Source organism: Tachyglossus aculeatus, chromosome 15 (genome assembly GCF_015852505.1).
Source record: "Tachyglossus aculeatus isolate mTacAcu1 chromosome 15, mTacAcu1.pri, whole genome shotgun sequence".
Lineage (NCBI taxonomy): Eukaryota > Metazoa > Chordata > Mammalia > Monotremata > Tachyglossidae > Tachyglossus > Tachyglossus aculeatus.
This window is the reverse complement of record NC_052080.1, coordinates 6,545,844-6,617,105: the sequence shown is the minus strand read 5'-3', so window position 1 is coordinate 6,617,105 and position 71,262 is coordinate 6,545,844. Positions and strand designations below refer to the sequence as shown.

The window sequence follows — 71,262 nt, the reverse complement described above, 5'->3', positions numbered from 1 at the left end:
GTTTTTTCAAGAATGTGATTAGGATGAGCCCTTCACTTGATTATGTAGCAATCAGAGCAGAGGTTTCAGGGGCCATAATGGTTATTTCCTTTCTTTCACACAAGTCCTGCTCTTTGGTACAGACCTGCAAGCCTCCGTCCAGTGCTCTAGGCACGTGAAGCATGCACAATCTTACAGGAGCTGTTTAGCATTTGTCTCAGCCTGTCCTGGAGAGAAATATTTTTAGCTTTTGTCTGTACAATGCAAGTTACTACCATTTATCCTTAATCTTCAAAGTGTCCCTTGGGAGGAAGAGAGGGAGGGAGGGAGGTAGCACAAGTCCATAACCCTGGCATTATCCTTGACTCCGCTCTCTCATTCAAACCACTTATTCAATCTGTCACTAAATCCTTTCAGGTCAGCCTAAACAACACTGCTAAAATCTGCCTTTTCCTCGCCATCCAGACTGCTACCACATTAATCCGAGTACATAGCTACCCCACCTTGATTACTGTATCAGTCTCCTGGCTGTCCTCCCTGCCTCCCATCTCCTACTTCACTCTGCTGCTCAGACCAATTTTCTACAAAAATGTTCAGGCCACGTTCCTCCACTCCCCAAGACCCTCTAGAGGTTACCCAGCCACCTCTGCATCAAATAGAGACTCTTTACCATCAGCTTTAAAGTACTCTCCTTAGAACAGTGCTTTGCACATAGTAAGTGCTTAATAAATGCCATCATTATTATTATTATTATAACACTTCCCGCACACTTCGCTCCTCTCATGCCCACCTTCTCACTGTACCTCCATCTCACCTATCTCACGGCTGACCTTTTACCCACGTCCTGCTTCTGGCATGGAATGACTTCCCTCGTCATATCCGACAGACGATTACTCTCCCCTGCTTCAAAACCTTATTGAAGGCCCATCTCCTCCAAGAGGCCTTCCCTGACTAAGCCCTCCTTTCCTCTTCTCCCAGTTGCGTCTGCATTGCCTTGACTTGTTCCCTTTATTCATCCCCCGTCCCAGCCCCACACACTTCTGTCCATACCCTTAATTAATTAATTTATTTATATCAATGTCTGTCTCTCCCCTCTTGACTGTAAGCTCGTTGTGGACAGGGAATGCACCTGTTATATTGTTGAGTTGTAGTCTCCCAAGCACTTGGTACAGTCTCCTGCACACAATAAATGCTCAGTAAATATGATAGATTGATAGCAAGCAAGGGGCGAGCGGTAATCTCCTTTTCCAGAAGGGAATTTGGAAGCAATCTGAGGCAGACCAGTTTGTCAATATGTTCCCCAACCGGGCCATCTAAATTTAGCCCAGTGCAAGCGAATCCCCGGAAGAACCTAAAATAGAGCCTGAGGGCCGTCGGAGTGCTGACTGCCACTTCCTGCCCCAGCCAGGGCGGAAGGGAGCAGAGAGGAGGCCCAATGTGCCGGAATGGACAACACTGTAAGGGAAGGGACATTCCGAGCACTCTGTAAGGGCTAGGGGATGTTAAAGCAGCCCATTTCTCCATCCGTAAATCGATGAGGTGATCTTACTGGGGATTTGATTGCCGGCTAATCTATTCTCAATTAAATGTTCCGAACTAAGATCGATTTCCTTGGGTTGTTTGGTTGTTGGCACTTAACGGCATTTTGGATAAGGCTGTGTAATTAAGCAATTTACTGCATTGTTTTTCAGTTGTTTAGTGTCCTTGAATGATGCATCTATAAGAGTTTGCAAACCTCAGCTCGGTTTGGTTTCTCTCTGAAATGAGTCCTCGCCCATTTGAGGTGAGGGTCGGACGGTTTGTGTCGGACACAAGTACCTGCCTAAGGTTGGGCTGGGTTACAATCCAAGTTAAATGCCAACCGGTGCTGTGCATGCGGTGGGAGTTTTTGGCAGGGGCGGCTACAGACGCGCGGCTGCCGCGAGGAGGGAAGGTCTTTGCCTTCCCCCGTCCTTAGTGAGACATGCAGAAGACTGATCCACTCCAAACTTGGAGTGTTTCTGCAGGAGGGAACCCTTGACTCACCCCCTTTTGCTCCAGAAATTGAAGAACTAGAGCTCAGAGATTTACGCATAATAATATAGGCATTTGTTAAGCACTTACTACGTGCCGAGCAGTGTTCTAACCACTGGGGTAGATACAAGGTAATCAGATTTGTCCCACATGGGGTCACAGTCTTAATCCCCATTTTGCAGATGAGGGAACTGAGGCACAGACGAGTCACGTGACTGGCCCAAAGTCACACAGCTGATCAGTGCAGAGCCAGGGTTAAACCCCACAACCTCTGATTCCCAAGCCCGTGCTCTTTCCACTATGCCGTGCTGCTTCTCAATGCCACTTAATGCCACTAATAACTTCCAAAAGCAAACTGCCTTTTTTACTGTCTTAGCTGAGATCTGTAGATTATAAATTTCCTGAGGGGCAGGGATTATATCTTTTGTTATAACTGACTAAGCATTTAGTACTGCTTTAGTACAGAGAAGCGGCGTGGCTCAGTGGAAAGAGCCCGGGCTTGGGAGTCAGAGGTCCTGGGTTCTAATCCCAGCTCTGTCACTTTTCTGCTGTGTGACTTTGGACAGGTCATTTAACTCCTTTGTGCCTCAATTACCTCATCTGTAAAATGGGGATTAAGACTGTGAGCCCCACCCGTGGGACAAACCTGATTACCTTGTATCCCCCCTAGCACTTAGTACAGTGTTTGGCACATAGTAAGCGCTTAACAAATGCCATCATTATTATTACTGTGCTTCGCACACACCAAGTGCTCAAGAAGTACTATCGATTGACTGATTAGAGAGACTCACAAATGGTAAGAACTGTGATCTGCCAAAAAAGCCTGATAGAAAAAGGTAGAAACTTTTGTAGTTTGCGGAAGTCGTGTATAGATTTGATGGGTATTTGCAGAGCGTTTATGAGAGACGGGTCTGTGAAGCGAATTTAAGTGACTTCTCTCAGGTTTTCTTGGCGGTAGAGCAAGCTGTTTTCAGAGCTACTTAGGCGAGCATGTTGAGAAGGTGCCCCTCAGGCATTCTGGGGGACCCCAAGGGCTTAGAGAAAGTCTGATCAGGGCTAGCCATTCCATCTCCTAGTTGATTTTTGACATTTGTTCCTCACTTTCCACTCACCTCTGCAGGACTCAGTCCCCTCTGGGCCTGTCCAGGTTTCCCCCACTAATGATAATAATTGTGATATTTGTTAAGTGTGTACCATGTGCCTTGGTAAGACAGGTCTTAAGAGATGCGGCGGATAGCAGATAATCAGAACAGACATGATCCCCGTCCCACAAGGGGCTCGGACTAAGGAGGAAGGAGAACAGGCACTGAATCCTCATTTTGCAGGTGAGGAGATTGAGGTTCTCCGTGCAACTTGCCTTGGGTCACAGAGCAGGCGAGAGACGGATATGGACATAGAGCCCAGGTCCCCTGCCTGAACCCCGGTCTTGTAATCCTTCCACTAGGCTCTGCTGCTTCTCAAAATAATCAACCCGCAGTCCTGGGCCAGGGGCTCTTTTGAGAAGTCACCAGCGAATGAGCCGAAAAGGCAGAAATCTCCCTGAGTAATGACTTGGCAGAAACCTATAGACAAGCTACTTGAATAGCTGCAGGGTAAACCGTGTGAGGGCCAAACTCATAAGTGGCTGACAGCATGAGCGATGGCACGCTCCGTGGATATACACCAACGATCAATTCTGCCCAAAGGCCCTCTCTCCATCACCAACTGGGCCGCTTGAAACCTTTTTCTCAGGGCTGTAGTCTCCAAGGGACGAGGTCGTTTCAAGTTCATCCACCCTTTCCAACCTCTCAGAAAATGCGTGTAACTGGTGTAACTGGAATTCCTCATGATCCTGAAACAGGGCGCCAGTCCTTCTTTTAGCCCAAGCATTCCAGACTGCTTAAGGCCCTTGGGAATAATCACAATAGTGGTATTGGTGAAGCGCCAACTATGTGTCAAGTACCTTTCTAAGTCCTTGGACAGATACAGGATAATCAGGTGGACACAGGACCTGTCCCTCATCAGGCTCACAATCTAGTTTCTTAAAATGGTATTTGTTAAGCACTTGCTACAATAATAATTATTATTAATAATAATAACAGTAATTTTGGTACTTGCTAAGCAGTGACTCCTTTCCAAGCGCTGGGGAAGATACAAATTAAATGGGTTGGACCCAATCCCTTTCGCACATGGGGCTCACACTCTTAATCCTCATTTCACAGATGAGGTAACTGAGGTCCAAGGTCACCCAGCAGGCGAGTGGTTGAGCTGGAATTAGAACCCAGGTCCTTTGACTCCAAAGCCCATGCTCTTTCTTCTAGGCAGCAGAACACTAGTTTTCATGTGATTCTGCAAAGTGCCTGGGTGATTTTCTCACCTTCTTCATATCATTATTTTGCAAACACTTTAAACCAGACTAGTCAAAAAGATCTGAAACCCCCATCCAAGGGTTTTGGAAAGTTGTTAGTTTTGGAAAATTCAATTATTTTAAGCATGGCACATGGCTCATTGGAGCGCTCATTCCCCAGTAAATATTTCTTTTGAAAATTGTACAGTGGTACACGTAATAAAGTACATTTTGGTTTAAATGGTGGTCAGTGGCCCACTCTACGATACAATAATAGTTGTATTCCCATTTGCCATTCTTATAAAGATAATGAGATTGGGAGGTTCTGCAGATATTTCAAGTGGTGGTGTTGGAACTCTTAAAGTGACACCTGTGGCAAAATTATTTTGATCACTTTGCACACCAGAATTCTAGAACTACTGTTTCTTACTCCCAGAAGAACTATTTTGATTTAAAAAATAAACTTATTTTTCTAAAATCAGGGTAAAAGCACCATACATTAATGACCCGAAAAATAGCTCATTTGACTATCTATCCCCTTGTTATTTTGAGAAGCAGGGTGGCTTAGTGGAAAGAGCCTGGGCTTGGGAGTCAGAGGACGTGGGTTCTAATCCTGGATCTGCCACTTGTCTGCTGTTGACCTTAGGCAAGGCACTTAACTTCTCTGTGCCTCAGTTCCCTCATCTGTAAAATGGGGATTAAAAGTGTGAGCCCCACATGGGATAACCTGATTACCCTGTATCCACCCCAGTGCTTAGAACAGTGCTTGGCACATAGTAAGCGCTTAACAAATACCATGATTATTGTTATTATTATTGGAAAGAGCACAGGCTTGGGAGTCAGAGGTCATGGGTTCTAATCCCAGCTCCTCCGCTTGTCAGATGTGTGACTTTGGGCAAGTCACTTCTCTGTGCCTCAGTTACCTCATCTGTAAAATGGAGATGAAGACTGTGAGCCCCACGTGGGACAACCTGATTACCTTGTATTCATACATTCAATCGTATTTATTGAGTGCTTACTATGTGCAGAGCACTGTACTAGCACTTAGAACAGTGCTTGGCACATAGTAAGCACTTAACAAATACCATTATTATTATTATTATATTTTGTTTGGTCTGCTATGGCTCAAAATCAAAATGACTGGAAATAACTGGGTTCTCCATTGTAAGGACTAGCGTTTGACAATATTGCTTGTGGTCTGAAAAGGAAGCTTGTTTTGACTGGGCTGTGGAATAGTGACAGAAAGGGAGAGGAGAGGGGTTGGTCGGGGGGTGGGGGGAGAGAAAGCGAGAAAGAAAGAAAGAGAATATGAGAATGAGAATGTGATAGTGAAGAGGAGAGAAGACCAGGCGATATAACTCTATCAAAGGCTGGGTGTATAAACTCTCAGACTTGTATTTTTGTACATGTCCTTGCCCCTTATAGGTCCTGGCTCTTTTTTCTGATCTTAGCCAGGCATCTGCTGGGTGGGAGATTCCCCCTCTCTAGATGGCTGCCAGCCAGCCTGGTCCTCCAGTGGCCTGGCTCTACCAGCCCTCCACTGCTTTGTTGCACTGTTGGAGACGACGCTTAAATCTCTCAAAATCATTGCTTCTGCCCTCCTGGCTCGCTGGTAGCCAACTTAGAGTTCATTTTTCAGCAGTCACCTCAAAGGAGCAGCTGGGTGTCCCCATGGGCATTTTGTTACGCTCGTGAGCTCTCTGGATTCCCGGGACCGCATTGTCGTTAACCCAGCACTATCCTCTGATGTTCATCTGGTTCATGAGGGATGCATTTTCTGTAGCTGGGTCTCTCAGCCAAATGGAAAGTCAGATGGACACCACGCAGCTTTTTCTCGACCTCCAGCATGAATCGATCTTGGGGCCTCTTTGTGTCTATTACCGGGACCTAATTAACATTGGGGATTTGGAGGATGGAGCCTCAGGATCCTGGCTAAGGGGGCCTTCCCCTGCAGTCCCACCCTCAGAGATGCACTTAGGTTCTCCTCCCGGACCTCTAGAGTTGGTGTGTGTGTTTTGGGGGAGTGTGTGTGCGCCTATGTGTTTGAGGGGGCTTGGGGGGTGCAGTTTCAGGGGCGTTCTGTGCTGTAAGCAGGCAGGAAGGGGAGCCTCGCAAGACAGTCCAGATCTGGAACCCAGCTAGGGTTTTTTATCCTGAACTGGGCTGAGACAGACTCCAAATATCCCGGGACTCAGTACATTCAGTAATAATAATTAGGGTACTTGTTAAGTGCTTATTATGTGCCACGCAATGTTCTAAGCACTGGGGTAAATACAAGTTAATCAGGTTAGATACAGTCCCTGTTCCCTTGTGAGGCTCACGGTCTTAATCTCCATCCCCATTTATACTAGTTCTTCTTCTTCTTATTATTATTATTATTATCACTAGTATCATCGTCATCATTATAATTTTATATAGTAATTACTATGTGTCAAAGCACTATTTGAACTGCTGGGATAAGTACAAGTTAAGAGAAGCAATATGGGTAGTGGATAGAGCATTGACCTGGGATTCAGAAGGTCGTGGGTTCTAATCCCGCCTCTGCCACTTTGCTGTGTGACCTTGGGCAAGTCACTTCACTTTTCTGGGCCTCAGTTACCTCATCTGTAAAATGGGGATCGACATTGTGAGCCCCACAAGGGACAGACTCTGTCCACCGCAATTTACTTGTATCCACCCCAGCGCTTAGTACGGTGCCCGGCACATAGTTATGCTCTTAACAAATATCATAATTAATTATTATTAAGTTAATCAGGTTGGACACAGTCTCACATTGGATTCACAGTCTACTGAGGAGGGAGGACAGGTGTTTGCTACTTTCTCATAACTTAAAAGGGCCATCATAAAAGGATTGGGCAGCATGGCCTAGTAGATAGAGATCGGGCCTGAGGGTCAGAAAGACCTGGTTTCTAAACCTAGCTCCACCGCCTGTCTGGTGTATGACCTTGGGCAAGTCACTTATCTGGGCTTTAGTTACCTCATCTGTAAAATGACGATGAAGACTGTGAGGCCCATGTGGAATGAATGAATGAATATAGATTAGTCCCCACCTGATTAGCTCATATCTGCCCCAGCGCATAGTATAGTGCCTGGCACATAGCAAGCACTTGACAAATGCCATAAAAAGGAAGAAAAAAAAATGAAGTCAGGCATGTTGGATTGCCCCGCAGGAATGAGTAAGGTATATTCTCAAATTTCAGCATCAATAACATCTAGGCGTCTACTGGCACACTCATGGCCACTTGGAATATTCAGAAGATATGTAAGATCTCATCTCTGCCCTCGGCAACCAGACAATGTAATGGGGAAAGAAAGGAGTCCAAAACTGAGGAAAATTACAGTTGATAAAAGAGCACGAGACTCTAGATGAACTACAAACTCAGGTTGATCAGTAACAAATAAGCAAGCAGTTGCTCAGTTGGCCCCAAGGAAGTAATCGTGGCACTGCTTTTTTCATTTCCATTTGCCCAAGCATTGGGAAACCCACACATTCCCTCTCCATCCCCACTTGAAACAGAAGTGCACTCGCCACTCTTCTGAGCCATGTTCATAGCCAAACTGGAGTCGAGCAAGAGAAGGATCTTTACTTGTCAGCCACGATGATTTCTCAATTGCCAATGTTTGTCTTTTGAGTGGGAGAGAATAAAATGAAGAGGATATATGCCAGGCCAGATGAATAGGGAAATGTCTGTAGTGGTGCCTCACCTGAGCTTCTCGCATGATTTTTCCCATGTCCCTAAGGACCGTAATGTGTTACATCTGGATGACACATTGCTTTGGGCCTGGTGGCAGTTTCTTTAACAACCATTCCTTATTCAGTCCACGGTAAACAGCTTTATATCAGCCATCCACAAATCACGGGAATGGTTTTTCTATCTCGCTATAAGAAATCAATTTGTCCCCACCTTGCTTATTCCTTCCCGAGAGTGTTTTTCTCTGTGGTTTCCTATTCCCAGACCCAGGCATTTGTAATTGGAGCCCATCACCAAAAATTTTTCAAACTTAAGGATTTATCAGAGAAGCAATTCAGGGTCTTCAGTAGAGAAAGGAAGATTAATGGTGAGGCTCTGACTTCCAGAGATTTGTTTTCTAATCGTATTTTCCTTTCTAAAATTGCTCCTTTTTGGGCAAGTTTCAAGATATTTAAAAATATAATTTATGGAAAATTGTTTAGTGTCACAGAATAACCGTGAGGCGAATTGGAAAAATTGCCAACGAGCTCCATTCTACTGAACTTGGGTTTAGAATCTTCACGTACCTGATGTTTTCCTGCCAACAAGTGGATCCAAAACAGTTATTTTTTTCTTGTTTTTAATCCCGACTAGGCCAAATAAAGAATATTCTAGGAATCCGGGGTTGCCTTTTAGTCACATTTTTGTCCCGCACCTTTATAGTTCTTTCAAGATTTTGTCTGTCTTGTCAACTTTCAGAACAAAGAAAGGTTAAGTCTAAATTAGGAACTTAAATTCCATCTTCATTGATTTCTGCCCACCTCAGGCCCCGAGCACCTCTTTCGAGTAGAGGTCGTGGCCTAGATTGCCCTGGCTTTGGCAGTACCAGTACGAGAAGCAGTGTGGCGTAGTGGCTAGAGCCCGGGCCTGGGATTCAGAAGGTCATGGGTTCTAATCCCGGCTCGGCCACTTGTCTGCTGTGTGGCCTTGGGCAAGTCACTTCACTTCTCTGGGCCTCAGTGACCTCATCTGTAAAATGAGGATTGAGACTGTGAGCCCCACATGGGACAGGGACTGTGTCCAACGCGATTTGCTTGGATCCACCCCAGCGCTTAGTACAGTGCCTAGCACATAGTTAAGCACTTAACAAATACTATTATTATCATTATTATTATTACCTCCTGGCAGGTCAGGGTAGATGGGGTTGGCAGGAGGTTTGGAATATGGCTGGTGGAGGGCAGGGAGGCAGGAAGATAGAGAGGCACAGGAAAAGGATGTAAGTCCTCTTTTAACCCTCTCGCTCTACTTATCCATCATCTTTCTTTTGGAGAAAACTTGACCAGGATTTGAGAGGTCACTGGCCACCATCATGAAGGCCAGATATCATGTCTGGAGACAATCTGAGCACAAGCTTTACAGTCTGGGGTTTTGGGCTTTTTATTTTTTCCCTCTGGCTTCAAGTGAACAGCATTTCTTTTCCAGCCCTCAGTTTCCTGTGATTTGTTCCAGATAGCTTTTTTTCCCCAGAAACACAGATGTTATCAGTTAAATTCTCCAAAGAGGCATCTCTGAGAAATGTTCTGTAAAAGGAAAAAAAATGGGTGACTCAGGGCAACTCACACTGGAGGTCTTGGGATGACCCAGTGCTCTGTGGTGGAGCAGCTTGAGACCCCAGCTCACAAGAGCAGTGCGATTTGAAAGGAACGAGGATGATTCCCATCCTTCAAGAAAGACTCCAAGTTAGCCAGATTTCTGCTGGTTAGATTGCTTTCACCCCCAGGCCTACCCACAGAGTGAGTGGGTGCCACTGTCTTATTCTCCAAGCCCCAGGTAGCTTAAGCAAAGGGAACAGGAATAATAGTAATAATAATGATGGTATTTGTTAAACGCTTACTAGGTGCCAAATGCTGTTCTAAGCACTGGGGTAGATACAAGGTAATCCGGTTGTCCCAAGTGGGGCTCACAGACTTAGTCCCCATTTTACAGATGAGGTAACTGAGGCACAGAGAAGCTAAGTGACTTGCCCAAAGTCACACAGCTAACAAGTGGCAGAGCTGGGATTAGAACCCACGACCTCTGACTCTCAAACCCGTGCTCTTTCCACTAAGCCACGCTGCTTGAATCCATTTCTTGTGACTAGGTTAACAAACACTTAAGGAGCTGCATGATCTACTGGATAGAGCACAGGCCTGGGAGTAAGAAAGAACTGGGTTCTAATTCCGGCTCTGCCACTTGTCTGCTGGGTCGTCTTGAGCAAGTCACTTCACTTCTCTGTGCCTCAGTTACCTCATCTGTAAAATGGGGATTAAGATTGTGAGTCCCATGTGGGACATGGACTGTATCCAACCTGATGAGCTTGTATATACCCTAGTGTGAAGTACAGTGCCTGGCACATAATAAGTGCTTAACAAATACTATTTAAAAAAACCCCCAAAACCTTAAACGGCAGCCAAGTGTTTCGCCTTTGCTTCATTCATTTTGAGGAGGGATTGTTAGCGTTTCACTAATATGTGCCCTGATGACTGAGTCGCATCTGACCATTCATGCGATGTGCTTCCTGCTCCCGACTTGTGTGCTTTTTTTACTCAGCATTTCTTCAGTTTAGCCTTTCGTTCTGCATATGTCAGCCTCTCCCGCGCCCGACCTGGGGAGGGTGGCCACTACTGGCCCTCACGGATACCAGCCATGGACATAAACGAGGCCTTGCAGGCTTTGTGCGTGACACCATATGCAGTATTTTGCACAATTTTGCCTAGATCCAAATGAATTTAAAATAATTTCCTGGGTGGGCGGCTGACAGCCCCCCCCCCCCCGCCCCCAGCCCCACCCCCCCATTCGCTGCAGAGCTATTGCATTCCCCTCCACGGTGCCTCTCCGAGCCACAGGGCTCGGTGGGAGGAAGTGAGGCAAAGAAGGAGACTGGGCTCTTCTGGAAGGAGCATGGGCCCAGAAGTCAAGAGATATGTCCTGTAATCTCTTGACTCTTGACTGCCACTTGACTGCCGTGACCTAGGGCGAGTCACTTAACTTCTCCGTTTCTCAGTTTCTTCATTCGGAAAATGGGGATACAGTACCTATTCTCCCTCCTACTTAGACTGTGAGTCCCATGTGGGACAGAGACTGTGTCTAAATGGTTGTATCTGCCCCATACTTTACATAGTACATGGCAATTAGTAGGTGATAATAATAATAACTGTTGGACATAAAGGAATTTGGTTCCATATCTGTCCCAGTCCAGGTTCAGGACCCTGAAAGCGGGACAAAAATTGGTGAACATCCCCTTTCACAGACTGGGTCCTTGATGGCCCTTCCTTCTCTGCCCTGACAATCAATCAATCAATCAATCGTATTTATTGAGTGCTTACTATGTGCAGAGCACTGTACTAAGCGCTTGGGAAGTACAAATTGGCATCACATAGAGACAGTCCCTACCCAACAGTGGGCTCACAGTCTAAAAGGGGGAGACAGAGAACAGAACCAACATACCAACAAAATAAAATAAGTAGGATAGAAATGTACAAGCAAAATAAATAAATAAATAAATAGAGTAATAAATATGTACAACCATATATACATATATACAGGTGCTGTGGGGAAGGGAAGGAGGTAAGACGGGGGGATGGAGAGGGGGACGAGGGGGAGAGGAAAGAAGGGGCTCAGTCTGGGAAGGCCTCCAGGCAACTTTCCCACTCACCCAGCTCACTGGAGGAATGGAAAATGCTGGAAGTAGCTGTTTGTAAAGCCACCCCGCTGTGATGAAACTTCAAGGGCAAAGATCTTGTAGGAACAGCTCTTAATTAATAGCAGAAGAGTTTAGAAGGTAAGAAGGGGGGTCTAGATATCTGGAGGAAAAGGAAGAAATATTCCTGAGCAGGAAAGAATAACTTAGCAGACTCATTATTGAAGGGAAGCGGTGAAGTGGAGGATGTAATGGGGGGTTGAAGGGAGCGAAGGGGAAAAATAAGACAAGCTCCATTTTATCATTATACATTGCTCTACCAGCTTCCCCCGCACAAGATCAGCAGGAGAGTGTGAAGAAGAACATGTTCACTGTTGCCAAGAAGGAGGCATCCTGAAACCCATCAATATTTCCAGCAACAAAGGGCAAGCTGCATCATTTGCTCCAAGTTCTTTGAAATCTCTGTGAGGCTTTTTGAGGTTTATCTTTCCCAGTTAATGAGGAAAGGGAAACCAGGTCCGTGCCCTGTTGCCGTTGGGAACCGATGGCGTTCTGCTCCCATTCTTCCAATTTTAATTAACTTTGTATTAAAGACACGTTCGTGGTGGAAACACGAGAGGGGAACGGAGCGTCTCGCGGGTCTCCCCGGGGGAAGAGTCGGAAGGCGCAGCAGAGTGACACCCCCTCCGTGGTCACCTCCCTTGGCCACCCTGATCTCTTGGCCTTTTTCCCCTGCATTAATTACTTCTCAGCTCGTGCTGAGCGCCCCCCGCCCCCAACTTCTTCCTCTATCTTGAGCGAAAGAAGCTTTCCCACTCAAGACCTCAGAGTCAGTCAATCAATGGTATTTATTAAGTGCCTGTTGCTTGCAGAACACTGTACCAAGTGCTTGGGAGAGCAATAAGTTGGTAGACACATTCCCTCCCCACAACGAGCTGACAGTCTAGATGGGGAGACAGACACTAATAGAAAGAAAGAAATGATCCCACCCACTGCCTTCCCTCCCCTTCCACTCTTCAGTCAGTTGTATTTATTGAGCGTTTACTGTGTGCAGAACACCAGAGAGTCCTTTGGGACCTATAAATACGTTCATCTTCCTTTCCCTCTGCACCCCCCTGCCCCACACACCCACACACCCCAACCAGGTTCTCCACAAGCGTATCAAATCCCCCTCCTCCATCCAGCCAAAGATAACTAGGAAGGACTTTCAGTTGACCTCATTTAGTGATATTGTGGTTGAGCCCTTGACACCCTTTTGGCCAGGGGAGCATGGCTCCTTCTATGTACTAGCCTTGGGCCTAAGGTCATTTCCTATCCATCAGTCAGGCAGTTGGATTTGTGGAGCACCTACTTTGGGCAAAGCACTATGCTAAGCACTTGGGAGTGTACAGGAGAGTTAGTGGACACTATCTCTGTCGACGGGAGAGGCAGACCCGAAAATAATTTGCAGAGATGTGGAGGAAAGTAAGGGAATGTGTAGTTGGGTGCGTAAGTGTGCTGAAGTAGCGGAGTATGGACATAAGTGCTCTAGATGGTTGTGAGGAGAAAAGTGTGAGGGTGGCAGCTGAGGGGAGAAAACTAGGGGTTAGGAGAAATTAGTCAGGGTAGACCTCCTGGAGGAGAGGACATCTCAGGTGTTTTTCATTATCTCCACGGCCTTCTGAGTCTCTGTGAGCCCCGATCCCACCCCATTGCTCACCTAACCAGCCTGAATGAAAGCGAGAGTTAAAGTAGGAAACGATTCTGGCAAATTTATACCATTCCACTTCCTGTGGATCTGGACTCCAAACCGAAAAGTTCACAAGTAGATTGCACAGTCACCCCCACTGAAAATCAAACATTTTTCACCTGTTCAGGTTGGAGTGGCCAACAAATGATATATATTGGTCACGGAATGTGTTGGTTTATTGTTATAGTATACTCTGCCCAGCGCTTAGTGCAATGCTCTGCATGAAGTAAGCGCTCAATACCACTGATTGATTGATTGATTTCCAATTTACAGGGCTCCAACTGGGCCTGGAGCTCCACGTCACGTACTACCCAGGCAGGTATCCAGCCTGTTCTTTGATGGGGAGTGACCCTTGAACTCTAGTCCCCCCACCCTCAGAACACATAAAGTAAAACAAACGAGTAATCTAGCCCTCTGTACCGAAAATCTCCGATGAACAGGCTTTCTCATGGGAATCATAAAGGGCTTTTAAATTGGTCTTGTCATGAGAAAATGCTCGCACTGTAAAAAGGGAGATGAAAGGGGGAAAAAACCGGGAAGATATCCTGGTTCAACTTGAGGTGGGGTTGGGTGAATTCGTGGAGGAGTGGCACCATGATAAGATATTAGAGGGAAGATTAGGGTTGGCCTCATTCCTCTCTAAATTCTCTTGAGTTGTGTCCAAAGTTGGGTCTGAGTAGGTGATAGATCGTGATGCTTTTGTACTTGAAGGCAACTCTGATGGTGGAATTCACCCATGGCTGCCTAGGGTGGACTGAAAAGACCAACGCGGGACCCAGAGTCTCCGCTGCATGAGGCCCACAAGAAGACTACTTCTTGTTGTGCTGTGATTAAGGTTGTTTGCAGTGCCTGGCGCTGCTTTGGCCGTGGCCTCCTTGCCTCATGATCCTTACGCAGCTTCTGCTCAAAAAGAGCTGTCCCTCCCTGGGTTGCGGGGTGCCATGCTGGGCTAGCTGCCTCCACGGACTCCCAGTTTTCAGCTGGGACACAGCATTAACTGAGGCTTATGTATTGTATCCCTAAAACATCTCCTCTGTCCTCGCCAGAATAACTGTGAAATCAGAGTGGATGTGTGTAGTGTATTTTAGCAGGGACGAGTAAAAGAATATAGAATCGAAAGTACTTTATGAACTCCTCTGGAAGGTGAGGAGCGAGACGCCCCAGTGAGGTAAAGGAGGAAATGGAGGGCAGAAAGGCCAAGTGTCTTTCCCAAGGTCAAGGATCCAGTTGGTGGCCAAAAGGGCAGTGAAACCCTCCATCGTGGAGCTTGGCCTGCTCCAGGGCTTCTGTTAGCCCTGCACTTCACTGCCCAGTTAGCGTTCCAGCAAATCAGGATTCATGGTAAGGCTTCGGGTTTATCCTCTGCATCTAAAATTATTCATCGGACCAATCACGTTATTTTAGCTGGGGCCAGTTGGCCTTGTGTTTCTTCCATGAAGTTCGACACATGTACCGTCCAAGGAAGCGATGTCCCTTCCGGTCAATCCGAATCATACAAACCCACCGTCACGGCCGGCGGTACCCTCGGGTGGATTTTTCTATTTTGGAACCAATCCACGTTTAGTCATCCGCTTGGCCGTCTGCAAACTTTCTGCCACTTCAGTCAGTCAGGCAGTCAGTCGTATTTATTGAGCGCTTAATTGTGTGCGGAGCACTGTACTGAGCACTTGGGAGAGTACAAAAGAACAATATAACAGACACATTCTCTGCCCACAACGAGCTTACAGTCTAGAGGGGGAGACAGACATTAATAGAAATAAATTAATTATAGATCTGTACGTAAGTGCTGCAGGGTTCATCTCAGATGAGAATTCCTACTTTCCTCCAGGCGGCCCCCTTGACTCGAGAACTCCTTGATGTTCCCTTTAGCCTGGACTTCCGGAGCATCTCTCTTCAACTAGGTCACGAGCTCTGTCTAGGGCAGAAATTGGGTGTATTCTTGTCAGAGAGCCACTTTGGCTCTTTGGGGCCTAGAATTGATGAGGAACTGCTCCATGTCTTGGTGGGGTGCAGTACGGGGATGAGGGAAGCAGGAAAGCTTCGGGGTGGTGATGGAAGAAGAATTCCTGGTGGGCCGGGGGGGGGGGGGGGGGTGGATACAGAGAGGTCATTACCAAGGAAATACTTTTCCAATTGACAGATGAAAAAAGACAGCTGTCTTTCTGTGTGCAGAATCTTACTTTTCCTCCACTTATTTGGTGTCTTTTAATTATCGGTGGAATTTATATCTAATGGGAATCCAATGGGATGGGCGGACAAAAAATATTTGCATACAGCAGAAGCAGGAGGAAGAACAAGAATATACAAGTGAGTAGTCCAAATGTCAGATGAATCAATAGCGCAGTCTGCAAGTGTTTGTGTTCACGTACCGATATGCTGAAGATGGGAGTAAACTCTGTCAGTGCTAAGCGGGGCTGTCGACACTATTTGGCATGCTGATTTGGGCAAAGTGTACCCCACCCATGAATTTCTGGCATGTCGAACAATTGACAACGTCGCTTGGTGTTTCTGATGTCAGGTCAGACTAGATTGGGTACATTTTTCCTCAGAAAATACAAAATTCCAGGCAGTTAAGAGGGCACCTTGTCCCTAATTCAGTTTTAAAGGACCAGATGTGATTACATGGTGACTCTCCGGAAGAGACCTCCTGGGGCACTTGATATGACCTGGATCATTCCCCACTTTTTGTGAATGAAAGTGGTTGTGCTGTTAGACATTGATATCACTCTACATTGACTCGCCTTCAAGGGCTAGACTGGAAAGACAAAATGCAGCTACAGAAAAGCCGTAGTTGGCGACAAAAGCGATAAGCCCCAAACAGATGCGACTTTCCCGCTGACTGAGACCCAGACTGCGGCTCCATAGTTGTCTTGACGTTTCAAGAACAGTGCTTGGCACATAGTAAGCGCTTAACAAATACCATTATTATTAGTATTATTAGTATTCATTGTGCCGAGGTAGATTTGAGTGCCCTCTGAGAGCGCACCACCTCTAGCTTTCCTTCAAAGTAATAATGATAATAATAATGGTATTTGTTAAGCGTTTACTATGTACAAAGCACTGTTCTAAGCGCTTGGGAGGTTGCAAGGTGATCAGGTTGTCCCACGGGGGGCTCACAGTTTTAATCCCCATTTTACAGTTGAGGTAACTGAAGCCCAGAGAAGTTATGTGACTTGACCAAAGTCACAGAGCTGACAGTTGGCAGAGTCGGGATTTGGACCCATGACCTCTGACTCCAAAGCCCGTGCTCTTTCCATTCATTCATTCATTCAATCGTATTTATTGAGCGCTGACTGTGTGCAGAGCACTGAACTAGGCGCTTGGGAAGTACAAGTTGGCAACATATAGAGACGGTCCCTACCTAACAACGGGCTCAAAGTCTAGAAGGGGGAGACAGACAACAAAACAAAGCATGTGGACAGGTGTCAAGCCGTCAGAACAAATATTTCCACTGAGCGACGCTGCTTCCCTTGTGGCATCTTTGCCCCTGCAGAGTGGTTTGTGACGCGGAGGTTGGAAGGAAGTGCATTTACCCTGTTGTGGCATTTGGCTTTACATTCTTACCCCCGGAGCCCATAGGAAGAGAACAGATGGGTTGTGTCCTCTCCCAGGCTGGGGTGGGGAGGTGAGGGGAGAGTGAGGGCTTAGGCAGTGATGAAACCTTCCAGTTGGGGGCTGGCAATCCCCATCAGCAGGCAGACAGGCTCTCTCCCTCACAGGGGCGCTCAGCTGAGCAGACAGCAGACCGGCTAGCAGCTTGAGAGGCAGGAAAGGATGACGCGCAGAGGAGCCTGCCTATAGGATCAAAGTCTTCGAGGGAGCAGTTTCTTTCTCACTTTCAACCTGCGCTTCCTGAATGCAGGAAGAGACCGGTGACTGCAGCATGACAAGAGCGGCCCAAAGTTCTGACAGACTGCAAGCCAGCAGAGCCGGGCTAAGGCTCCGAGCCGGGGCAGCTGACGGAGGTGGGAGAAAAACTCACCTGCCCCGGGAAAGATGTTTCTGGTGAGTGGGGGCGCGTCCCTCTTCGCCGCGGGTGATTAGCCTGCCCAGTCGGGAGGTGGGTTGCCCGGGCAATGTATCACAAAGATAGAGCAGCTTCGGGCTTAAAACCGTAGAGACACGCACCGCTCGGTGTTCACCTTTACGGAACCGTGCCAGACCAGTGACCGCCTTGCCAAAGAAGACAGGTGCCCGGCCCCAAAACTTGGCCCTCCCAGCCAGCTGTAGCAAGTCACCTGGCGATAAACTGCAACTACTTTCTGAGCTCTAGGGATTTTGTTTTTTTTTAAGGACTCTAATGAGCTCATCAGGAGGCGAGAGCCGAACAATGGCTCCAGAAGAGTGCTTTTTTTTGGACTCGGAGGTGGACAGCTTTATTCTTTGCAACATATCTATCAATCAAAGCACAAACCTCCCCCTCCCAGGATTTCTGTACGCCATCCCAACCATTTACGGACTCATCATTTTGGTGGGACTCATTGGCAACATCACCCTGATCAAGATCTTCTGTACTGTGAAATCTATGAGAAACGTGCCCAACCTGTTCATCTCCAGCTTGGCCCTGGGAGACTTGCTTCTCCTCGTGACCTGCGCCCCTGTGGATGCTAGCAGGTATCTGGCCGACGAGTGGCTGTTCGGCAGGATCGGGTGTAAACTTATTCCCTTTATACAACTCACTTCGGTCGGCGTGTCAGTCTTCACGCTCACGGCTCTCTCCGCAGATAGGTGAGTATCCTGCCGGAAATCAAATATCTTGTCAGAGGACCTGTGCGCCTCAAAACCCTCATCGTCTTGGCAGGAGAGCTCAGCTGAGTGTCAGTCAGACAGATATCTTGAATGGAGAATGAGTCCGTGAGAGGCCGGGGGCGTTTCCAGATTTTTCTGGACCTTAACACTAGGAAAGTCGCTAACCTTTCTGGAGCTTATTGAAAAAGAGAAGGGGATTCTTTCGGGTCCAAACTCTGACTTCCCGGGTGACACGCCGGAGAATCAGGGATGAGCCCAGGGAGTAGAATGTCTTTCCTGCCCCGTCTCCCCTGTGAACTTCATTTACTGTCACGGGAAGGAGAACCCCAAACGATAACATTTTAGCAAAATCCCTCTTTGAAGAGCAGGTTGCAGTCGGAACGTAGGCTTCCAGAGGAGAGTCAGGCTTGTCCCGGATTCTTACCGGTGCTCTCGGCTTTGTATAGCAGACAGCACGCAAACGGCTCGACTTGGAGTTGATGTAGGAACCTCAGTGTACAGAATTGCTCCTGTCTCAGTATTTGTTTGGTGAAATCCAGCTTAAGTTAAGCTTCATGGTAAAGCTGTATTCCTGCTTTATCCCAATAACAGTAATCCATTTTCTTCTTCTTCTCCTCGTCCTCCTCCTCCTCCTCCTCCTTCTCCTTTATTAGGGAATTGGGTGTCCCACCACTTTTGATTTCTGGAGGGGTGTGTATTTCCAGCTTGTTTATAAGGAATGTATGTAACCGGGGAAATACATATTGCTTGGTCAGGGCAAACAGCCTCATGGCTGAGAGCCCGTGTTTGTAATCATCAGAGTCATCGGGGAGACTGATTAGTGGTCCCTTGGAAGTGGGAAGTCTCTGAAATTGAAGGACAAGAATTGAGCCATATTTCCAGATGAAGAATAACATGAATGGAGATCTTTTGAGGAAAACTTTCTATTTTATCTTCAGTGAGCCAAATATTGACACTTTCATAGTTGTGTAAGCTCTGATCTATACATCAGGATAAAATGATTACTTCCTTTCTTTTCCATATTCTGTTTTTACTGGGGCTTTCTCTCTCTTGTGGTATTGGATTTGTAGGTTATAAAAGAAGGAACAGTCCGCAGATGATCCGGCTGTGTTGAATAATGTACAAATAAAGATAGCATTATCAGTGTTTGTATATGCGGGCCTATGGTACTGTCTGAATTAGCCTTTTTGGAAAAGTGACAGGGGAAAGAGAGAGGTGGAAGAAAGAATTAGATTTTTCCAAATCACGTTTCCCCGAACAGAGACAATTTTCAAAGTTGAGCGAGAAAGAGCCGTCTCGGCTCAAGCTGCAGAATCAGCGGACGGTGGGTTTGTTTCCGCCCGTGAGGACGCTGCAGGGAAGGGATTGTCAGAGTGCGCAAATAATTTTTGACCTTTGGATGGGGTCTGTAGTCCATTGAGAGGAAGCGGTGCAGGTACCTCTCATAAGAGCCAGCGACCAAATGCCCCGGCGGGGCTAGGGAGTTCTGTTTGAGAGATGTGGCCTGCGGAGAGCTGGTCCTCCAGACTTTCTTTCAGATTGTTGCCAACCTGACCGTCGGCCCAAACTTAAGGGTGTGAATTGCAATGCCCCGGAAAGGTGTGTGTGGCCAAGGAGCCTCCGAGGGGAAAGCATCTCCTCCCGACTGTAAACTGAGCAACCCTAAAAGTTGTGATAACACCTCCCAAAACACTGAACAATTCCAGACTGCTTCGGGTTTATGTCCTCCATTAATTCTTCCTATCCTTACCCTGCTAATCGCTACCCTGCTAATTCAAGCTCTCATCCTATCCCGTCTGGACTACTGCACTAGCCTTCTCTCTGATCTCCCATCCTCGTGTCTCTCTCCACTTCAATCCATACTTCATGCTGCTGCCCGGATTATCTTTGTCCAGAAACGCTCTGGACATATCACTCCCCTCCTCAAAAACCTCCAATGGCTACCGATCAATCTGCGCATCAGGCAGAAACTCCTCACCCTGGGCTTCAAGGCTCTCCATCACCTCGCCCCCTCCTACCTCACCTCCCTTCTCTCCTTCTACTGCCCAGCCCGCACCCTCCGCTCCTCCACCACTAATCTCCTCACTGTACCTCGCTCTCGCCTGTCCCGCCATCGACCCCCGGCCCACGTCATCCCCCGGGCCTGGAATGCCCTCCCTCTGCCCATCCGCCAAGCTAGCTCTCTTCCTCCCTTCAAGGCCCTCCTGAGAGCTCACCTCCTCCAGGAGGCCTTCCCAGATTGAGCCCCTTCTTTCCTCTCCCCCTCGTCCCCCTCTCCATCCCCCCGCCTTACCGCCTTCCCCTCCCCACAGCACCTGTATATATGTATATATGGTTGTACATATTTATTACTCTGTTTATTTATTTATTTATTTATTTTACTTGTACATTTCTATCCTACTTATTTTATTTTGTTGGTATGTTTGGTTCTGTTCTCTGTCTCCCCCTTTTAGACTGTGAGCCCACTATCGGGTAGGGACTGTCTCTATGTGATGCCAATTTGTACTTCCCAAGCGCTTAGTACAGTGCTCTGCACATAGTAAGCGCTCAATAAATACGATTGATTGATTGATTGATTGATCCTTAGCTGATCGAAGGGGCTGTCTTCCCCGCTAGATTGTAAACTCCTCGAGGGCAGAGGTCATTGGGTTAATTTCTGTTGTACCATCCCAACCGTTTAGCCCTGGGCTGTGCAAACAGTAGGTGCTCAATGACTATCAACCCATAGTATTTATTGAGCACTTTCCCTGGCCAGAGCACTCCGCTAAACTCTTGGGAAAGTACAGTAGAGTTCGTAGACTTGACCCCTGCCCTGGTGGAGTTTAATTGATCCATCGAGTCTGTGTGCAAGCTGCTTTAAGAGGTGGGAGGTGAGCATTCCATGGACATTTTTTTCGTTGCTAATGAATTCTAGTATCATAAACTGAAAATTCTTGTTTTCAGTGTCCAGAAAATAAATCATGCCCTCGGCACAAATCGAGAGCTATGCGCATATGAGGACTTACAACAAAAACATGGTAAAGTGAACCTCTCCTACCAGGGGAACAGCATGGTCTAGTGGAAAGAACACAGAACCGGGAGTCAGGAAACCAGGGTTCTAACCCCGGCTCCACCGACTTGCCTACTTTGGGTCTTTGGACAAGTCAGTTAACTTCACTGAGTCTCAGTTTCCTTGCTGTAAACTGGGGGTAAGATACCTGTTGCCCTCCCCCTTTAAGGCTGTGAATGACATATTGGGCAGGGACTGAGTCCAATTTGACTGTAATGTATCTAGCCCAATACTTAGCTGTGTGGCTGGTGCATACTAAGTGTTTAACAAATAGCCCAATTTTTTAAAATGATGATGATCAATAGGAAAAGGGAGTCTAATCTGACTGGGACTTGAATGTGACTGCATTAAAATGGCCAACTGTTACAACAGCGTCTTCAAGGACCTAAGTTAGAGTCATTTGTGTGCTTATCAAATACCATTATTATTATTATTATCATTACTATTATTAGTAATTATTAGTAATGGTACCTCCTTCCCTTCCCCACAGCACCTGTATATATGTATATATGTTTGTACATATTTATTACTCTATTTATTTATTTCACTTGTACCTATCTATTCTATTTATTTTATTTTGTTAGTATGTTTGCTTTTGTTCTGTGTCTCCCCCTTCTAGACTATGAGCCCACTGTTGGGTAGGGACTGTCTCTACATCTTGCCAGCTTGTACTTCCCAAGCAGTTAGTACAGTGCTCTGCACACAGTAAGCGCTCAATAAATACGATTGATTGATTGATTGATTGATTAGTGAGAAGTAGCATGGCCTCGTGGAAACAGCACGAGTCTGGGAGTAAGAGGACCTGGTTTCTAATCCCAACTCCTGCGCTTACCTGCTGTGTGACCTTGGGCAAGTCACTTAACTTCTCTCTGCCTCTGTTTCCTCATCTGTAAAAATGGGAGATTTAATTGTACTCCCTTCTGACTAGACTGGGAGTCTCATGTGGGAGAGGGACTGTGTCCAAACTGATAACCTTGTATCTATCTACTCGAGTGCTTAGAACAGTGCTTGGCACATAGTAAGCGCTTAAGAAATACTGTTATTATTATAATGCTATTGCAATAATAATAATAATGATAGGAGAATGCACAGATGAGACCCCATCCAAGGAGGCTGGTTCAATCCCTTTACATGGATGTGAGTCTGATGGTGAGAGCCTGGCTGAAGGCAATAGAGTGGGACCGACAACTCCTATGCATACGTCTGCGTGTGTGCACTTGTGTGCATGTGTGTGTGTGTAGAGACAGCCTGTTGTGGCCCTGCTGGGTCAGACCCCACCTCTGGCCTTTGAGACTGCTACCCAGCAAGCCATCCAGCACCAGACCACTGTGCCTGGGAGGGGGGTGGGGGGAGAGGTCATCTTCACTGTATCTTCAGAGCAGTTCTTCAGCCCAGCCTTTCTGTGATCTCCATTTCAGTGTTCTCCTCGCGTGTCCCATTGCCCAGGTTGTCTGAAGTAGGGGAGCATGCAGAATCATTGCAGATCTCAGACGCATCTAACTTCCAATCCAGAAGAAGTTGAGATGTTGTTCTTAAAATATAAGTAAGCAAAAAGCCCCTAAGCGGCCTTTCGAGTCAGAGTGCCCAGAGTTTACCCCAAACATCTCCTCTGAACTGCTGCAACAAGGCACGGGGAGTCTAAACGACTCTCCAGCCTCTTAGCATTGTGAGGAAGCATCAGTCGAATGCTGGTGGATGGGATTGGACATCTTTGTGTACACATAACTCCCGAGAGCCCGCGTTGGAGCAGTGGTTCCCAGGAGAGGGCCGCAGCACGTGGCCGTGACGCCGAGGGCATCCCGTGCTGTTACTGAGGCCACCACGATGGATTCCGTGGGGCCTTAGATGCCACGGGGGCTCAACGGGGCAGGGCAAGCCGAGAACCCTCGTCGTTCAGAGGCAGGAGGGAGTCACAAGAGAGTGGTGGTCCATGAGGATGCCACGCCGCCTCCACGGGTTTACAGGAGCGCCTGCCCCCAGAATACCGTGCAGGCTCTGGTGAGCCTCACAATGGAATTGGGTAATAATATAATAATAATGATGGCATTTCTTAAGCGCTTACTATGTGCAAAGCACTGTTCTAAGTGCTGGGGAGGTTACAAGTGATCAGGTTGTCCCACGGGGGGCTCACAGTCTTCATCCCCATTTTACAGATGAGGTAACTGAGGCAGAGAGAAGTTAAGTGACTTGCCCAAAGTCACACAGCTGACAGTTGGCAGAGCTGGGATTTGAATCCATAACCTCTGACTCCAAAGCCTGTGCTCTTTTCCACTGAGCCACACTGTCTGGATTGGGGGACCACCAGGGGAGAGGAAGCTGGCTTTTCCCTCGGTGTGCGCCCCTCGATCCGTTGGCACGACGCTTGCAGAGGTGGAACGAGGGTGCTTGGGAGAGAAGGAGAGGTCATTTTTGGAGACAGTTCAAGCAAGCGGGGATGGCATTTCTCTGTTGGACTTCGATCCAAGTTATGAGCCGCCTTGGCCAAACATCCCTAGGGGGGATGCTGTGTCTCAAGATAAAAGACCTAATAAAAAATTCCTATTTAGGGAATGTGAAAATAACAGTCAAACCCCTTAACCGAGTCCCTGTAGGGTAGTAGCTAGAGAAGGCAACAAAGTAAACTGGCATGGGCGGTTGGCCTCCCAGCTAGAGAACTGGGGCCTCTGGGCCATACGAGTAATTAAAATACTAATTATAATAATAACAATAGTGGCATTTATTAAGCCCCTACTATGTGCAAAAGACAGTATAATCAAATGGAATACAGTCCCACGAGGGGCTCACAGTCTACAGGAGACAGAGAACAGAAATTGAACCCCTATTTTACAGATGAGAAAAGTGAGGCCGAGAGAAGTCAGTTGACTTGCCCAGGGTCACATGGCTGGCAAATGACAGAGCTGGGCTTAGAACCCAGGTCCTATAATTCAATCCAACAAGGGCATCTATTGAGCGCTTACTGCATGCAGGGCCTGCCCTAAGGTCTTGGGAAAGCACAATAATAATAATAATAATGGCATTTAGTAAGCGCTTACTTTGTGCAAAGCACTGTTCTAAGCGCTGGGGAGGTTACAAGGTGATCAGGTTGTCCCAAGGGGAGCCCACAGTCTTCATCCCCATTTTACAGATGAGGGAACTGAGGCCCAGAGAAGTGAAGTGACTTGCCCAAAGTCACCCAGCTGACAATTGGCAGAGCCGGGATTTGAACCCATGACCTCTGACTCCAAAGCCCGGGCTCTTTCCGCTGAGCCACGCTGCTTCGGTAGCTCTGTGCAAGATTTATAAGTAGCCTGTCGGGTACGGACCGTAGAAAATTTGTCAAAGCTTTCAAAGTCGATTTCAGAATGTGTCCGTTTTCTTTGTAAAGAGAGATCCTCTCCCTCACCGATGGACTCTCCCTGGAGACCGGGCCGGCCCTTGAACTGGGAGGTCAGCCTGGGTCCTAGGTCCCACCCTGGGAGAGGGGGCAGATCCTGGGGGAATCCCACCCCTCTGGTTGCTTTTAACCTCCGCTCCTCTGCCGCTCACCTCCTCACTGTGCCTCATTCTCGCCTGTCCCACCGTCGACCCCCAGCCCACATCCTTCCTCTGGCCTGGAATGCTCTCCCTCCACACAGCCGCCAAACTAGCTCTCTTCCTCCCTTCAAAGCCCTATTGAGACCTCACCTCCTCCAAGAGGCCTTCCCAGACTGAGTCCCCCCTTTTCTTAATGGCATTTATTAAACGCTTACTATATGCAAAGCACCGTTCTAAGCGTTTTTCTCTCCTCCTCACCATCGCCCCCCTGCCCTACGTCCTCCCCCCCGACAGCACATGTATATATTTGTACATATTTATTACTCTATTTATTTTACTTGTACATATTTACTACTCTATTTTATTAATGATGTGAATATAGCTATAATTCTATTTGTTTGGACGGTTTTGACACCCGTCTACACGTTTTGTTTTGTTGACTGTCTCCCCATTCTAGACGGTGAGCCCATTGTTGGGTAGGGACCGTCTCTGTATGTTGCTTACTTGTACTTCCCAAGCGCTTAGTACAGTGCTCTGCACACAGGAAGTGCTCAATAAATATGGTTGAATGAATGAACCCCCAGGTGGAGCCTGCAACCCAGACGTAACACCTCGGGACCATGAGTCCTCTAAAAAAAAATCCCGGGGATGCTGCCATTTTCCTGCTGTGCGATCTTGGGCAAGCTGCCTAAGAGAAGCAGCTTGGCTTAGTGGATAGAGCATGGGCCTGGGAGCCAGAGGTTCTGGGTTCTAATCCCACCACTTCTTTGTCGTGTGACCTTGGGCCAGTCACTTCACTTCTCTGGGCCTCAGTTCCCCAATTGGTAAAATGGGATTTAAGACTGTGTCTAACCTGATTAGCACATATCTGTGGCACAGCGAGACCGGCTGTGTTGTCCCAGGCCCAGGGTCGGGCGGCCGGGAAGAGCGGGAAAGTGGTAGGGGACCCACAGCGGGGGACGGCAAAATGACCCCGAGGCTTCTTCATGCAAGGGGCATCTCAGCCATTCCCCAGAGAGGGGACAGGGTGGCAGAGCCCAAGCGGTATGCCCGCTGCATGCCCTGCCGGGACTAGGCCGTGGGCTGTCGCGCAGTTGGGACGGAGACCATGGAACGGTCACTGCGCAAGCCCATTCTACAGCTTTAGTTCTCGCTATCAGCTTTAGTGTTTTTGCTCCGTTGATCCGGTATTCTTTCCCCTGGGTGTAGGGTATCTTTCTAGGTCCGTCCTCTCTTTCAGTTGCAAGCCCCTCAGGATCGTGTCGGTTATAAAATCTGTGTATCTTTTCCCCCTGCTTAGTAGAGTGCTTTGCATAATGTAAACAGTTATCGATCCATCAGTCCTGTCTTTGGAGGGCGTACTGTGCATAGAGCACCGTACTGAGTGCTTGGGAGAGTAAACTATCACAGAGTACCTGTATATGTGTTTGTACAGATTTATTACTCTATTTTACTTGTGCATATTTTCTATTCTATTTATTTTGCTAATGATGTGCATCTAGCTTTATTTCTATTTATTCTGATGACTTGACACCTGTCCACATGTTTTGTTTTGTTGCCTGTCTCCCCCTTCTAGACTGTGAGCCCGTTGCTGGGTAGGGACCTTCTCTATAAGCTGCCAACTTGTACTTCCCAAGCGCTTAGTACAGTGCTCTGCACACAGTAAGCGCTCAATAAATACGATTGAATGAATGCACGAATGAATTAGTAAACATATCTCCTGTCAACAAGGAACCTACAGTTTAGAAAGGGAGACAGACATTAATATAAATAGATTATGGCTATGTACACGTAAGTGCTGTCGGGCCGAGGGTGGGGTGAAGAAAGGGTGGAAATCCAAGGGTGATGCGGAAGGGAGTTGGGGAAGAAATGAGGTTTTAGTCGGAGAGGGCCACTGGGAGGAGATGTGAATTTAATACGGTTTTGAAGATGGGGAGAGTGATGGTCTGTCGGATATGAGGGACAGGGAGTTCACAAATGTCATAAATAATCCCCCAAACAGGTTAGTTTGGGGCGCTGGATAGTGATTCCATATCTTTCTCCCTTCTCCCCCTCTCAACACCCACACAAACACTCTCTCTCTCTCTCTCTCTCTCTCTCTCTCTCTCTCCTTCTCCCCCCACCCCCCCCCATTTCTCTCTTTCTCTCTGGAGCAGGCCACTGCCCCATTGGGTTCCTTTGCCCTGTTTATTTTCCGGTTTGACTAAACAAATGTAACGGTGATGGCTGTGATTTCCACACCATTGGCACCGATTTGAGCACTGTGTGTGGGAATTAATAAAAGAAGTCCCCCATCCAATTTGCAAACCAAGAGGTTTATTCCAAATAAGCACCTCATTTTAAGGACTTCAATTTATACTTGCTCTCATCATTTTGCCTAAAATCTTTTCACTCGCTAAGTTCAGAAATAAATCAAATTTAGGCTAGTCAAGCCAGGGTGAAGACTGCTAATAACGTGTATTTCAATGAAATACAGTTCTAGCTCGAAGTGGAGGGGTTTTTTTTTTCAATATTTTTACAAGGAGACTGGTTTAATGAGGGTCCAAAGCTGGAAACACGGGCATTAAACACAGGCGTTTGTCTGGAGGTTAGCCGCACCTTCCCCAATGCCACGAATGTCCGTGTGCTGGATGAATCCTGGCCGACGATGCCGAAAGCTGGCCCCTCTGACAGACTGTGTGGTGGGTCAATTTTTTATCCAAAGCCACAGTCCCAGAGGATCAGTCGCAGGGATCTGATGATACAAGACACTTCTCCCTGTTCTCTAAGACTGGCATGAAGAAACTAAAAATCAATTGGGTAAATAAATTCAACTGGTCACTTCCTAGGCTTTCTTCTGACCATTCTGTGATTATCAAATGTCCTTGACCTTAAAAACAAACGTGATCTTTCTACTTAAGAAAGCTGGAAAAAGAATGATCTGGGCTGGGCATTTTGGAGAAATCATTTCCAGGTGTAAGAATGTAGAGGAGTCGGACTCTATGCTGGTTTGGTCGGCCTTCGCCGGCCCTGTTTCCGAATTTCTCCAGAAAAACATAAGTAAGTCAAATGTGACTCATCCAGAAGCTGGCCCACTTGAACTTGAGGTTCGTAGCGATCTGACTAATGTTTGGAACATTTCCTTAAAGTCCAATCATTGTCTTCTGTCCTGATTGTGGGCAGGGAATGTTTCTGTTTATTGTTGTATTGTTTTCTCCCAAACGGTCAGCACAGTGCTCTGCACACCATAAGTGCTCAATAAGTACAACTGAATGAATGATTGCTCCAAAAAAGCCCAGTTCACCAAGTCCTGTGATAACACTGACAACATTTCTTGAGCTCCTAATGTGTGTTCAGTCCTTGGGAGAATACAGTGGAAACAAGAAACGTGAACTCGACCCTCGAGGCCTTTCCAATCTAACGGATGAATTAATTGAACACAAATTGCTGAAGAGAAAATAGGGGAAAGAGTAAGAACGTAGATGCAAATGGTAAAGAAGAGTAAACAATGACACGAAGAGAAGCTGATCCACTGAAGCGGTGCTAGAGCCGCTGATTTGGTGGCCTGGCCAGGAGTCGGGGGGTGTTTAAGCAAGGGAGGCCTCTTGGAGGAGGTGGCTGTTTCGAAGGCCTTCCAAGATGCAGGGAGCTTTCAAGTCCTCAATCACTTTGCCCCCTCCTCTCTTATCTTGCTTCTTTCCTGCCACAACCCAGCCCACTCCCTTCACTCCTTCAATGCCGATCTACTCATCGTACCTCAATCTCATCTAGCTCGTCGCTGACCTCTCGCCCATGTCCTGCCTCTGGCCTGGAATACTTTCCCTCTTCATTTCTGACATTTTCTCTCCCTCCCTTCAAAGCCTAATGAAGGCACATCTCCTCCAAGAAGCCTTCCCTGAGTAGACCCGCATTTCCTCTTCTCCCACTCCCTTCTGCATTGCTCTTGTGCTTGGATTTGCACCTTTCTCACCCCTCCCTCAGCACCATAGCACTTATGCACGTATCTGTAATTTCTGTGTCTCTCCCTCTAGACTGTCAGCTCGTTGTGGACAGGGAACGTATCTTCCAACTCTGTTATATCGTACTCTCCCACGGGCTAAGTACAGTGCTCTGCACACAGTAAGCGCTCAACAAATACCGTCGATTGATCACAACTCGAGGTGGGAGGGATGTTTCAGTCAGACGGGAAAAGCACGAATGGTGAGTCAGAGAGAAGTTAGGAGGAGAAATTTAGGAGGGTTGATGAGGGGTTGTTTTTTTGACATTTTGAGTCAGAGGTGTCAGCAGGTCACCCAGGTGGTGATGTCTCGAGACAGGATGGGGAGATAAGATATTACAAATCATAAATACGCGTACAATTCACATTCAAATTATTAGGGCTGGAGCTACAACTTTGGGATTCAGGAGCAACGATGCCGTGGGTGAAACCATGTGAGCAAACGCGCTCCTGGAGATAAATCAGTAGAGTGCATGGATCGGCAAACTTTCCGTCCACAAAACGAAGCCGTGGACGTGCGACGTAAACAGACGATGAGGCAGGGAAGGGGAGGAGAAGGAGAAGGAATGAACTCGTGCGTGTTTCTGTTTACATCTGGGGAGTGGGCGATGGGTGCCAGAGTTGTCTACCCTGCCATCTCCGACCCGCCTTCGCTACTGTGGCCCCGGCTCAATAAATACGATTGAATGAATGAATGTGGGGGCGATGAGCTCGAGCCACGAGGGCTGTTCCCACCCCCTACCCTGGCCTGAGGAAAGGGGAAAACCCCCAACCTCGGCCCAGGCCCAGCCATTCCCCTCCCTCCCCCTCAGTTCCTTTCCCACTCAAAGGGTCAAGAGGATTAGGGCAGAGTCAAGTCCATTAGCTTCTACCAGGAGGAGATTATTGGAGACTTGAGGGAATTTGGGGTTAGTATGGGGAAGAGAAGCTGCATAGCTTAGTGGAAGGAGCACGGGCATGGGAGTCAGAGGACATGGGTTCTAATCCCGGCTCTGCTGCTTGTCTGCTGTGTGACCTTGGGCAAATCACTTCACTTCTCTGGGCCTCAGTCACCTCATCTGGAAAATGGGGATCAAGACTGTGAGCCCCACGTGGGACATCCTGGTTACTTTGTATCTATCCCAGGGCTTAGAACAGTGCTTGGCACATAGTGAGCGCTTAACAAATACCATAATAATAATAATGATAATCCAGATTTCGGAGTGTTAAGCAGAGATGGGTTCAGAGAGGAGCTGGAATCGGTGACATCAGGCGAGGTGTACCGTCTGGTAATTATGAAATCTAGCGTTGGCCTTCATCCCAGGGAGGCTCATGAGGTGTTGAGTTGAAGATCAAAACTGTCAGCTGGCATGCAGAAGCTAGAGGCAAATGATCCAACAACAGTCTCGACGTTTGGGGCTTGAGAACCGCGAACGATTTTATGCAGGGTATCGCAGTGCTGTCCCATCACGGGCAGCGGGCTCCGGGCTCCATGGTGAAGCCGGGCCCGGACCTCGCCCCCATCGCCCCAACTCTGCGCTTTCAACAGGTGGAAAGGAAAAGCCATAGGTTAGGTCTTAGGTGTGGTCCGGGCAAATACGAACGTGGATTAAATGCACCATCTGTATGGGGTGACCTGCAAGGCTTTGTACCAAGAGAGGTGAATGAACACAGTCCCTGCCCGTAGAAGCCCTGCCCAAAGGAAGTGCCCAATAAATACCAGTAGTGATGATGATGATGATAGAAGCTCACAGTTTAGAGGGAGGGTGGGAATGTAGGCCGAGAACCAGATTTTTCCAGATACTGTGATATGGGCTGGATGTATTTGAGGTTTGTCTTCTCTGCAGGAACCTGAAGGGGGGAAAAGACTTGTCCTCCCTTATTTAGAGTTTGATGCGAAAATATAAGCGATTCAGTTCTGTGGTCTTTTCTGAGACAAGATGGCTATCAAATTGTTTCCAAGGGGAAACAATTCCTCCTCCTTCCCTCACCCCCAACGATCTGGCCTCCTACTTCATTAGTAAAATTAACTCCATCAGGTCTGAGCTCCCCAAAGTCACTCCTCCCCCTTCTCCAACCCCCCCGGCTCTCAACACTCTCTGCTACTCTCTCATCCTTCCCAACAGTATCCTCAGAGGAGATCTCCTCCCTCCTCTCAAGTGCTACTCCGGCCACCTGTGCTTCTGACCCCATTCTCTCTCATCTTAAGAAATCTCTCGCCCCGTGCCCCCTCCCCTCCTTCACTTCCATAGTCAACCGCTCACTCTCCACTGGTTCCTTCCCCTACTGAGAGCTCACCTCCTCCAGGAGGCCTTCCCAGACTGAGCCCCCTCCTTCCTCTCCACGCCCCCCGGCCCTACCTCCTTCCCCTCCCCACAGCACCTGTACATATGTTTGTACAGATTTATTACTCTATTTATTTGACTTGTACATACTTACTATTCTATTTATTTTGTTTTGTTAATATGTTTTGTTTTGTTGTCTGTCTCCCCCATCTAGACTGTGAGCCTGCTGTTGGATAGGGACCGTCTCTATATGTTGCCAACTTGTACTTCCCAAGTGCTTAGTACAGTGCTCTGCACACAGTAAGCGCTCAATAAATACGATTGAATGAATGAATGAATGAATGAGAAAAGTAGCGGGGGAGACCCTACAAGGGGCAAAAGCGGGGAATAGACTACTTCTCTCCCTCTCTAATGTGGGGTCCGGAGGGCAGGGTCCTCCAGCTGCCCCAACCCTCGTTGTAGCTCACCTACGGACCAAAGGGAAAAGATCATTGGAGCATTCCCCTCCCTCCCCCTCCCCCCCCAACCCCCTCCCACGCCCCAAACTGACCCGGTGACCCTCCGGGCATCCTCCTTTTCCCAGACCCAAGTCCTGGTCAGCGGCCAAAGCTCCGGAAGAAGCCCCCAAGGCCGGAGAGGAACCCACTGCTCTCCTGATGTCCCTGCCAGGCACATGGAGAGTGGGGAGCCCATGCTCCCCAGGGATCTTGCTCGATTCTTTTCCACTTCACTTTGGGGAACCTCTTGAGGGATAGAGTGGTCCACTAGATCGTCAATGCCCATGGTATGGTGGCAAGGGACCAACAGTGTATGGTAATTCAGAGGTAATGTACGCTTTTAAGGTGGACACATTTATTAAGACTGCTCTTTGGACTAACTGTCCCTACTACCCTATGTCAGTGCCTTTGATGCATGTCTGTTCAGTGCTGGTGAGCTGCCTGCATTTCAGCGTGCACTGTGGTTGGTGATCTTGTCTGGCTCCTTGATAATAATAATAATAATTGGGGTATTTGTTAAGTGCTTACTATCTGCCAAGAACTAGACTGTGAGCCCACTGTTGGGCAGGGTCCATCTCTATATGTTGCCAACTGGTACTTCCCAAGCGCTTAGTACAGTGCTCTGCACACAGTAAGCACTCAATAAATCAAGCTCAATCATATTTATTGAGCGCTTACTGTTTGCAGAGCACTGTACTAAGCACTTAATAAATAAATAAATACGATTGAATGAATGAAGAAACTGTACTAAGCACTGGGGTGGATACAAGCAAATTGGGCTGGACACAGTCCCTGTCCCAAGTGGGGCTCACCGTCTTAATTCCCACTTTACAGGTGAGGGAACTGAGGCACAGAGAAGTGAGGCGACTTGCCCAGGGCCACACAGCGGACTAGCGGCAGAGCAGGGATTAGAACCCGGATCCTTCTGGATCCTGCTTCTCTCGGGAATGGGGTTTGTAGCCGGCTCTGAGGCTGGCTGGGCGTGGGGCTGGAGTGCCGGCTGTCACAGCCAGATGGAAAATTTGTGTGTTTGTGTGTGCACAGCATGTTTGGGTCTGGGGATTTTCCCCAGCCGCCCCCACAGCAACACACCCTCATAGGTGAACTTCCCCATCGGGGGCATCTTCTTTGAACACCAAGTGCAACTTCATGCTAGAGAAGCAGCGTGGCTCAGTGGAAAGGGCATGGGCTTTGGAGTCAGAGGTCATGGGTTCAAATCCCGGCTCCACCAACTGTCCGCTGTGTGACTGTGGGCAAGTCACTTCACTTCTTTGGGCTTCAGTTACCTCATCTGTAAAATGGGGATTAAGGCTGTGAGCCCCCCTGTGGGACAACCTGATCACCTTGTAGCCTCCCCAGCGCTTAGAACAGTGCTTTGCATATAGTAAGTGCTTAATAAATGCCATCATTATTATTATTATTATGTAGGCCAGTTACCTATCTACCTAGCTGCCCTTCATTTTCAAAGATGACACTTCTAAGGATGAGACCCTCTCCTTAAATGTATGTGAGGGTGGCCAGAACCCAGAGCCACTTTCTTTCATCCTTTCGTATGTAGAGTAATAATAATAATAGTAATTATAATAATAATGATGGCATTTGTTAAGCACTTACTATGTGCAAAGCACTGCGTTCAGAGCTGGGGTAGATGCAAGGTGATTAGGTTGTCCCCCATGGGGCTCAACAGTCTTCACCCACATTTTACAGATGAGGTAACTGAGGCTCAGGTTATATGTATATATGTCTGTACATATTTTTTACTCTATTTTACTTGTACATATCTATTCTATTTATTTTATTTTGTTAGTATGTTTGGTTTTGTTGTCTGTCTCCCCCTTTTAGACTGTGAGCCCACTGTTGGGTAGGGACCGTCTCTATATGTTGCCAACTTGTACTTCCCAAGTGCTTAGTACAGTGCTCTGCACGCAGTAAGCACTCAATAAGTACAATTGATTGATTAAGTGACTTGCCCAAGGTCACAAAGCAGACAGGTGGCGGAGCGGGGATTCGAACCCATGACCTCTGACTCCCAAACCCGGGCTCTTTCCATTGAGCCACACTGCTTCTCATAAGGTAACAGTTTATGTTTGTTGTGGGCAGGGAAGGTGTCTACTGGCTCTGTGGTGCTGTCCTCTCCCAAGCGCTCAGTCGAGTGCTCTGCACATATTAAGCGCTCCATAAATCCCCTCGATTGACTGGTATCTAGTAATCGCTGACCCTCTGCCGAGCACTGTGTTGGACATGAGATACTGGGCTCTTTGCTGCACTCCTGGGTTTCTCTGCTCAGGGCCCGTCTGGGTTGTCAGCCCTCGGTTGAGGAGAGCAGCAGCTAACACCCCCAGCTGTTCCGCTAACACTGTCCGATCCAGAGCGGGGTTCTGCAGCGGGGCCTAGTTGATAGAGCACGGGCCCCGGAGTCAGAAGGATCTGGGTTCTAATACCGCCTCTGACACTTGTCTGCTGGGTGACCTTGGGTAAGTCGCTTCACTTCTCTGGGCCTCAGTTACCTCATCTGTAAAATTGAGGATTGAGACTGGGCGCCTCGCGTGGGACAGGGACTGTGTCCCACTTGATTTGCTTGTCTCCACCCCGGCGCTTAGTACAGTGCCTAGAACATAGTAAGCGCCTAACAAATGCCATTATTATCGGGGAGATGTAGGGGAGGGAGTTGGGAGGAGAGTCTGGGGGTGGTGGGGGATGAGTAGGAATGGCTCAATTTGGGGGACACAAGAGGGAAAGTAGCAATTGTCATGGCCTCGTCCCCCTCTCCATCCCCGTCTTACCTCCTTCCCTTCGCCACAGCACCTTTATATATGTGTATATGTTTGTACATATTTATTACTCCATTTATTTTACTTGTACATATCTATTCTATTTATTTTATTTTGTGAATATGTTTGGTTTTGTTCTCTGTCTCCCCCTTCTAGACTGTGAGCCCACTGTTGGGTAGGGACCATCTCTATATGTTGCCAAGCGCTTAGTACAGTGCTGGGCACACAGTAAGTGCTCAATAAATACGATTGATTGATTGATTGATTTTAGTAATAATAATGATGGCATTTATTAAGCGCTTACTATGTGCAGAGCACTGTTCTAAGTGCTGGGGCGGTTACAAGGTGATCAGGTCATCCCACGGGGGGCTCACAGTCTTAATCCCCATTTTACAGATGAGGGAACTGAGGCCCGGAGAAGTGAACTGACTTGCCCAAAGTCACCCACCTGACAAGTGGCGGAGCCGGGATTCAAACCCATGACTTTTGACTCTAAGGCCCGTGCTCTTTCCACTGAGCCATGCTGCTTCTCTTAATTTTAGCTATTAATAATAATAATAATGGTATTTGTTAAGCACTTACTATGAGCCAAGCACTGTTCTAAGCACTGGAGAAGATAGAAGATAATCAGGTTGTCCTACTTGCGGCTCACAGTCTTAATTCCCATTTTACAGATGAGGTGAGTGAGGCACAGAGAAGTTAAGTGACTTTCCCCAAGTCACACAGCTGGCAGGTGGCAGAATTGGAATTAGAACTCACAACCTCTGACTCCCAAGCCCGTCCTCCTTCCACTAAACCACTCGGCTTCTCTATTAGTATAGATTGCCTCAAACCTTTCAACCCTCTAAACTTCAGCTTTCGTAAGTTCTTGGAATATGAATCAACTCAGTACAGTGAAAGTAGTAGTAGTAGTAGCAACACTTGGGTACTGGCTGCAGTGCACACCCTGCTAAACATTCTGAAGTCCAGAACAAAAGTAATTTTTTTTCTGGTATTTAAGTGCTTATTGCGTGCCAGGGACTGTACTAAGCGCTGAGGTAGATATAAGCTAATCAGGATGGACACAGTCCATATCCCACATGGGGCTGACAGCATGGCTTAGTGGAAGTAGCACAGGCTTGGGAGTCAGAGGTCCTGGGTTCCAATCCCACCGCCGCCACTCGTCTGCTGTGTGGCCTTGGGCAAGCCACTTAACTTCTCCATGCCTCAGTTACTGCATCTGTAAAATGGGCATTAAAATTGTGAGTCCCCCCCCCATGGGACAATCTGATTGCTCATATCTACCGTAGCGCTTAGAACAGTGCTCTCAGCACATAGTAAGCTCTTAACAAATACCATAATAATAATTATTATTATTATCAATCCCCATTTTACAGATGAGGGAACTGAGGCCTAGAGAAGTGAAGGGACTTGTCCGAGGTCACCCGCAGAATAGTGTAGTGGATAGAACATGGCCCTGGGAATCAGAAGGTCATGAGTTCTAATCCCAGCTCTGCCGCTTGTCTGCCGTGTGACCTTGGGCAAGTCGCTTTACTTCTCTAGGCCTCAGTTACCTCATCTGTAAAATGGGGATTGAGACTGTGAGCCCCCCATGTGTTCAGGGGAGAGAGTGCTGCAGCTGGCCGTAGAACCTAGTTCTCTGGACTGCCAGACTTGTCCTCTTTCCATTAGACCATGCCGTCCCTATAGAAATTAAATAAAAATGTACATATTTACTCAAGTGCAAAGGGCAGGATGGAAGTACAGAAATACCCAGGGTGGGGCTGTCAATCCTTTGGGAAAGCTGTCCCGGAGGAGGTGGGAATTTGAGGAGGGCATTCGGGCTAGAGGAGGAGAATGGATTATTCATTCAACCGTATTTATAGGGCATTTATCGTGTGCACAGCACTGTGCTAGGCGCTTTGGAAAGTACAATTTGGATGAGAGGTTGGTGGTAGGATTGCTAGGTAGCGAGCTGGGGAGAAAAGCAGAGAGAAAGAGCTGGAGAGGAGTGAGTGGCGGGAGGCACTGGTGAGCCTCAACGCCCATTGGGTGGCAATGACTTTTCTGATGCAGAGAGAAACGGGTCATCATTTGAGGTTTTGGAAGAGAAGAGAGCTCTGTGCCCAACCGTGCTGCAGGAAGAGAAGTCTGGGAGACCAATGAGGAGGTCAGTAAACTAGTGAAGGTATTTATTATATGCTTACTGTGTCCAGCAGTGTTCTAAGCGCTGGGGTAGATACAAGCTAATCGGGTTGGACACAGTCCCCGTCCCACAAGGGGCTCAGAGTCTTCATCCCCATTTTACAGCTGAGTGAACTGGGACTCAGAGAAGTGAAGGGAGTTGCCTAAGTCACACAGCAGACGAGTTGCAGAGCTGTGATTAGAACCCAGGTCCTTCTGACCCCTAGGCCCAGGCTCCATCTAGCCAGTCCTTATAGACAGGGGAGCACATCTGCTAATTCAGCTGGATTGTATGTGCTCTGCACATAGTAAGTGCTCAGTACATGTCATTGATTGATTGATTGATAACTTGGGCCAGGGTGGTAGTGTGAGTGGAGAAGGGGCAGATGATTAGAGAAGCAGCATGGCCTACTGGAAAGAGCATGGGCCTGAGAGATAGAGGACCGGGTTCTAATCTCAGGTCTGTCCAATTCCTTGCTGTGTGACCTCAGGGAAGTCACTTAACTTTTCTGTGTCTCAATCACCTCAATTGTTAAATAGGGGTTAAATAACTACCTGCTCCTCTTCCTACTTTAGACTGGGAGCCCAATGTGGGACAGGGGCTGTGTCCAAACTGGTAAATGCTTGACAAATACAATGATAATAATAATAGCAATTATTATGATGGCAGAATTGGTGGGATTGGGCAGTCCACTGGATGTGTTTAATATCTTTCTACCCCTCTAGCCTGTAAGCTCCTTGTGTGCAGGGATCACGAGTGCCATCATTTTGTTCTGTCCTAAACATTTAATCAAGCGCTTAGTACAGTGCTCTGCACACAGTAAGCACTCAATAAATACAATTGAGCAAATACAGTGCTCTGCACCTCCTAAGTGCTCAATAAATACCATTGATTGATCAATGTGGGGGCTGTCAGGATTTTTAAATCAATGGAGACAGATAAACGGGGAGGAGGAAGAGGAGGATCAGTCTGGTAAGGGACGAGGGGGACAATGTTGGGAGGAGGTGTGGTGGGACTGTGGATTGGGGAGCCAGGGGGTTAGAGCCAGTAAAATATTTCCTCCTCCACCTGATCGGAGAGCTGGAATTGTGATCCCTTACCGGCATGTGAGAAAAGTGAAAGCCCCTGAGCAAGCCCGGGGGGTCAGGATTTGAACTCAGAACCCACAAATTGCTTAGGCCAGGCAACTCCATCAGCAGGAAGAAGGTTTCTCTAGAACACAGTTCTCAACTAAAGTGATAAAATTGGCACTCTTGGGATTTTCCTCAAAGCAGCAGCCCACCAATTCAGTAATGCAGAGAGACAGAGTTCACCTGTGATTTATTTACACTCTTTTTACCTTGTTTCCTTTGGGGGTAGGCTTAATGTGCCTCAGGTTTTCATGTTTAAACAGTGATGAACAGCATTAGCAATCTGGTATAACATGTCTCATTAAGTTGTTACAATGCAATGTCAAAATAATGCGTCAGCAATGTCCACGTAGTTCAGAACAGCCCAGCAAGGAGAGAAGTGAATTTGCCCCCAGGTCCCTGTTCCCCACCCTGCCCCCCCAGGGTCTCCCTTAATTATTTCTGAATGAGGCAGCAGAATTTAGTGTGCTTTGCCACTTAATGTGTTTTCCCCCAGCTGCCCCAAAACTCCATCTCTTTATAAAATGGAGACAGTAAGAACTTGGTAAATGCTTGGTTTAAATGTAGATTTGCCATCTTAAAAAAGTAAGCCTCCTCTCCTATAGAGAAACTTGACTCAGGGGAAAGAGCATGCCTGAGTGCACTCAATTAAATGGTTTGGAAGAAACAGGGCATAGTAATCACTAAATACAGGCCATCCCTGATCCTCTTCAGAAAAGGCAGGCAATAAATTCTCAGGTGTCCAATTGTAATTTCTATGTATCCAGTCAGGAAAGATTACCAAAGCTGGTTATTAGGGGGACTGCATGTTGGACCTACAGCCAAGTGATTTAGACTTAAAATTTTTCTACTCCTCTGCTGTTGAGTGTTGTACTTGTAGAACATGTGGATTTTTTCTGGTACCTGTACTCGTTAAACACTTCCTACTTGCCAAGCCCTGTTCTGAGCCCTGGCTGCTTAAGATACAAGTTCATCAGGTTGGACAGTCCCTGTCCCAGATGGGGCTCACAGTCTTCAACCCCATTTTACAGATGAGGTCCAGAGAAGCAGAGTGACCTAGCATGGCTCAGTGGAAAGAGCACGGGCTTTGGAGTCAGAGATCATAGGTTCGAATCCCAGCTCCGCCACATGTCTGCTGTGTGACCTTGGGTAAGTCACAACTTCTCCGAGCCTCAGTTACCTCATCTGTAAAATGGGGATTAAGACTGTGAGCCCCACATGGGACAACCTCATTACCTTGTTTCCCCTCCCCAGCACTTAGAACAGTGCTTTGCACATAGTAAGCACTTAACAAATGCCATTATCATTATTATTATTATTACTCAACCCAGCTGTGGCCTTCACAAGCCCTCCAGTCTGTGCTCCAAATGGGCAGGGGCTCTTTCGCTTTTCACAGTCGCGGTGGGCAGGGGCTCTTCCAGCCTCTTCCCTTAAGACAGCCGTCCAATCTTAGAGCTGCTGATAGGGGAAGGAAGGAAGGAAGAAAGGTTAAATCGATCTATAAACAAGTGTAAAATGAATCATCATCATCATCATAGAGGACTCTGCCATATGATTTTCAAGAACCGTTTGGAGATGGGGAAACTCTAGCACACTTGAACCAGGAGGGAGTTTCAGCCAGAGACAGAGCAGGGGTAAAGGATTGAAGGTCAGAGAGTCAAGAAACAAAGCCCCAGTGAGAAGCTGAACTTGGGAGGAACAGAGAGGCCGGGCCGGTTTACTGTATTGTTCTTTTCCAAGCGCCTACTACAGTGCTCTGCACACAGTAACTATAAATACAATTGAATGAATAGGGAGCAGCTGCAGTTGCCTCCTCCTCCTCACCTCCCAAGTCCTCCTGTCTCTCCCCCTACCACAGGTGCCCCTCCTTTAAATCCTATTTATTGCTTCTTGCCAGCTCACCTAGAGAGGCTATATACTTTAGTGATTAGACCACAGGCCTGGGATTCAGAAGGACCTAGGCCCTTAATCCCCTCTCTGTTGTAGGTCTGTTGTGTGACCTTTAGCAAGTTACTAAACTTCTCTGGGCCTCACTTCCTCATTTGCAAAAATGGGGATTACGAGTGTGAGCCCCATGTGGGATGGGGACTGTGTCCAGCCCAATTAACTTGTATCTGCCCTGGTGGTTAGAACAGAGCTTGGCACACAGTAAGCACCATAATCATCATCCCCTGCTTTTTCCCCTCACCAAGTCTCCCCCAACATTTGCCACTGCCAGTTTCCACCTGAGAGAGAAAAGCAGTGGGGCTTAGCGGGTAGAGCCCGGGCCTTGAAAGAAGAAGGAGGACCCATGTAGAGAAGCAGCGTGGCTCAGTGGAAAGAGCCCGGGCTTTGGAGTCAGAGGTCATGGGTTCAAATTCCCACTCTGCCAATTGTCAGCTGTGTGACTTTGGGCAAGTCACAACTTCTCTGGGCCTCATCTGTAAAATGCGGATGAAGACTGTGAGCCCCCCGTGGGACAACCTGATCACCTTGTAACCTCCCCAGCACTTAGAACAGTGCTTTACACATAGTAAGTACTTAATAAATGCCATTAGTAGTATTATTAAAATCCCAGCTCCGCCACAGGTGTGCTATATGACCTTGGGCAAGTCACTAAACTTCTGTGGGCCTCAGTTCCTCATCTGCTAAATGGGGAATAAGTGAGTGAACCCAATTGTGGGGCAGGGACTGTATCCAGGCTGATTAGCATCTAATTAGCGCTTGGAACACAGCAAGTGTTTAAGTAGTACCTTAATCATTATTATTATTACTACTCACCACCTTTTCCTCCTCCAAATTCCCCCACCCTTTTTCTCCCGGGACAGGGAAGCGTCCCAGCCTGAGGGGGAGAATCTGGGCTCGGGAAGCAGAGGCGACCCAGCCCTTCCCATCTCTCCGCCCCGGCCTGGGGCCAGTTAGTTCACCTTGGTTCACTTACCTCGTTTCTCCGGGCCTCAGTTCCCTCTTCTGTAAAATGGGGATGCAGACGGTGAGCCGTATGCGGGGCGGGGGCCGTGTTCAGTCTGCTCCGACGCTCACAGCAACGGTCGGACCGTAGTAAGCCTGTAAGGTAAGATCCGCGTTATTACGGTCGCCGTTCTCCCCTGAGCCTGGGCAGGCGAAGGTCGTGGGTTCTAGTTCTATCTCTGCCACATGTCTGCTGTGTTAATTTGGGCAAGTCACTCCACCGGGCCCCATTGTTCTCATCTGTAAAAGGGAGATCATCATCATCATCAATCGTATTTATTGAGCGCTTACTATGTGCAGATCACTGTACTAAGCGCTTGGGAAGTACCAATTGGCAACATCTAGAGACAGTCCCTACCCAACAGTGGGCTCACAGTCTAAAAGGGGGGGGACAGAGAACAAAACCAAACATACTAACAAAATAAAATAAATAGAATAGATACGTACACATAAAATAAATAGAGTAATAAATATGTACAAACATATATACATATATCCAGGTGCTGTGGGGAAGGGAAGGAGGTAAGATGGGCGAGAGGGAGAGGAAGGAAGGGGCTCAGTCTGGGAATGAAACCTGGCAGCCCCCCATGGGACAACCTGATGACCTTGTATCTCCCCCCCCAGCGCCTAGAACAGTGCTTCTCCCATGGTAAGCGCTTACCAAGGGCCATCACCCCCGCTGCCCGTTTGCCCGTCGGGAGGGGAGCAGCTCTTCTCTCCCCCCCCCCCCCCGGTGCCCCCCAGCCGTCCCGTACGCCCCCCCTCCTCAGTCCCGCAAACCTCCCGGCCTTGTCCGCCCCTGCGGCGCGGGATCGGGCCTGCCTGGAGGTGGAGAGCAGCGGCCAAAGAGGTGGGCCGGGGGGCGGGCCTCCCGCCCTTTGTAGGCCCCGCCCGCCAACCCAGCTGTTCCCCCTTGGCCCGCCCCCGCCCGGCCCGGCCTTTATCAGGGGGCCGCCCCCCTCCCCACCTTCCGCTGGCCTCACCACTTCCACCGCTTCCAGCTAGACGCCTGTTGCTGCTGCTGCTGTGCTACACGCTGAGAACCTGCTGCTGCTCCCATCCCAATCCCACCCTCTCCTCTTGTTCTTTTTGGGAGGCTTCGCGGGCGCCTGGGAGGCCGCCGGTGGGGTGGGGGGGAGGGGGGAAAGGGGGGTGGGGGGTGGGGAGAGGGGGGGAAGGGGGTCTCCTTGCCCAACGGCCCCCCATGCTGCCCGTCTGGCCACCCACCCACTGGTCTCTCCTTCCTGTCCTGCCCCCCTTTCCCCCTTTTCCCCCCCTTTTCCCCCTTTTCCACCCCTGTTCCCCCTTTTCCACCCCTGTTCCCTTTTCTCTCTTCTCCTTCCTTCCCCTTACAGGCAGTCCATCGTACTTATTGAGTGCCTCTCGTGTGCGGAGCACTGCGCTATAAGGCTGTTGTCGCCTTGTGCTTCCTAAGCGCTTATTCCAGTGGTGTGCACGCAGTAAGCGCTCAATAAAGACAATTGATTGAGAGGCCAGCCCCTCCACCCCCGCAGTAGGGATAGAGAGAGGATTCCCTGCCCCGCTAAGGGGAGAGCCTGATAGAGACCTCCTGGGGTGGGGGGGAAAGAGGTTTAAGGGCTGGATTGAGGAGTTAGACCACCGGGAGGGGAGAGGGAAAGGCGGGTTTTTGGCCCTGTTCGAGGGCTGGCCCGCCAGGATTGAACAATAATGATGAGAATGGTGGCATTTCAGCGCTTACTATGTGCCAAGCACTGTGGTTGGCTTAGAGGGGAGTGAAAGCCAGAGTAGCACTGTGGTTCAGTGGAAAGCGCCCGGTCTTGGGAGTCTGAGGTCATGTGGTCGAATCCCAACTCCGCCCCTTGTCAACTGGGTGACCTTGGCCAAGTCATTTAACTTCTCTGTGCCTCCGTTCCCTCACCTGTAAAATGGGGATGAAGACTGTGAGCCCCACGTGGGACAACCTGATGACCTTTTTTCTCTCCCAGTGTTTAGAACGGCGCTTCGCACATAGTAGGTGTTTAACAAGTACCATCGTCGTTATTGAGGCCAAGGTTGTGGGCTTGGAGAAGGCCCTGCTTGGGCTATGAGAGGGGTTCCGTTTTAGATATGGCAAGTTGGCAGGGGTCGTGGGACATCCACATAGAGACGGTTCAAAGACGTTCATTCAATCGTTTTTAATTGAGTGCTTACTGTGTGCAGAGCACTGTGCTAAGCGCTTGGGAAGTACAAGTTGGCAACATCTAGAGAAGGTTCCTACCCAACAACGGGGTCACAGTCTAGAAGGGGAAGCCAGACAACAAAACAGAACCTGTAGATAGGTGTTAACCTGAATATGAACATTGAGGACCCCCCCCTCCCCCCCCCTTTTTATCTTCACCCATTCTCCTGCTAGGTTGCCTCCTCCCACATCCACCTCACAACCTTCTTCTGCCTGTTTTCAGGCCTCCTTCCATCGCTTCAACCCCCCCACCCAATCTCCCACTTCCCCATTCCCCTCCGCCATCACCCTTAGAAGCATTGTGGCCTGGTGGATAGAGCCTGGGCGTTGGATGGCCCTGGCTTCTAATTCTGCAGATCTACACAGTCGTTCACAACAGTGAAGAGAACCAGTGATTTTTTAAAAAGTCCCGGGGCAGGCAGTGAACAGCTACTACCTGCTTGGTCAACTTAATGGGTGGTTAAGCCCTTCTCTAAACTCTAAGCCCCCTCCTGAGGCTTTCATTTTAATAAAGTTCATTTTTGTGTGTGGTTGATCTTGGCTGGGCAGGGTGGGTGGAAAGGTTAGGGAGCAGGCAGGGGGAGGAAGTTAATGGGGGGGTAGAAAGGAGAGTGGAGGGGGCAGCAGAAAGGAGGGGAGGAAGCTAGTGAAGGGGGGAGGGGGAAGAGGGGGGAGGAAGCTGGGGGAGGGGGAAGGAAGCTGGGGGAGGAGGTGGGGGGAAGAGGGAGGAGGAGGGGGAAGAGGGAGGAGGAGGGGGAAGAGGAGAGGGAGGAGGTGGAGGGAGGGGGAAGAGGGAGGAGGTGGGGGGGAGGGGGAAGAGGGAGGAGGTGGGGGGGAGGGGGAAGAGGGAGGAGGTGGGGGGAGGGGGAAGAGGGAGGAGGTGGGGGGAGGTGGGGGGAGGGGGAAGAGGGAGGAGGTGGGGGGAGGGGGGAGGTGGGGGGAGGGAGGAGGTGGGGGGAGGAGGGGGAAGAGGGAGGAGGTGGGGGGAGGAGGGGGAAGAGGGAGGAGGTGGGGGGAGGAGGGGGAAGAGGGAGGAGGTGGGGGGAGGAGGGGGAAGAGGGAGGAGGTGGGGGGAGGAGGGGGAAGAGGGAGGAGGTGGGGGGAGGAGGGGGAAGAGGGAGGAGGTGGGGGGAGGAGGGGGAGGAGGGAGGAGGTGGGGGGAGGAGGGGGAAGAGGGAGGAGGTGGGGGGAGGAGGGGGAAGAGGGAGGAGGTGGGGGGAGGAGGGGGAAGAGGGAGGAGGTGGGGGGAGGAGGGGGAAGAGGGAGGAGGTGGGAGGAGGAGGGGGAGGGGGGAGGGGGAAGAGGGAGGAGGTGGGGGGAGGGGGAAGAGGGAGGAGGTGGGGGGAGGGAGGAGGTGGGGGGAGGGGGAAGAGGGAGGAGGTGGGAGGAGGGGGAAGAGGGAGGAGGTGGGAGGAGGAGGGGGAAGAGGGAGGAGGAGGGGGAGGAGGGGGAAGAGGGAGGAGGTGGGGGGAAGAGGGAGGAGGTGGGGGGAGGAGGGGGAAGAGGGAGGAGGTGGGGGGAGGAGAAGGGGGAAGAGGGAGGAGGGGGAAGAGGGAGGAGGGGGAAGAGGGAGGAGGTGGGGGGAGGAGGTGGGGGGAGGTGGGGGAAGAGGGAGGAGGTGGGAGGAGGTGGGGGAAGAGGGAGGAGGTGGGGGGAAGAGGGAGGAGGTGGGGGGAGGAGGGGGAAGAGGGAGGAGGAGGGGGTAGGGGGAGGAGGGGGGAGGAGGAGGTAGGGGGAGGAGGTAGGGGGAGGAGGAGGTGGGGGAAGAGGGAGGAGGTGGGTGGGGGAAGAGGGAGGAGGTGGGTGGGGGAGGAGGTGGGAGGGGGAAGAGGGAGGTGGGAGGGGGAAGAGGGAGGGGGAAGAGGGAGGTGGGAGGGGGAAGAGGGAGGTGGGAGGGGGAAGAGGGAGGGGGAAGAGGGAGGTGGGAGGGGGAAGAGGGGGGAGGAAGAGGGAGGTGGGAGGGGGAAGAGGGGGGAGGAGATAATGCATAGAGATAGCACCCCTACTGTTGTCAAACTTATATTGTTCCCCTCTCCTCCCACCACCCTTACTGTTGTCAAATTTATAATCCAAATCTCCCATCATCCCCTCTACCCCCCCCCACCCCCCCCCCCCCCCTCCCCCCACCCCACACCCCCCCCCCACTCTCCCCCACCCCCCCCCCCACCCCCCCCCTCCCCACCCACCCCCCCCCCACCACCCCCCCCCCCCCTCCCCCACCACCCTCCCCCCCCCCCCCCCCCTCCCCACCCCCCCCCCCCCCACCCCCCCTCCCCCCTCCCCCACCACCCCCTCCCCACCCCTCCCACCCTCCCCACCACCCTCCCACCCCACACCCTTCCCTCCCCACCCCTCCCCACCTCCCCCTCCACCCTCCCCCTCCCCCACACTCCCCTCCACCCTCCCCACCCCCTCACCACTACCCTCCCCCCCACACCCTCCCCTCCCCACCCTCCCCCCCACCCCACCACCCTCCCTCCACCTCCCCTCCACCTCCCTCCCCCAACCACCCTCCTCCCCTTCCCCCTCCCCACCCTCCCTCCCCCCCACTTCTCAACCTCCCTCCAGCCTGCTCCCCTTTCCCCCCCACTGCCACCCCATTTTCCACCCACCACACCCCACAGAGACCACAGACACACAAAGATGAATTTTATTAAAATGAAAGCAGTACAATTTCCTCAAAAAGCCAAGTTCTAACTTTCGAAGTTGAGTGTTCTGTCTGCATGCCGCCCTAGGGTTAAAAACTGTAATGAAAAGGAAGCCAAACACTGGGGCTGCCACTTTCTGGGTACGGCCCCTCCCGAGCCCACCCTGGCAGAGCCTGTTGGAAGTCCCGGGACCAAATGGACTCCACCTCTTCATCCAGACCCTCACCCAACCACCCACAAAGGGGGCTTACAAACTAGAGGGGAGCTCACCACCCATTAAGTTGACCAAGCAGGTAGTGCTGTTTGCTACCTTCCCCTGGACCTTTTAAATTGATGGTTACATTCGTCATTGTGAATGACTGTGTAGTTCTGCATACCGCTCCATCCGCTATGTCTCTTTTACTGCCTAGCTAAAAAAAAACCCACTTGAAATTGGTTCCTACATAGATTAAGCTAAAAAAAAAAGGAAAACATTAATTTTATCCATTTGTGAGAGTTTCTTTCTAGGAGAAGCGTTAGTTCCCAATCCTGTAACCCAAACAGGCCCCGTGTTTGTCCGGCCTGCAAAAATCCATCACCTTCACCGGAGGACGGGCAGGCGTTCCCGACCCACAGGGAGCCTCCGGGCTGGAGGGGGAGACAGGCGTTACTATAAATAAATCAGGGGTATGGACATAAAGCAGTGGGGCTGAAGGGAGTGGGAGAAGAGGAAATAAGGGCATAGTCGGGAAAGGCCCCTGCTCTGGGTAGGTCATCTAGCTAGGCTACAGTGCTCTGCACACAGTAAGTGCTCAGTAAAAACCTTTGGAAAAGTCACTTAATTTCTCAGGGCTTCAGCGACCTCACCTGAAAAATGGGGATTAAGCCTGGGAGCCCCGGATGGGACACGGAATATGGCCAACCCTATTAGCTTGGATCTATCCAGGCCACTGAATTTGTCAGCTGTGTGACTTTGGGCAAGTCACAACTTCTCTGTGCCTCAGTGACCTCATCTGTAAAATGGGGATGAAGACTATGAGCCCCACGTTGGACAACCTGAACGGCTTGTATTCCCCGCCCCCCCAGCGCTTAGAACAGTGCCTGGCACGTAGTAAGCGCTTAACAAATGCCATCATTATTATGATTCTTACAAACCTTCGAATGACATTCCAACTGCAATAATATTAACAGTAGTATTCGGCACTTACTATGTGTCAAGTGCCTGGGGTACCTACAAGATAATCAGGTCACACAAAGGGGGCTCACAATCTAAATAAGAGAGACAACACAGACTGAACCCCATTGTGCAAATGAGGGCACAGACACAGACAAGTTAAAGTGACTGGCCCAAGGTCAGCCAGCAGACAAGTGGCAGGATCACAATAAGAACCCGGGTCCCCCTCCTCCCCAGGCCATGCTGCAATATCTGCACGGCAGCACCTCTTCCCCCAAATACCGCTGTCCGCCCTTACCTTGGGGTCTCCGGGCCAGGCACATTAACAGGCTGGCTCAAAAATCTCTCCCTTATCCACTCTTGTAACTCTAGGAAAGGGTCCAATGCCATTTTTAAACTCACAGTTTAGCCACTTAAATGATTACTTTGAGGTAATTACAGCTGATGAAAAATGTACACAAAATGTACACAAACTCAGTGCATACTATTTTAAAACTATTTAGCACATGGGGGATTACATTAACTCCCAGAGGAAGGATTTGATACAGTACTCACAGAAATCTGCTTTTAGAGAGAGACACCCCTGCAGTCTTCCCTTTAGCATTGTCTTCTTGGAAAAACATTGGAAAATTATGTCTTTTAGCAAAAGACTGTGTGTGTGTGGGGGGGGGGGGGTGAGGGGGAGAGAGTTTTAAAGTGTCTGTCAACTCTTTTGCATTGTACTCTCCGAAGCACTTAGTACAGTGCTCTGTACATCGTTAGTGCTCAATAAATAGCACTGATGATGACAAATGATTGTGGTTTTTGTCAAGCACATACGTGGTGCCAACCCCCCCTGCTAAGGGCAAGGATACATACAGGATAATCAAAGCTGCCACATTCCCGGGCTTTCATTGCAAATACCATCATTGTTATTACTATTATTACTCGGGGCTGGGGTGGATACAAGCAAATCGGGTTGGACACAGTCCCTTATCCTGCATAGGACTCACAGTCTTAATCCCCATTTTACAGATGAGGTGCCTAAGGCACAGTGTGGTGAAGTGACTTACCCAAGGCCTCTCGGGTTGGACACAGTCCCTTATCCTGCATAGGGCTCACAGTCTTAATCCCCATTTTACAGATGAGGTGACTAAGGCCCAGAGAGGTGAAGTGACTTTCCCAAGGCAGACGAGTGTGGGAGTCAGGATTAGAACCCATGACCATAGCTTCCAAGATGGCTACTATCGCCAAGGGCAATGTAACTGCTTGTCATCTTATCCTGAGTAATAATAATAGTGTGATGATGAGCAGCGTGGCTCAGTGGAAAGAGCACGGGCTTTGGAGTCAGAGGTCATGGGTTCAAATCCCAGCACCACCAATTGTCAGCTGTGTGGCTTTGGGCAGGTCACTTCACTGCTCTGGGCCTCAGTTCCTTCACCTGTTAAACGGGGATTGAGACTGTGAGCCCCCGTGGGACAACCGGATCACTCTGCAACTTCCCCAGCGCTTAGAACAGTGCTTTGCACATAGTAAGCGCTTAATAAATGCCGTCATTATTATTATCAGTGCAAAGGAGCCGGGCAGCAGATATCAACTCCCCGTTTAGAGAAAAGCAAGCTAAGAAATGGCCAGGTTGAGTGACCGACCCAAGCAGACGACAGCTGAACTAGTTCCCCTTGGATACTGGGGTGCCGAGAGCCCTACAAGATGTCCCTGTTTGTTGTCAGCTTCCCGAGGGCAGGGGTCCTGTCTACCAACTCTCTCGGACTGTATTTTCCCCAGTCACTTGTATTTCTTGAGCTCTCGCTGTACTAAGCACTTAGGAGAGTGCAGTATAAACAGGGAGACACATTCCCAGCCCACAACGAGCGTACAGTCCGGGGCGGGACAAACATTAATAGAAATTATTAAGTTATCGGTTTGGATAGAAGTGCTGGGGAGCTAGGAGAGGGGACGAATAAAGGGAACAAGTCAGGGGGACACAGAAAGGAGTTGAAGGGAAAGGGGATTTAGGGGAGGTCTCTTGGGCGTGCCTTCCGTAAGACTTTGAAAGGGTGAGGGGGGGGGGGAGGAGAAGAGGGAGGGCATTCCATTCATACATTCAACCGTATTTATTGAGCGCTTACGGTGTGCAGAGCACTGTACTAAGCGCTTTGGGAAGTACAAATTGGCAACATATAGAGACAGTCCCTACCCAACAGCGGGCTCACAGTCTAGAAGGGGGAGACAGACAACAAAACAACACATATTAACAAAATAACTAGAGTGGTAAATATGTACAAGTAAACTAGAGTAATAAATCTGTACATATTCATTCATTCAGTCGTATTTATTGAGCGCTTACTGTGTGCAGAGCACTGGACTAAGCGCCTGGGAAGTCCAAGTTGGCAACATATAGAGACGGTTCCAGGCCCGGGGCAGGGCGCGGACAGGTGGGCAATCCAGTGCTCAGCACACAAAAACACTGCATTGATTGAGTCTCCTTTGGTGAGTCCTGAAAAGTGACAGTATTATTTAGGCATCCATTCTGAACAAGACGCTCGTCCCAAGCAGACAAAGAAAGTGGCAGGGAAGTGAGGGCGTAAAGAGTGTGCCAAAGAATAACCCAACAGCCCCAGGCAAAGGCCCCCACCCCAAAAAAGTGTGTATGGGGGCCGCTGAGACACAATCAGGGTCCTCACTATACATTCCCAAGTGCCAAAAACTAAGAGAAAAAGAGCAAAACTTGAAAAGCAAGCAAATAAAAGAAAAAACACACCCCTCCACCACCAAAGTCCCCCAAATACTTTAACAGAGTAGCTACACGCACCAAACAGGGCTTAGAGAAATAGAGTGCACCCACACCCCAAAGGAGAACATTCCTTAAACGAGCAAATACCCCAAAGAAAAGCGACTCACTCCCACTCCAGGTTTTAAAATGCCCGACCTGGTTGATTGTCTCCCGGTCCCAGGTGCGTCAGGTCCCAGGAAAGTTTGGCCTTCTGGGAAATGTAGTCCCCGAGTGAGGCTTCCCCAGCTGATCTAGTCCCTGAACTCTGCCTTCAGTCCCACCCCCCAGGCCCAACTACTCCAGGATCTGAGCAGAAAAAAAATATCTTTTGTCTATGGTTAAGAAAAGTTTCAGCAAAAAATCTCCTTTGGTCTACAGTAGTCATAATGATGAGAGCAGAGCTGAGGGAGGGGGTGTGGTCTACTGGGAAGAGCAGGGGCCTGGGGATAAATGACCCAAAGTTAAAACACCTGGTTTCCAGCCTCATCTCCTGCTGAAACCGATCACTTCATTTGTGCTACTCCTTAGTTTCCTTATCTATAAAATGGGGTTCGACTACCCCATTTTCTTTTAGTGGGTAGTATAGAATGGGCTGTTGCTCTGATCGTTTCTATAGTCCCGGATTTAGTACTAGGGACGATGAATAGAATGATTGTTTTTAGGGAGGTAGAGGAGAAAGGACAGAAGGAGGAAATTCAAGAGGTATGTTCTTTGAGGGAACTTAGGAAAAAGGTAGTTTTGCCTTTCCGTACTTTTTCATACTGCCTTTTCTGCCCTTCCCTTAGATGTGAAACATGAGGACTCAGGTTTCAGGATGGTTGTAGTGGTTTCTGAGGGTTTTAGTTACCCTGCTGATAATCACCTTATACTATGGGTTTCTAAGGGGGCCCTGATGTAATAACAATAGTAGTCATGATTATGATGGCATTGGTTAAATGCTTACCATTTGTCTACTGCTGTTCTAAGCTCTGAGATAGAGAATAATAATAATGACAATTGTTTAGTGCTTACTGTGTCTGGAACACTGTTCTAAGTGCTGGGGTACAAGATAATCAGCTTGCCCCACATGGAGCTCAGTCTTAATCCCCATTTTACAGATGAGGAAAGTGAGGCACAGAAAAGTCAAGCAACTTGTCCAAAGTCACACAGCAGGTCACTGGCAGAGGAGGGATTAGAACCTAAGACCTCTGATTCGCAAGCCCATGCTCTTTCCACCATGCCACACTGCTTCTCTAGAAGCAGAAAGAAGTTTAAACGGGTTAAACACAGTCCTTGGCCCATATGAGACTCATGGTCTAAGAAGGGAGAAAAGATATTTAATCTCCATTTTAAAGATGAGAAAATGGGAGCATAGATTTGCCCGCAGTCACACAGCAGAAAAAAGCCTGAGCAAGGATTAGAACCCAGGTCCTGTGACTACCTGGCCCCTGGGGGGGTCTCTCTCAGCTTAGCATCTCTGTGCCTCAATTACCTCATCTGTAAAATGGCCAATAAGACTGTGAGCCCCGCTTGGGACAACCTGATTACCTTGCATCTACCCCAGTGCTTGGCATGTAGTGCTAAATAAATACCATAATTATTATTGTTTGATCAGGTTGGACATGATCCCTGACCCACCTGGGACTCACAGTCTTAATTCCCATTTTACAGCTGAGGTAACTGAGACCCAAGGCAGTGAAGTGACTTGTCCAAGGTCACACAGCAGACAAGTGACTGAGTTGGTATTAGAACCCTTGACTTTCTGACCACCAGGCTTGTGCCAGACATTGTTCTAAACCCCTGGGTTGATACAAGCGATTTAGGTTGGACACAGTCCATGACCCACATGGGGCTCAGGGTCTTAATCCCCATTTTACAGATGAGGGAACTGAGGCACACTTGCCCAAGGTCACACAGCAGATAAGTGGTGGAGCTGAGATGAAAACCCAGGTGGATCTCGCTCCCAGGCCTGCACTCCTAAACTACTAGGCCATGCTGCTTCCCTAGTGGATAGGAGCACTAGTCTAGTTCCAGTTATGCCACTGCCCGGCTGTGTGACCTTGGGCAAGATGCTTAACCTCTCTGAACATCAGTTCCTACCTGGAAAATGGATACGAAATGTCCACCCTCCCTTCTTTTTAAACTGTACGGTGAGGACTGTCTCATAAGATTCTCATACTTCGATGATCAGCCCGGAGTAAATGTTTAATAAATTTGGCCATCATTGTTATGTTTTTTTTAGCAGTCTTCAGCATGTATTAAATGTCCTTAAATTGTGGGATTACAGGAAGGTGTAAAGTGATTCTAGATGCATTTCTTGGGGAGAAGTGTGAGCTCATGGTGGGCAGGGAATATGCCTGTTTATTCTTGTACTATCCCAAGTGCGTAGTATAGTGCTTTGAACACAGTAAGCACTCAGTAAATACGATCGAATGAATGGGTGAATGAAAGTCAGACCCCAAAGGACTTTAGTTGGAGTTTTATCCTCAGGTGATAATGAGGGTGGTTATTATTATTATTGTTATTATTATTATTAATAATAATAGTATTTGTTAAGCACTTACTATGTGCCAAACACTTTTCTAAGCACTGGGGCAGATACAAGGTAATCAGGTTGTCCCACCTGGGGCTCACAGTCTTAATCTCCATTTTTCCCACCTGGGGCTCACAGTCTTTATCTCCATTTTACAGATGAGGGAACTGAGGCACAAAGAAATGAAGTGAGTTGCCCAGGGTCACACAGCAGACAAGTGGCAGAGCGGGGATTAGAACCCACGTCCTCTGACTCCCAAGCCCGGGCTCTTTCGGAAATGCCCGCAGCTCTGGGCTTCTCTCCCGGACAGTCGGCCGAGGAAGGGGGTTGCCTAGGGACCCTCGGGATGGTGGGGCCTCCGCCAGAGAAGCGTCGTGGCGGCCTAGTACATAGAGCTTGGGTCCGGGAGTCAAGAGGACCCGGCTTCTAAGGCCAGTTCCATCGCTCACCTGTCGTGTGACCTTGGACGAGTCACTTCTCTGAACCTCAGTTTCCTTAACTGTAAAGTGGGGATTCAATAACTGTTACCTTTAGCAGGAAAAGTCCACAGATACAACAGTGGGTTGGAGATGACTCGTTATTAAAATCTGAGCACTGGGTTGGACACAAGATGATCAGTTTGAACACAGTGCCTGTCTTAAAATCAATCGTATTTATTGAACGCTTACTGTGTGCAGAGCACTGTACTAAGCGCTTGGGTAGGGCAAGTTGGCAACATATAGAGATGGTCCCTACCCAACAGTGGGCTCACAGTCTAGAAAATGGAGCTAAGATGGAGGGAGAGCTGCAATCTTGTCACCATTTTACAGCTGAGGAAACTGATGCTTAGAGGCCCTGGGTTCTAATCCCTCTCTGCCACTTGTCTGCCGTGTGACCTTGGACAAGTCACTTCACTTCTCTGTGTCTCAGTTCCCTCATCTGTAAAATGGGGATTAAAACTAAGAGACTAAGACCCAGAGGCCCAGACTAAGCCCCACTTTTCCTGTCTCCCACTGCCTTGTGCTTACCCTGACTTGCTCCTTTTGTTCTTCCCCACCTCCCCACCCCACAGCACTTATGTATATATCTGTCACTGTATTCATTTATTCAGTCAGTCATATTTATTGAGCTCTGTTTGCACAGCACTTGGAAAATACAGTACTGCAGTAGAGACAATCCCTGCCCACAGTGAGTTTACAGTGTACAGTCTAAACAGTCTAGTATAAATAAATCAGTATTTATTTATACTGATGTCTATTTGTATTGATGTCTGCCTCCCCCTAGACTGTGAGCTCGTTGTGGGCGGGGACTGTCTCTCTCTATTGCTTTACTGTACTTTTCCAAGCACTGAATACAGTGCACTGCATACAGTAAGTGCTCCATAAATACGACTGAATGAAAAGACTGTGTGCCCCATGCGGGGCATGGACTGTCTAACCTGATGATCTTAGTACGGTGCCTAGCACCTAGCAAGCATTGAACAAATACCATTAAAAACAGCCATCTAAAAAAGGGTGTTCGTGTTCTGTGTTGAAAATGCGGGCAGTGTGAGTTACCCTGCCCCCCTCCCCCAGTGGAAAGGTGGGCTGTTCCAGCCCCTAGCCTCTGGGGAAGGGGGGGAGGCCTTGAGTTTGGGATTGGGGGGAGGGGGGTATGCTCCAGGGCCACCTCCTTGTCTCCCTGCTGACCATGAATCAATCAATCAATCAATCAATCACTGGTATTTTTGAGCACTCTCTTGGGGCAGAGGGCTGTACAAAGGGCAGGAGAGAACAAGACAGAGTAGGTAGACATGCCCCGTGCTCTCAAGGAGCTTGCAGTCTAGCAGGGAAGATGGAGACATTCAAATGAATTACAGACAGGGGAAATGGGAGAGTATAGGGATATGTACCCAAGTGCTATACAGGCTGAGGGTCTGTGAATATCAAATGCATAAGGACGATGGATCCAAGTGGATAGGGGACACAGAAGGGAGAGCAAATTGGGAAAGTGAGGGCTTAGCCGGGGAGGCCTTCTAGGAAGAAATGTGATTTTCAGGAGGGCTCCGAAGGTGGGAGAGTGCTGGTCTGTGGTGTCTGAAAGGGGAGAGAGTCTCGGGCCGCAGGGGGGGATGCGGGCGAGGGGTCGGAGGTGAGATAGAAGAGATGGAGGGACAGTGAGCAGGCTGGCGTGAAAGGAGCCAAGTGTGTACGCTGCGTTGTAGCGGGAGAGCACTGAGATAGGAGGGAAAGAGTCGACCGAGTGCCTTAAAGTCCACGGTAAAGGGTTTGTTGTATATGGACACGGATGGGCGACTGTTGGAGTTTTTTAAAGAGTGGGGAGCCGTGGACGGGACTTCATTTAGAAAAACTATCCGGGCAGGTGAGTGAAAGATGGGCTGGAGAGGGGAGCCTCAGGAGGCTGGGAGGTCAGTGAAAAGGCTGATAATTTTCTTTTCTTCCTCCTCCCCTTCATCCCTCTTCCCTGCCATCACACAGTTCCAAGGTCCAAGCAGCTGGTTGAAGGGATTCTAGGTTCTTTCTGTATTGAAACTGTTAAGCGTTCAAGAGTGACAAGGGTTCAGGACGGCTGGGCGGGGGGCTGGGAGCATTGGGGAAACTAAGAGAAGAGCAACTTTTCGTCGAATCTGGAAAAGTTCAGGAAAAACACAGTACTAGTGGGGATTACCAAAATACCTGTGAGAAGCATTATTCCGGAGCATTCCTTAAGCCGGGATCCCTTCGGGAACACCTGCTCTATCCCCATCACAACCAACAGTTTCTGGATTTGCCAATCAATTCCCACTCAAGCCAGGAGGAATTTTTCCTGCAAAGGAAAGGCATTGGGTTTATCAGTCTTAAGTCTTCTGGGTTTGATGTAACTATTAATAAGCAAAATGTTCTGCATCCCGTTCCCCAGCTCTGCCCTTTATGGCACGCTGAAATTGCTAGGTACAAAAGTGCAAAGGATTTTCAGGCCAAAGTGTGAGAACCGAGTGAGCAGATCTAATAACTCTGGTTAAGGATTCTCAGCATTGTCGGTGAGACATTGTTGGGGTTTGGGGTGGGAGGAGGTACGGGGGAAAAGAGGAGAGGATGCTCAGTCTTCAGACCCTAAAGACTGAACTTCTGGCACTATGGTGGGCTGTCTTTCTCTTCAGTAACCACTGCCCTTTTGAGAATGCATTGAAATCACTGAAACCAGGTCTTTGCTGTGACTTCTGAAATGGAGAGGCCAGCCACTTGTTTAGATTACAAGTCACTCCTTCCCACAGGTCAGGTTTTTGAAGCGCAATGATAAACCTCCTATTTGGGCTGGCTTTATTTGCTTACTAGTCACATTAACTAAGGATTGCTGCACAATGCTAGAAAATATAACAAGTGCCCAGGGCAGAACATAGTTCTGCAGTGTGTCAACGGTCCCTTACTTATCAAGTCAGAAAATAAACTGTGATAGAATTAGAAAGCTTGGAGGAAAGGAGAACCAATGAAAATAACAGAATGAATTCAGCATTTGATGATCACTGTGAATTTTGTCTCTGCTGTCAGCCTGGAACACTCTATTAGGCAGGCTGGGAGTGATGTATAGAGGTTAATAGAATCACCATTCCTAGTGCTTGCTCGAAGCGCTTACGTCCTAAGACTAATGCTTTCCTATTCCCTCCTGCTTAGACTCTGAGCCTCACATGGAACAGGAACTGTGTCCAACACGATTAACTTGCAACTCTCTCGGACCTTCGAACAATGCTTGGCACATAGTAAGCGCCTAACAAGCACCGAAATGAAGACCAAAACATTTCAGAGTAACCATGGACACAGAAGACTGTGCATTTGGTCAAACACCGAAAGCACCTCTAAGAATTATTTAAAAATGGTTAAATAAATGATCTTTGTGTCTGGATGATTATAAAGCAGGGGCATGGGAGTCAGAAGGATCCGGGTTTTGATCCGGGTTCCACCATGTCTCCGCCGTGCGACCTTGGGCGAGTCACTTGGCTTCTCTGGGCCTCAGTTACCTCATCTGTGAAATGGGGATTAAGACTGTGAGCCCCATTTGGGCGAGGGGCTTTCCAACCCGATTTGCTTACATCCACCCCAGCTCTGGGCCCGCTGGATGGCACAGAGTAAGCGCTTAACAAATACCATGATAATTATTGCCCTTTCTGGTCCTGCTCTCCCTATTGCAGTATTCATGCTGAGGAACGAAGGAACAGAAACAAAAGATGATAAAATTGTGAGTTGCTACTGACTGAAAAAAAAATAGTGTTCAAATGAGTGAGTCAACTTGTAAGATGAAGTCTCCAAGATTCAGAATGAGCTGCAGAGCAAGGCCGTGACTCCCAGGAACAAGGGGCCTCACAAGCTCTGCACACAGTAAGCGCTCAATAAATACGATTGAATGAACAAGCTCTCCTTGCTCAGGCCGGGATCACTCACAAACCAACCTCTATTGGGGAGGAGTTCTCCCGGTGTCCCAGATTCCCATAGGTGGCCTTGGGAAGAAATTCCCAAGTAGCAGGGAGCATGTTTTTTTTTTCCCCCTCTTGTGTTCTAATAAGTCCTGATGAGTTCAGGACTCCTGTGCCTAATAAAGCCCTCAGTACACAGAATGGCATGATTGTTCTGTTTGGCCTTTGGGATGCAGGACTATGGTAAGGATGAACTGGCATTAATAGATGTGAAAGCCCTAAACAAAGTATTATTACTTTTGTAATTATTATTATTATTTTGGTATATTCATTCATTCATTCGATCGTATTTATTGAGCGCTTACTTTGTGCAGAGCACTGTACTAAGCGCTTGGAAAGTGCAAATTGGCCACATATAGAGATGGTCCCTAACCAACAACGGGCTCACAGTCTAGAAATGTATATGTTAAGCATTTACTATGGGCCAGGCACACTTCTAAGTGCTAGGGTAGATACAAGGTAAATAGGTAGGACACAGTCCCTGTCCCCCATGGGGCTCACAGTCTTCATCCCCATTTTACAGATGAGGGACCTGAAACCCAGAGAAGTGAGGTGACTTACCTAAGTTACACAGCAGACAAGTGGCGGAATGTGAAGGACATTCTCTTCATAGTTCTTCCAATTTCATCTCTCACCTCCTAGAATCTATAACAGAGACACTCAGGAGGAACGGCTCTGCTCCCACGGCCCCTAGGTCTATTTATTGAGCGCTTACGGCGTGCACAGCACTGTACTAAGTTTCCTCCTTGCACCATTGAACTCTTAATGGTTTCACCCTGAACATACTCAGACTCCAGTCAGACTTAGTGTGGACCCATACAGACAGATAAGACAGGGTTCCAGGTACGTGAGGCAAGGAATCCAACACAAATTGGCACACTCACGTTTCCTTCTTCCTAGAGTACATTGCTTTGCTCTAAAGTGCATTTTCCCTTTTATTTGTGGGGCGAAGTAAATTCTTGCAGGCAGCTAACGTACATGTAATGCATTGCATCGGGATTTAGGGAAGCAGCATGGCTCAGTGGAAAGAGCACGGGCTTTGGAGTCAGAGGTCGTGGGTTCAAATCCTGGCCCCGCCAATTGTCAGCTGGGTGACTTTGGGCAAGTCACTTCACTTCTCTGGGCCTCAGTTCCCTCATCTGTAAAATGGGGATTAAGACCGTGAGCCCCCCGTGGGACAACCTGATCACCGTCTAACCTCCCCAGTGCTCAGAACAGTGCTTTGCAGATAGTAAGCGCATAATAAATACCATCATTATTATTATTATTATTACTAAGCGGTGCCTAGAGACTTGGGGAGTTTGGTGACAGGAATAGCCGCTTACCTGGGTCGGGTCCATGCTACCACCTTCTTCCTTTTTCACTCATGGTTCCCTCAGATGAGTAAGCTGGGTGAATTACTTCCCGATTCCATTCTCTGATGTTCCTGTGCGTAAAAATTTGCTCTCTTGCTCTCTTGAAATACATGGTTGTTCTGAGGACTGAACGACCAGGGGTAAAGCTGGAAAGATGTAGTCTTTAGATTCGAAAACTGGAGTTGGTGTTACCCAGGGGTCGATGAATCCGTGGCAAAGCATTCCTAGGCAGCGGGCCAAAGCGAACAGAAAGAAGGTGAAGGGCCAGAAGAGGGCTTGAGAGATGAGCTGCCAGGAGGGGGGACTCCCCAAGTCACCACAATGACCCCGGGTCTCTCAGGCACTTTTCCTGGCAAGGAAAAAAGCAAAACAAACATTTTTTGACCAACAGTGAAAAAGTTTCCTGTAGAATATGCATATGGCACGAACCCCAGTAGGACAGGTTGCTAACCCTGCTTTTTTCTCCTACGGGGGAGCGGTGCGACCACCCGAGGTGACCACAGTCCACGGCAAGCGGGCGGGTCGGCCAGGTTAGGGAGGTCTGGATGTTACTGAATCAAGGACTTTGCTCCATTAGAATTCTTACCTTAGGAAGTCGGCAGCCCTAACGCTTGATATTTAAACATACACTCTAAAACCTCCTCCACGCAGAGGGTGTGTTGGCAAATCGACCTTTACCATCCAACGGTGTCTCAACCTGATATTGTACTTATCCAATTTAAACCCCGAGCCCACAGAGAGCAATTATAATGAGCAATTCTACCCGAGGGGTTCGAACTGTTCGGCTCTTGTTCAGACTCAAACTTACGTTTTCTGTCTTCTCTCAAAATGACAATGGGAAAAATGATACCCAATGGATAGAGCACAGTCCTGGGAGTCTAAAGGTCATGAGTCTTAATCCCGGCTCCACCACTTGTCTACTGTGTGCCCTTAAGCAAGTCACTTCACTTCTCTGGGCCTCACTTCTTTCATCTGTAAAATGGAGATTAAGACTGTGAACCCTGTGTGGGAAGGGGACCGTGTCCAACCCGCCGATCCTGTATCTACCCGAGAGTTTAGAACAGTGCCTGCCACGTGACACGCGCTTAACGGATACCATTGTTGTTGCTGTTGTTATTATTATTAATTAAACATCGATAGTACATATTTTGTGCCTAGGACCACATTAGTTATGCAAGACATTCCGCCGAGGATTTATATGCCGCAGGAAGTCATAAGGAAGCTTCCCAGGCTTTTTAAAGAGCAGACATTGATCACCTGAGAGGCCTGGGATGCTCTCTGTGAAGGAACTAGTGCAATGATATAGGAACAAGAAGTTCCCACATTGCCAAGTGTAGCTAACAGACCCGCTTCCTAAAGTTCCTGAACTGGAGAGAGGTCTTAAAGCTTAATAACAATAATAATAGTAGTCGTGCTGTTTGTTAATAATAATGATGACATTTATTAAGCGCTTACTATGTGCAAAGCACTGTTCTAAGTGCTGGGGAGGTTACAAAGTGATCAGGTTGTCCCAAGGGGGGCTAACAGTCTTAATCCCCATTTTACAGATGAGATAACAGGCACAGAGAAGTTGTGACTTGCCCAAAGTCACACAGCTGAAAATTGGCGGAGCCGGGATTTGAACCCATGACCTCTGACTCCACAGTGTAAGTCCTTACACTGTGCCAAAAACTGTACTAAGCGCTGGAGCAGATAGAAGATCACTGGATCCCACATGGGGCTCACACTCCAAGTAGGAGGGAGCACAGCTATTGAATCCTTATTCGGCACATGAGGGAATTGAGGCCCAGAGAAGTTAACTGACTGGCCCAAGATCACACAGCAATAATCAATCAATCGTATTTATTGAGCGCTTACTGTGTGCAGAGCACTGTATTAAGCGCTTGGGAAGTACAAGTTGGTAACATATAGAGACAGTCCCTACCCAACAGTGGGCTCACAGTCTAAAAAGGGGGGGACAGAGAACAAAACCAAAACATACTAACAAAATAAAATAAATAGAATGGATATGTACAAGTAAAATAAATAAATAGGGTAATAAATATGTACAAACATATATACATATATACAGGTGCTTTGGGGAAGGGAAGGAGGTAAGATGGGGGGGATGGAGAGGGGGACGAGGGGGAGAGGAAGGAAGAGGCTCAGTCTGGGAAGGCCTCCTGGAGGAGGTGAGCTCTCAGTAGGGCCTTGAATAAGCAATAAGTGGCGGAGCCTGGATTAGCACCCAGATGCTCTCACTCCCCGGTCTGGGCTTTTTCCACGAGGCCACGCTGCTTCTGTAGGTATCTCGGATGGGATTCTCTCGGCAAACTGGTTGTGATCCAGTTTTGTATGGGGGCTCTCACTGTCTCACTATTGGCTCTAGCCACTACAATTTCACCTAGAGGAGCCCCAGAATGGGCTTAGCCCCTATCACCCCCGGGGGCTGGGGCATATACACCCAGCTCTGGTATGAAAAATACTCCCTGCTATTTGTGATTGGCATCACGCAAATTTAATACTATCACTAGCCAGGGAGACCCACAGATGGATCAATAAGTAGACAACGGAAGGACAAAGACCAGAGTGGCTCTGGGGAGACCAGTGGGCAGAGTTTGGTGACTGCGAGGCTTCGAAGCGGCATGGTTTAGGGGATAAAGCACAGGCCTGGGAGCCGGGGAGCTGGCTGGTTCTGATCCCAGCTCACGTACTTGCCTGCTGTGTGACCTTGGGCAAATCACTTAACTTCTCTGGGCCTCAGTTACCTCACCTGGAAAAGGAGGACTAAATTCACTCATTAAATACTCGTATTTCTTGAGCGCTTACTGTGTGCAAAGCACTGTATACTAAGCACTTGGGAGTGTACACTATAACAATACCCTCCTCCCTCCAGCTTAGACCGTGAGCCCCATGTGGGACAGCGCCTGTGTCCAACCAGAGAAGCAGCAGGGTCTAGAGGGTAGAGCCCGGCCCTGGGAATCAGAAGGCCCTGGGTTCTAATCCCGGCTCCGCTACTTGTCTACTGTGTGACCTTGGGCAAGTCACTCAACTCCTCTGGGCCTCGGTGACCTCAACTGTAAAATGGGGATTAAGATCGGGAGCCCCGTGTGGGACAGAGACCGTGTCCAACCTGATTATCTTGTATCTATCCCAGCGTTTAAAACAGTGCCTGACACATAGTAAGTGCTTAACAAATACCATTAAAACAAAAAACGCAGACACTCAGCAAAGAACTGTGTCTAACCATGGGCCCCTTCTGGTTTGTTTGTGCGCTTCTAGGTATAAAGCAATCGTGCGGCCAATGGATATTCAAGCCTCCCACGCCTTGATGAAGATTTGCTTGAAAGCCGTCTCGATCTGGACCGTCTCCATGCTGCTGGCTGTGCCCGAAGCCGTGTTTTCTGATCTACGCTCTTTCAACGACCAACTCACCAACAGAACCTTTACTAGCTGCGCTCCGTACCCCCACTCCAACGCCCTCCACCCGAAAATCCACTCGACGGCTTCGTTTCTGATCTTCTACATCATTCCCTTGTCGGTCATTTCCGTGTATTACTACTTCATTGCTAAAAACTTGATCCGGAGTGCTTACAATATCCCGGTGGAAGGGAATGTCCACGTACGGAAGCAGGTGAGATTTCAGTGAATCCTAACGTCTTGCCGGCCATCTCTCCGAGATGGAAAATTGCAACTGACCCCGGAGGACACAGACAGGGTGAATTTGCCTCCGGTCTGCCGTCTCCTTCTGTACCAGGCAGCTGGCTCACCCTGACCTCTGGATCTGTCAGGGGGCAGGGAGGGGTGGGGGTTTGGTTCAGTCTCTAGAAAGGAAGACTGTTACCTGAGTGGTTGCTCGAAGCTAGAGTGGATGAGAGCCTCTCTCTCTCTCCTCTTTGTCTTTTTTCCTGAGATGTGCTGCAGCTGGACCCAGAATCCCTGACCTGCCTTCCTGGGCCCTGGGCCACATTCCTCCTGGTTGGGTTGGGAGGAGAGGAGGGGGTGGAGGAAGAGGAGACGGGTCACCTCCCTTGCCCATTTGGGAAATGGCTTTCCCTGGGATGGGCCTAGTAAGTCCGCTCCCACTCTCTACGTCTAAGCAGCGTGAGTGCCCGCGATGCAGGGCCCGAGGAAGGAAGGGAGAGCAAGTGAAGCCACAGACGCAGGGGCCTCCGTGGCCAGGTGGGCTCCGGGCTGGCCGGGGGGAGATGGTGGGGGCCCCGCCAGATCCTCCGGCCTCAGGCCGGGGTCAGGGCCAGGGTCGCCGCCATCTCCCCGGGCCTCTCTGGCCTGGGCCGCGGGGGGCAGGAACCTCCCGTAGCAGGAAGCTGGCAAGCCGGGAGGGCCAGCAGGGTGCCGGCGGCTGGCTCCAGCCCGGCCTCCACCGCTTCCCGGGGTAGGAGGACCGGTTTCGTGGCCCGGGCTGCTGCTGCGGGTCGGATGGAGAAACAGCCCCGAGCCAAAGGAGCGCCGCCCCAGTGGAAAGAGTCAGAGGACCCGAGTCCTCATCCCGACTCTGTCCCTCGCCTGCCAAGTGGGACCTTGGACAAGTCACCTACCTCCTCTGTACCTCAGGTTCCTCATCTGTAAAATGGGGATTTGATACCTCTTGGCCCTCCTACTCAGACAGCGAGCCCCATGTGGGACTGCGAACGTGTCTGACCTGACAATCTTGTATCTGTCCCAGGGCTTGGCACAGATGCTCTTAACAAATACCACAATAAATACCGTTACTATTATCATTAGTACAGTGCTAAGCGCTTAGTACAGTGCTCTGCACACAGTAAGCGCTCAATAAATACGATTGATTGGACACACAGCACGAATACACACCTGATCCCAGGAGACCATTTCCCTCTGTTTCTTCAGAAGGGTGTGAGGTCTGCAGTTTTAGGCGGGGGACGGGGAGTCTGTGCCTTCCTCCTTGAGAAGAGAAGAGTCTAGGGGGAAATTCCCAGCCTGGTGGAGAGAGAGCAGGCTCTGACTCATTCTGAAAACAGCATATTTCTTAACCGAAGAGCGATTTAGTAATCACAAAGCGTAGCATCCAGCATGCTGCCCGGGTATAAATCAATCGCCCGAAGCCATCTGCGGGGAAACAGTGGGGACTGGGACAGTGAAAGGCCGCTGACTACCTGACTGATTAACGGAGGGGAGGAGTTGGCCTTCCTTTCCCTGGCCCCGCGGGGTTCAGACACCAAGGCGGAGCAGGGATCAGTCAGAACTTTAGGGGAAGCCATTATTTCACACCAAAAGGGACAAGAGTTCCCGAGCCAAACCCACTCACCCTCCCAACCCCGGCGGCAGACTTCCTGCCGACGCCCGGGCTCTTTACCTGATGTCTCTCTCGCGGGCTCCACGGGGCGGGGAGCTCAGCCCCCTCCGAGCTAAACACCGGTCTCCTTTCCCCCCCTCAGATCGAATCCCGCAAGCGGCTCGCCAAGATGGTGCTGGTGTTTGTCGGGCTCTTTGCCTTCTGCTGGCTTCCCAACCACATCATCTACCTGTATCGCTCCTACCACTACTCCCAAGTGGACACCTCCCTGGGGCACTTGGTCACCAGCATCTGTGCCCGCCTCTTGGCCTTCGCCAACTCCTGTGTCAACCCGTTCGCCCTCTACTTGCTGAGCAAGAGCTTCAGGAAGCAGTTCAACAACCAGCTGTTCTGCTGCCGGGCCAGCCTGCTCATCCGCTCCCAAAGCGTGGCCAGGAGCACCACTCGCGTCACCTCCCTCAAGAGCACCAACCACTCGGCGCCCACCTTCAGCCTCATCAATGGCAACCACCTCTGTCACGAGGGTTATGTATGAGGGCCGGCCGGGGCCCCTCCTCCTCCTCCTTCCCCGCCCCGTCCCCTCTCCCTCTCACCTCCTCCTCCCGCCACCGCTCCCCCGAGACTGACCGGAATCAACGGTCCAGGCCCAGGCCAGTGTGTGGGAGAGACTCGAACAGCTGCTGTGTCAAGGGACACACGATGGAGGAGTTTAAATCTGCCGCTTGGGCGCGGGGACCGGACCCATGTTGTTCCTCCCGCTGTCATTCATCCCGTCTGAAACCTGCACGAGAAGAGGGATCGCCGTTAGCCGCGATCCCTGGGTGAGGGCGGGGGGACGGCCCATGTTTCCAAAACCCCTCACCCCGGAAAACTCACCCGTCGAACATCCGAACCCTCTTTAAGGATCCCCGGGGCTCTAGGGAGACTATCCACGTACAACCTGCAATCCCCAAATTGAAGGAATTCTCACTCAGTAGGGCCCCTTCGCTGAACAAGTTAAGACCCATTTGTCCACCACACGTGGGCGGCTGGCTGGCAAAAATGATTACTTGCTAATCCTGATCGCCTTTGACCGAAAGGACACACTTGAGGAAATTTTTTTTTAGAAGTGTTCATTTTGTTTTGAAGATTTCAGATGCAGAGTGGCATGCCGTGACATTTTTGCTGTCTAAAATAAGCCGCAGCTAGTATCAATCTGAAAACAGTTCCGTTTGAATGACTGTGAATTGAAACATGTTTACGGCTATTTTTTTTTAAGCTAAAGTGCAACATTTACGTTCAAGCCTCTTAAATGTAGGCCCCTCCACTCCAGATTCAAGAGTGTGGAGTATTTTTTTTTCACCAGTAAAACACTACTGAAGTTACAAAATCCCTCCAACTTCCCTAGAGAACTGTAGGATTAGAGGGGAATCTTTGGACGTCCTGCGGCCCAACCTTCCCACCTCCAGGTACATAATGTTTCAGAAACCGCTCTGCATGCTCAAGAATTTGCCTTCTCTCTGCCAGCCAAAACAGGATGAGGATCTGAGGAGGCTCTCCCCACGCACTGTTCCTTCCAAGAGTCATTTTCTTGGACTGACCGGTTCGCTCCTTCCGGGGTCCTGGCTGGGAGATTCTCTAGAAAGACAGGGAGAGGCTGGCCTGAACTTTCCAGGTCGCTGCTGGGGATGGAAATGGGGCAAGAAAGAGTACAGCGACAGTGTCGGGGACCTGGGAGGGAAAGCCGCTCTAGCGGGGCTTATTATTACCGTTTATTTATGGTACTTGTTAAGCGCTTATTATGTGCCAGGCACTGTACTAAGCAATGGGGAAGATCCAAGCTAATCAGGTTGGACACAGTCCACGTCCCATATGGGGCTCACAATCTTAATCCCCATTTTACAGATGAAGGAACTGAGACCCAGAGAAGGGAAGTGACTTGCCGAAGGTCACAGAGCAGCCAAGTGGTGGCACTGGGATCAGAATCCAGGTCCTTCTGACGCCTAGGCTTGTGCTCTAACCACTAGGTCACACTGCCTGGGCCCAACCCACAACCCAAGGGGGTCTCGAGTCTTGTCCTCTCCTGAAACATTCCCAGAGTGACCAGAATGGGAAAATGACCACCTTTATTTATGTCTCGCCTCCTTCCTTCCCTCCTCCTGCTCTACGTTTCTCACTCCTGGTGAAGTCCCAGAGTGGCTTCTTTTCATTTAGTCTAATAGCTTTGCTTCCTCCCCAGAAAGAGACGGTGCAGACCTTAAGGCTCAGAAAGGATGTGATCCTTCCTGAGATGAATTTACCTGAGGGCAAATGAGGCACATGGGAAACATTTACTAACATCTCATCAGGAATCAGGACTTCTAAACCCTGTAAGTCTTTAAAAAAAAAATCATGCATTGGGGTCTTGTAGAACTGGCTGCTTGGTCTTTGACAGAATAGAAGAAAACCATCTTTTGACACCGGATGGGTTTTGCTCTCGGGCACAAACTACCTATTTTTTTGGAGGAGGAGAAGAGTCAGAATCGGCAGTTCACTCCCACCGTGAAGGATGGGGCGGGGAGGAGAGGAAGAGGAGGAAGAGGAAGATAGGTCACTGGGGAGCAGGATAGTGCCAGAAGAAGCAACAGACCCTACTGGAAGTCAGACTGCGGCCTGATAAGGTGTGGGGGGCGGCCCGCTAACTAGGAGAAATGGCTGGTGGGAAAAGTTGAGGTCCCGGAGAGTTAGGTCCTCACCTCCAACAGCCACCCTAGAAGAGGCTATCTGCCCCATGGAGCCGGGAATCACCACATCCCAGCCACCCTTCCTTTTCACCTTTTGGCAGTGCAGAGGAGGAGTGGAAGAGTTTCCATGCCTGATTTAGTAAAGATAATTGGGTTAGGGTTAAATCTTAAATCTTTAGCAAAAAAGAAATGAATTTTCACCCGGAAAGCCGACCGTGTTTATTGAGGTGAGAGAGGCTACCTTTCCATCTGGTTTGGACTCAGCCTCCCTCAGGCGGGAGACACAACAGTGAGGGAGGGAGCAATAAGCAAAGCAGAGATGGGGGTTCAGTGAGCAGGAGTCTCCCCCAATCCAGATTCACAGAGGGTCCTCATCTCCCCCCCCCCACCCAACTCAATGACTCATGGCTTCTAACTGCTTGGAGGGCTTGGAGGGTTAACTGCTTAATTACTGGATTGCTCCCCCAGCAACAACCTGTTACTTTCACAACTACTTAGCCCCATATATTTTAAGTCCAGTGATAGTGTAGCCCAGTGCGGGTGAAACCTGGATAGGGCCAGAAAACCAAACAATTTCACATTCAGAAAAAAGCCTACTCCACAAGGGAGCTGAGCCAAAGACTCCCTGCAATGACAGGCGTGGCATTTTTTCCCACATTCATCTCGCATTATCTTCACGCCATCCCTGTGAGGTAGGGAGAGGCGGGTGTTAGCCCTTTTTAGGGATGAAGAAACTGAGGCAGGCGCAAGCACATGGAGGAGGAGGAGACTGTGAGCCCACTGTTGGGTAAGGACTGTCTCTATATGTTGCCAACTTGTACTTCCCAAGCGCTTAGTACAGTGCTCTGCACACAGTAAGCGCTCAATAAATACGATTGATTGATTGATTGATTGATTGATTGAGAAAGGAGGAAGTCAAGGGAAAACCCCTACCTAAAGAGGAGGAGCTGAGGTGGGGATTGAGATTCAGGAGGAGAAAGGAACCAGAGGAAAGGTCTGCCCTCCCCTGCTCCCATGGACAGCCCCTGTGCCCCGGGCCTCACGCTACAGTGGCCACTTGGGCTGAGGGCCAACGTCAATGTCAACGTGCTCTGCACACAGTAAGCGCTCAATAAATACGATTGATTGATTGATTGATTGACCTAAAGTGAAGGCCTTGAGATTTGGGTGCCTCCCCTGGCAACCGAGCTCTCCCAGAGCCCAGGACTCTGGTTCTCCGGCACTGCTTACGTTCCAAGGAGACAAGCCGGACAAACACGAGTCTCCCACATTCCCGCCCCCCATCTCCTTCAGGCATTTTTTAGACAGTAGAATACAACGTTTAAAACAGAATCGGCCTGGAGGAGTCTATTGTTAGCAGGGTATTCGGTGGCATTGCAGGCACTGTAAAACAGTCCCTAAAGAAGAGAGGGAAGTACTGACGTACATTCACGTGTTAAGACCAACTAATGCACGTTTTTGAACACCATATAATTTCTCTTAATTATCCAAAGGTACAGCCTTCTTTCGTGTTTATGTTGGTATATACTCGACTACCACTCAGATTTTTGGAAAAGTGTAAATACAGCTATTGTAAAAGCACTGCATCAAAAATGCTCTGTTTTAAAGAACCCGGAGAGAGGACGCTGCTTGAATGATTCCTTTATGTACATAAATTAGGAATACCTTCTGCTTAAAATGTTTCCCTTCATCTCCCTAAAGCATACCATTTTTAGTTCCGTGAGCAAGCCGTGAACAATTAAAGCCGAAATGTGAATTCTTGTTAAAGTGACTCCGGTTCTTTGACGCTTGGTCCGACCATGTAAAGGTAAGGCCGAGTGAAAGAGCAAAAGCGTGACTGTGTCCAGTCAGTTTGTCGAGTTAATCTGCCGAGGAGCGCTTATTTCTTGGGGAGTCGGGACTGAAATTAAATCCCGCCACACAGAGTAAACATTTCAGGTGCGCAGAATTTGAAATGAGTCGAGTTCCCTACCAGAATAAAGCAGGACTGGTGATGTGAGGAATCTATCGATCCTCTCTGGTGTCCAGTGAAGCCGTGAGTTGCAGCTTGGTAGGCGATGGCGTCTTGCGTACCTCAGCAGCGTGGCCCAGAGGACAGATCACGGGCCTGGGTTCTAATCCTGCTCTGCCACTTGTCTGCTGTGTGACCCTGGGCAAGTCACTTCACTTCTCTGGGCCTCAGTTACCTCATCTGTAAAATGGGGATGAAGACTGTGAGCCCTACGGGGGACAACCTTATTACCCAATATCTACCCCAGGGCTTATAACAGTGCTCGGCACATAGTAAGCGCTTAACAAATACCAACATTATTATTATCAAGAGAAATGCACTAGCTGGGCAGGGGGTGAGAAAGCAGCCTCTCCCCAATTAAGCCTCTCCCCAATCAACGGTCCCCTCAGAGCACGTCAGAGATCACAAAGAACATCCATCGCGCCCAAGTTTCAGGCGAAAATGAATGACCGGAAGCCCGTTAGGACATATGAAATGTCCAGGGGCTTTCTGGTCACTCCCCACTGAGGGCTTCAGATTCCTGGGTGAGCGGAATAAGTCCCGAAGGTATCTGAGAATCTTATTAAAGGGATAAATCAGTGGCTTTGGGCAAGACAGGAACTGCAAAGCGAGGAAGAGGGGAAAGGCACCAGTATTGTCCTAGGGGAGTCGATGTTGGAGGCCGTCGGTGGAGAGCCCGGAAACCTGCCCGTTCCCAAGAACCGCCGACCAGGCCCAATGAGATGGCTGCCTCTCGGCTCCGCCGCTCTGGGGCAGGCTTTTGGGGGGGTCGCTGCCCCCCATCTTACCCCTTGCCCTCCCCCCAGGGGCACACGGCCCCCTCGTCCCCTAGCACCGCCAGTGCCCACGCTCCAGTGGTCCAGCCAAGGGAATCGGGATCAGGGGATGCCGCTCAAAGAGGAATCCTCCCCTCCGACGCTCCCCGGAAACCGGCCTCCTCCCTGAGCCCTGTCACTCACACAATCATATCTATTGAGTCCTTTCTGTGGGCCGAGCACTGTAGTAAGCGCTTGGGGAAGTAGCTTTCCTCAGTGGAAAGAGCATGGGCTTTGGAGTCCGAGGTTCCCGGCTCCGCCAACTGTCAGCTGTGTGACTTTGGGCAAATCACTTAAATTCTCTGGGTCTCAGTTCCCTCATCTGTAAAATGGGGATTAAGACTGTGAGCCCCACGTGGGACAACCTGTATCCCCCCCCAGTGCTTAGAACAGTACTTTGCACATAGTAAGCGCTTAACAAATACCATCATCATTATTATTATTACAGTATCACAATAACGAGATCCATTCCCTGCCCACAGTGAGCTTACGGTTTAGAGGGGAGATGAAGGCAGGTGCCCTCCCCGCAGTCGAGGGGATCCCGAACTTAACCAGGAAGGGGCATCGGCAGGGGAATTAATTAACACGGAACCATAGTTGCAGGGAGAGGAAGGAAAGGTTATTAATTCCACCAGCACCTTGCTGCTGCCTTCAGAAATAATGGTCATTAAAGATGATTCATATCCCCATTTGCAGGCTTAAACTAAAGTTTCCTTGTTGGAAGCAAGCACAAATCAGTCAAACCAGAATAGTTAATTTAATGGATAGGTAAATATGTGCAAGCTTGCTCTCTTATTTAGCTTGATGCGGAGCAAATATGTCCTCAGCTGATCTTAAGATGGTCAGACGCTTCAGAGTCGGACAGCAAGGAAAAGTATCTTTGGTACCAACACAGAAACAGTAAAAGTATATATATAAAAATATTAACAGCTCAATCTCTCAGCCAGTCAGTCAGTCAATGGTATTTACTGAGCACTTTCTGCATGCTGAGCACAGTACTAATTGCTTGGGAGAGTGCAGTATAACAGTATAACAGACACATTCCCTGCCCACAACCATCTTTCAGTCTAGAGGGAAATGTCATTGTGGCACGCAGTGTGTCTGGCCTAAAGGAAATAGCCCGGGCCTGGGACTCACTCACAGGGTCTGGGCTGGAACACGGCTTTACCACTTCCCTGCTGTGCGACTTTGGGCAAGTCGCTTAATATCTCTGTGTCTCAGTTGCCTTAACTGTAAAATGGGGATTCAATACCTGTTCTCCCTCCTACTTAGACTATGAACTCCTTCTAGTTCGTAGGGCAGGGACTGTGTCTGACCCAATGAACTGGTAAAAATAAGAAAATAAAATAAAAATGGCATTGATTAAACGCTTACTATGTGCAAAGCACCGCTCTATGTGCTGGGGAGGTTACAAGGTGATCAGGTTGCCCCACGTGGGACTCACAGTCTTCATCCCCATTTTACAGATGAGGTAACTAAGGCACAGGGAAATTAAGTGACTTGCCCAAAGTCACACAGCTGACAAGTGGCAGAGTCGGGATTCGAACCCCAACCTCTGACCCCAAAGCCCGCGCTCTTTCCACTGAGCCACCTACCCCAGCACTTAGAATACTGCTCGCCATATGGTAAATGCTTAACAAATGCCATAATAATACTGCTCCTAATATTATTATTATTATCATCAAAGGAACAGTGTTGCTTAGTAGAAACAGCACAAGCCTGGGAGTCAGAGGGCCTGGGTTCTAATCCCAGCTCTGTCACTTGCCTGCTGTGCAACCTTGGGCAAGTCACTTACCTTCTCTGTGCCTCGGTTTCCTCATCTGTAACATGGAGATTCAATTCCTGTTCTCCCTCCCCCTTAGACTGTGCTTGCACGTGTGGGACAGGGATTGTGTCTGACACGATTACCTTGTATCTACCCCAGCATTTAGAATAGTACTGGACTCATAGTAACTGCTTAACAGATGTAATAATAATAATAATAAATTAAAAAAACTCCATTTTATGACCATGCAGTTCCTGGCACATAGTAAGCGCTTAACAAATACCATTAAAGAAAAAAGTGTCTACCAACTCTGTTGTGTTTAACTCTCCCAAGGGCTTAGTAGAGTATTCTGCACACAGTAAGCATTCGACAAATACCAGGGTTCTCTGTACACAGAGCAGTGTACTCGTCGCTGTGTCCACCTGGGGATAGACTAGAGGCAGTCTGTCCTTGATAGGGTCCACGATCTTATTGCTGGAAGAGAGATGGGGCGCGTTAAGTCTACAGAAAAGATTAAGCACTGTGGGAAGGGCTGGGGAAGGTAAGGTCAGCACCTTGGGAGGTAAGTGAAGTCATCAAAATGAGCTGGGTAAGCAGGACTAAGTAATAATAATAATAATAATGGCATTTATTAAGCGCTTACTATGTGCAGAGCACTGTTCTAAGTGCTGGGGAATTTACAAGGTGATCAGGTTGTCCCATATGGGGCTCACAGTCTTAATCCCCATTTTGCAAATAGGTAACTGAGGCCCAGAGAAGTTAAGTGACTTGCCCAAAGTCACCCAGCTGACGAGTGACGGAGCCGGGATTTGAACCCATGACTTCTGACTCCAAAGCCCGTGCTCTTTCCACTGAGCCACGCTGCTTCTCTAAGTACCCCATTACAAACGAGAGGAAGGTTAATTCATCAAGTGCAGAGCAGTGCCTATGGACACATAGGGATATCTTACTTTTAGCTTCAAACTGGTGGTAAGATTTTATCCACAGGTGCAAGTGCGGCTGAAAGCGGCAACCCGCCCTTATTCTACACGCTCAGCCACTTGCCTTTATTGTGCTGCCAAAATAGCAGTTTGCAGTACCCGGTCCTATTATTGCAAGACCCGAGGAAGACAGGGAATAGGAAATGACTGAGAGAGACCCGCAAAAAGCACCAGCCCGGGGTGACCATCACCAGCAGGCCAGGGATTAGCAGTGCGACGTGTTGAAAATG

The 71,262-nt window shown here is 49.0% G+C and overlaps 1 protein-coding gene and 1 long non-coding RNA gene across 2 annotated transcripts; one reads left to right on the top strand and one right to left on the bottom strand.

Annotated features, from left to right (window-relative positions):
• Nucleotides 1–17,638: 17,638 nt before the first annotated feature.
• Nucleotides 17,639–64,566, top strand: GRPR (gastrin releasing peptide receptor). The gene is made up of 3 exons (XM_038757207.1): nt 17,639–18,125; nt 60,767–61,118; nt 62,902–64,566. Exons 1-3 carry the CDS (start codon nt 17,698–17,700, stop codon nt 63,292–63,294), a joined length of 1,173 nt encoding a protein of 390 aa, XP_038613135.1. The 5' UTR covers nt 17,639–17,697; the 3' UTR covers nt 63,295–64,566.
• Nucleotides 38,763–41,296, bottom strand: LOC119937639. The gene is made up of 3 exons (XR_005454170.1): nt 41,240–41,296; nt 40,431–40,555; nt 38,763–38,968 (listed from the first exon to the last, which is right to left on the bottom strand). It is a non-coding gene; the product is annotated as an uncharacterized LOC119937639 (long non-coding RNA).
• Nucleotides 64,567–71,262: the final 6,696 nt, after the last annotated feature.

Excerpts from the sequence above, each read along its gene's own strand:
- GRPR (XM_038757207.1), top strand. The coding sequence starts at position 17,698 with ATGAGCTCATCAGGAGGCGAGAGCCGAACAATGGCTCCAGAAGAGTGC. Across the intron at positions 18,126-60,766 it reads ACGGCTCTCTCCGCAGATAG|GTATAAAGCAATCGTGCGGC; the intron begins GTGAGTATCCTG and ends GTGCGCTTCTAG. Across the intron at positions 61,119-62,901 it reads ATGTCCACGTACGGAAGCAG|ATCGAATCCCGCAAGCGGCT; the intron begins GTGAGATTTCAG and ends TCCCCCCCTCAG.